At 43.8% G+C, this 54968-nt stretch overlaps 1 protein-coding gene and 1 pseudogene across 1 annotated transcript; both read right to left on the reverse strand.

Annotated features, from left to right (window-relative positions):
* Window positions 1-216: 216 nt before the first annotated feature.
* Window positions 217-287, reverse strand: LOC133418722 (U6 spliceosomal RNA; annotated as a pseudogene).
* Window positions 288-4517: 4230 nt separating this feature from the next.
* Window positions 4518-48863, reverse strand: LOC133418705 (inverted formin-2-like). The gene is made up of 24 exons (XM_061707533.1): window positions 48803-48863; window positions 39870-40010; window positions 39512-39773; window positions 37684-37799; window positions 33050-33209; window positions 32915-32948; window positions 31608-31749; window positions 26245-26377; window positions 25499-26092; window positions 25289-25419; window positions 25146-25207; window positions 23947-24049; window positions 22995-23080; window positions 22812-22912; window positions 22456-22526; window positions 20304-20411; window positions 20147-20217; window positions 16515-16635; window positions 16250-16414; window positions 15516-15603; window positions 15275-15397; window positions 12869-13363; window positions 8078-8140; window positions 4518-4753 (listed from the first exon to the last, which is right to left on the reverse strand). The coding sequence occupies exons 2-23, from the start codon at window positions 39987-39989 to the stop codon at window positions 8079-8081; spliced, it is 3348 nt and encodes a 1115-aa protein (XP_061563517.1). The 5' UTR covers window positions 39990-40010; window positions 48803-48863; the 3' UTR covers window positions 4518-4753; window position 8078.
* Between the last annotated feature and the right edge of the window lie 6105 nt (window positions 48864-54968).

The raw sequence follows: 54968 nt of genomic DNA on the forward strand, positions 1-54968 counted from the left end.
ATTTAATAAAAATAATAATTCCTGGTCCTAATTAGCCTGGGGGGGTTGGGAACCGCCGATCTGTTTTATCCATGATCCGTGACCCGTTTGTTGTTGCGGTGCATTTTTTCGTCCAGCAGATGGCGACATTTCACCGAATCGGGCGCGTCTGCCCCGTTGACCCCGCCGACCCCCGCTGCCCACCGCCACCCCCCACAGAGAAGAACGGGCAGGGTCCCTCGCGCAGGGGCCATGCTAATCTTCTCTGTATCGTTCCAATTTTAGTATATGTGATACCGTAGTAACACAACAGAGAGGACTCTGTGAGCCGTATTTAGCTACCCCGGGTACGAGACCCTAGAGTCACATGGCTGCCTCACCGGAGGGCAGAAATGGGCTCTTATGGGAGAAAAACAACTCAAAAACAACTCAAAAACAAGTATTACAACTTCATTACACAGCTATATACATTAAACAACTCATCTATTCCCCAATGTGACAAGATCTGGTTCTGATCCGTCACATTTAGCCTCAGCTTGGGAGAGAGAGCGGGCTCTCAGTCGTGAGTGGGGGGCTGCAGAGACAAAGACGGGCCGGTGTGGCGTCCCTCCCCCCCTCACAGTGACCCGAGGACGGCGGGTACCGGTAAACCGTGAATAAAACCTGCTCAGGGACTGAGAACTCCACTACAACATAAACCAGAAGGCTAATCTGGATTCCTCCGGGCCTGGAGATACTCGTGTCCTGCTGGGATCACAAACCCGGCTGTTTGTTGCACTGCAGAACACATCTGGATCTGGATTGAACATGAAGACGCTCTGGGGGTTCTTTAGTTCTGCCCTGAGCCTCTGTATTTAAATGAAGTGCATGTGAGTGATAGCGTTGCTGAAGACCCTAACCCTAAAAAGCTTGATCTTTTGTGTTAAACTGAAATAAAAAGGAAGAAGTTTTTGGTTGTTGATGTAATGTCACTTGCCTGCCACTTGATGGCGCCACCTGACCGCTCTCCTGCAGCTGCCGCCGGAGCCCGGCGCCTGGAAGGGAGAGGAATCCACTTCATGGGTTTGAATCCAAATGAATGGCTACACTCACATCTAGTTTGGATGTTTTTTCTCAGCTGTGACAATGAAGAGGGGATTTAAGAAAAGGTTAGTTATTCAGGATGCAGTTTACAAACATGTTCAACAAGTTTATTGTCATCTACAGCAGCAACACAACGTTGTATTGAGCAAGGGGTAAATATGCACTACGGTACAGGGGTGTCAAACTATGGAATATTCCCATTAAGCTAAAAAACGCTTCTCTGTACAAAGTTTTAAAGGATGTCTGAAACACCACTTAATTTTTGTGTTGTAAATGGAACTGCTCCGGCATAAGAAATGGATGTGCTGAAAAATGGTATTGTTTTGTGTAATCTCCTTGAAATTATTTTTTTGTTTTTGTTCATTTGGTTTGTTATTTAGTCGTTTAGTTTTTGTTTGTTTCTTAATTATTAAATTGCACTCTCGTTTTTCATATATCCGATAATTTTTCCTTTGTGTAAATTCTTTGTAATTTTCCTTTAATTTCTATCATTTATAGATTTCTAACTGCTCATTTGTATATTTTGTTTTTACAAGTATGATATTAAATTTTATGTTAACTATAGGTGGAGGCACCTGATAAGCTCTTTTAACTGTGCAAATAAATAAATCTAAATCTAAATCTAAATCTACTGTACAAGAGTGTGTAAGATCATTTCATTTAGCCTATTTCAAATTCGATTTATCAGCCTAGTGTCTTTTAAGAAATTAATTAGTGCCTTTCTGGTGATTTCAACCCCCTCTCCCTCTGTTCCCAGGATTCCCCTCAGATTCCACTCACGTCCTGCCTCTCTGACCGTAGGCTCTGCGTCCATTTAACGCAGGACCATAAATCAGCCTTTAGGCTACGCCGTAGGCTCTGCGTCGATTTCACCGGCCCAAACTCGGTCATTTTACAATATAACGTTGGAAAAACACCACGGTTACTGAGGTCATGGTTCACCAACTAGTTTCAAGTGTAACATATGGGAAAATATTGTATATGTCCTTACTTACCGAAGGCTAGACTGAGAATGTCGAGACGGGGAAACCCCTACAACAAGTGAACCCGGAAATTCGGCTCTGATTGGTCGACAAACTTGAAACAAATTCGGGCTCTGATTGGTGGACTCAAGCTTGATTCTCAAACTTGGAACAACACGGGCCTGTGATTGGCTGGTGGAACTTGGAACAGAATTGGAACAAAACTTGGAACAATGAAACAGAGAAGAAGGGTCTCCGGGAGCTCAGGGGGGTCTCCGGAACAAGGTTCAACAAGGTGGATATTTTTGTGTGGGTGTTTATTGTATTTTTCTTTGTTTCTTTTACCTTTTCTTTTTCCTTTCTATTCTTTTTCTATTGATTAATTTGTTTTGGTGATTTTGTATTGAGGGGGAGGATTTTTTATAAGCCCTTCGAGCTTCTTTTCCTCTCCTGCACAAATTATTTGTCCTTGTATGATAAAAAAAAATTACTGTTGTCATTGTGCAAATAAATAAATAAATAGATAAATAAATAAAAAGGTTCGTGTTAGGCAGGGTTGGGTGTAGCGGTAACGCCCTAATGATTAGTCATTTTATCTTATCTTGCTTTTCCTGCTTTTTATAACTTCTTTTTTTGTATTGATTTTAATTGTATTCATTTATAAATATTGTTTCTATTTTCCTTTTCTGATTTTATGTATCTGTAAAGCTCTTTGAATTGCTTTGTGTATGAACTGTGCTCTACAAATAAACTGTATGCCTTGCATATTCCTTATCTGTTTTTTGTTATAAATATAATAATAATAGACTAATGCCATAACAATTCCATTTTGTATTTATTATGAACACATTGCTCTGCCTTAACCCCCCCTTGCTAGACAGTGACTTGTAATGTTCCTTTGTCTCTGTTAATATAATGATAGCAATAAAATGTGTCTTCAAAGACAGTGGGACAATATGGATCTTTTTTTGATGAAGCACAGAGTCTTAGATGTTGGTATGATTAGATTTATTATATAAGATGTAAAATAAACAAGTATTGAAATTAACACAAACACACACACTTCAAAAAACTATATACATAATATGAAAGGAACTATACATGAAAGTAAATGTAAATGTAAGTAATGTGCAATATATACAAGCAAAACCTTATTTTGCTGATCTCTGTTCTTCCAACCACTCCTCCAGAGATTTGCCATTTGAGGCACCAGCACAGAACGTAGCACTGCCATAACGCTGTGCCCAAACTCCTTGGTCTTAGGCCGCCCACACTGGCTACAAATGTTAAAAGAGACTTTTCTCTCATGTCTTCTTTTTGGCTCTCCACTCTCCTCCTTGAGGGCCCGCCGGCGCCGGTTCCTCTGTGTGAACCGGGACACAGGAGCAGCAGGAGCAGGAACAAGTGGAGCTGGGCCTGGATGCTGAAGGTCCAGGAGCTAACAGTACCAGTGACATAGGAGGTGGAACAAGTGGAGCTGGGCCTGGATGCTGAAGGTCCAGGAGCTGACAGTACCAGTGACATAGGAGGTGGAACAAGTGGAGCTGGGCCTGCACTGGATGCTGAGGCTCCAGGAGCTGACAGTACCAGTGACACGCTACCAGTGGCATGCTGCAAACCGAGCAGACTGTGCAGGTTCTGGTGCTGTGAGGGTTGGTGCAGTCGGTTGCTCCCTAGTAGTAGCGGGCCGTCGGCCTGGCCGCAGAACAGGAGCCTGTCCTTGCAGATTTGGAGGGAGGAAAAACTCGTGCCTTAGTCCCGATGTAAGTGGAAAAAGCTCCGGTTTCTCCTCTGGTGGTGGCCCGCGGCCACAGGAATCGGGTTGGCTGGAGTCATGCCCTGGGAAAGAACACTCTCCTGGGGCCTCATTTACACTTCAGTAAACAGTAATGTTTTTAACCCTGATTTAAAGGATCTACAGTTGGAGCAGACCTCAGGTCTACAGGAAGTTTGTTCCACCGGTGAGGAGCAGAATAACTGAACGCTGCCTCGCTGTCTGTACAAAGTGCAGTGGTCCGAAGAGCAGCTCAGGTAGCATCCAACAGGGCGGCTCCGCCAAGTGATGACGTCAAGCCCTATTAGTGAAACTAGAAAATACAATTTCATCATTTCTCTGTGCTATTGAACCCCTGAACCTGGCTTCAGGAGAGGATGACAAAGGATCACCAGAGATGAAACTGGGATCTGCTGCTTCTTGAGAATCACAGAATCCAAACACCAACTTTGGCGAGTTCAAAAAAACTGGGGGCGGGGCTCTGTGGGCGCCTGATCAGCCCACCAATCAAAATATTAAAAAATTAAAAACAAAATTTGACTACAGATTTGTTTCTGGCTTTTATTTTTTCACAGGAAACAGAAATACAGAACAAACAAGGTTTGGCAAGACTCATGCAAGACCTGGAAACATCCTGGAAAGTCTGGAAACCCCCGCAGTCAACAAACGCTCCAACGTCAGAGCCAACAGCAACAAGGAACAGGACATAACATCAGTCAAACACCTCGAGACGTTTGACACCAAAATCCAGGTGTTTCTGCTGAAACCAGATCAACAGGAAGTAAACAACGGCAAGCTCCACCCATCTGATGTTATCAACGACATCAACTTAATGGACAAAAATAAACTCGTCTCTTTAGAACAGTTGATGTTTTGTTGCGTCACCCATCATTAGCCCCGCCTCTATGTTCAGTCCTGTTGCCATGGAAACGGGTTCTGCTCCTCCTCAGGTCACCTGAAACCACAGAAGAAGGAAATCCGTGATGTGTGGCACCAGAGGTGTCTTCAGTATTCACATTCATTACTCAGGTAGAAGTATAGATACTAGAGTTTAAAAATACTCCTGTAGAAGTTGAAGTTTCAACTCAAGTCTTTTATTATTGAGCTTTATTTCGAATATGCAAATTAGAAAGAACAATACTAAAAAGTAAAAAAAAACAAAAAAAGACAAGGCAGACCTCGCAGATCGTATAAATTCATCATATGCTTTATCCACATCCTTTTCTTTATAGACTGTTTCCCAGTTATATGATATTAGGTCATTTTTAAATGCCTCCATAGACTCTTCAGTTTTGATCCGTCTGTAGTGTGGTTTATTGTCCTGATGGTTTTTTTTTTTAATGATACAGTGGTGAATTGTGAAAATTGGCAAGTGGTCACTAATATCATTTATCAATACCCCGCTCTCAGAATTGTTAGTTATTACATTTGTAAAAATGTTGTCAATTAGTGTTGCGCCTTGAGCAGTAATTCGGGTGGGTCTTGTGATTTTGGGATATAGGCAGAGACTATACAGGGTATTGATAAATTCTTCAATATTTTTGTGTTTATTTGGATTTAGTAGGTCTTTTACTCGAGTAAAAGTATAAAAGTACTGGTTTCAAAACTACTTAAAGTATAAAAGTAAAAGTAATGTAAGGGGGACAAAAGCCATGAATGACAAAAGCCATTGAAAATGAATGTATCTTAGTATAATGCAAATATATTAAAGAAGCATATATGTGTACTATTGAGCATTAACATGTGTTTCAGAGAGCAGGAGATATGATGACTAGTTTCCTAGTTACCCTACTAAGTATTGTAATGGTGCAAAAAGTCAAACTTCAGAGGCATGTTATCATTTATCCTAACCTTTATTGGAATGTACATCCAAGTTTAGTTGCAGGAATCTGAGGGAACGGATGTAAGAACAAAACTGGACAAGAACATCTGAAACAACCACAACCAAATTCACTCTATCCGGATGGAGCAATTTAACTGGATAGGTTTTTTTTTAAAGGCCGAAATGAAATAGAGTAACGAGGCTGTTTTTAAAATGTAAGGAGTAAAAAGTAAAGATAAATGCGTGAAAATGTAAGGAGTAAAAGTAAAAAGTCGTCTGAAAAATAATTACTCCAGTGAAGTATAGATAACCAAAATGTCTACTTAAGTAAGGTTACAAAGTATTTGTACTTTGTTACTTGACATCTCTGTGTGGGACAGGAGAGTTCAAACTCTGATCGGCTGAGTTGTCCTGCTCAGCCAATCAGAGGCCTCCGCTGGGTCACACCTGTTCTCCATCCTAGGAACGACTCACCACCACCAACAACAACAACAACGACAATAATGACGACAACCAGGGGGGTATTAATCCAAGAAGGAGGTTTACTGGCTAAACTGGGTATGTTAACTCAGGGTAAATGGTAAACCTGGGATTTCCGTTCCAAAATGGTCAGGTTAAGTAAGTCACCATGGTAACATAGGCTCTGAACCAAACCTGGTAGGGGGTAGGTTTTATGCCGGTTTTGTTCAGATAACCCAGTTATGTTCGGGTATTTAAGCGCAAGTTCAGAGGGCTGCTGCAACTTGTTACACATAGAAGCCCAAATTGTCTGTGTAATTCACCGTGAGAGGGTGATAAGACCACGATATGACATTTTGGCTTTCCCCGATTTCCCCGTTTTTCAGCAGAATCCCTGATTTATTTGAGTAAGCTTCTCCATCCATACACTGTAAACCCTAATAAGTTCACAGAATTCACTTTTTTTTTTTGTAACTGATCACCCAAAAATATTTCTGTGATATTTTAAAAATGTTTTAAGTTTATACAAAATAGAAATTACACTTACACTTGCCTTACATTATCTTCCACAACTCATAGTCTGTGAGACATACACTCAAAATTCATTCTAAAATCAAATACTGATGCCAGCCCATTGTTATTAGATGCATCGATGGGACCCATGTGCCAATTACAGCACCATCCCAAAATGAGGCTGACTTTGTTAACAGGAAAGGTTTCCACAGCATCAATGTCCAAGTAGGTATAATGGAACCGTAAGCTGCTTTTATTTTTCTATATATTTCTCTATATTTGAAAACGTATTTTTTCAATTGCCAGATGATGCGATGCTGCAAATCTAATATCAAACGTGGAGGCGAGATGGCCAGGCTCTGTGCATGATGCCAGGATGTAGGGAATCAAATTTGAGCACCAAATGTCTACAGAGTACGTTATATTACTAATATTATATTGACCAGTTTTGCCAATATTCATGTGTCTAACTTTGTGTTATATGTGCAATTGCAAGAGAATTTGCTGGCTATCTCCTGGGGGATAGAGGATATCCGTGCCCCCACACTCATTACCCCGTACCCCGATCCGGATGCTGCAGCGCAAACGCAGTTCAACGTGGCTCACAGCAGAACCCGGGTCAAAATAGAGATGACTTTTGGGATTCTCAAGGAGAGGTTTCAGTGCTTCTGCAGACTGAGGGACTGCCAGACAGGGCTGGGATAGAATTGTTGCATGTGCCATATTGAACAACATTGCCACATTGCGCAATGAATTGACTCCAGTCATTAGGAGCCGGTACCGGCTCCTCCCTTTCAGCAGCAGCTTGACATGCAGATGGTCACAGAGTGTGTGATCAAATCTGTCTCAATCATTTCAATTAAAAAAATACAGTTGACAGAGTTTTCACTTTTTTTTATTTTTATTTTTAATTTTTTTAATTCATTTGCCCATTGTTTGCTTCATTCATTTAATATAAAATTCACATAATGGCCTAAACGTACGCATTGACGCGATCAGTAATTATCTGCCAAATCATATCACGTGCTTTGGCAGATGTATTAGTGTGGTGGAGGACTTGCTGCTCCATTTTTCAACCCTCGATAGATGATGTCTTTATAGATTCACCGGGAACTCGCACAACTCTGGGTCACTTGAGTTAATTCATAACCGGTGTGTTGGAACCAACTGAGCGGGTTTAGTCGTCATGGGTTCAAATAACCTCAAGATGAGACTTTAACTCAGTGTTTGTTAAACCTCCTTCTTGGAATACCCCCCTGGTCCAGGTCCAGGTCCAGGTCCAGGTCCAGAGCAGACTGACAGAGTCAGCATGTGGGACCTGTCGATTAAGGTTATGAGTAGATGTGGTCCCAGGACCGATCCTTGAGGAACACCTGCTACCTGATCGGACTGAAATCTACCTGTGAAGTCATTTTCAAACCCCTCACGGCAGGTTTGGTCAGGTGAGGCTTCAGGTGACGTGTGAAGGAGGAACAATCATCTCACCTCACTGCAGAACACAGCTCTTCCTGGATCGGGTCCGTTTGGGTCTGGGACTCCTGTCGGCTCCTGTGGAGACAGAGATGAGCCGATTGGCCGGTTGGTGGGGGGACAGTGAGGACACGGTGGTTCTGACGGAGCCACCGGGAACTCAGAGAAGTTCAGCTGAGAACCGTCTCAGTCCCCGATATAAAGATAGATAGGTAGATAGATAGATTTATTTATTGTACCCTTGGGTAAATTTGGTTCACAGTGAGTGCTTCCTCATACAATCCAAAACCATACACTCAACAACACAGGATAAGATAAAGTGACGACAGTGCTTTGGCTAAAATAACAAAGAACAAAAAGGACGGCCCCAAGATAAGTTTAAAAAAATCAGTAGATAAAAACATTCAAAATAAAATATTCAAACCAGGCCAAAGGATAAAAAATGTGCCTTGTCATAAAAACAAGATGAAGGAAACGATACAAAACATAAATACAAGGTTATGTTGCAGTTTCTGTTACTTGTTAAAAGCACTAATGGCTGCTGGTACAAAGCTGTTTTTGTAACGTTTGGTTTTACAAGCAGGAACCCTGAACCTCCGACCTGATGGAGCAGCTGAAACTCACCTTTAAGAAGGTGGGAGTTGTCTTTTAAAATAGTTATCCTCTGTAACTGTTTAGTATACAGGGATTCTGGATGAAGGTGAGACTCTCCAATCAGCTTGCTCGACCATTTCACAATTTGGTTTAAACAATTTTTGTTTTTAAGGGACACATGTCAAAACTATGAAGCAAGACAGAAAGATAAATCTGATTCTATAAAAGCACGATAAAACAAGATCAGCATGGTCCTGGCCAGTGGTGTAAAGTAACAATGTACAAGTACTTCGTTATTGTACTTAAGTAAGATTTTTGAGAATTTGTACTTTTATTGATACTTTCATTTTTCTGTACTTTTATTTTTACTTCGTTACATTTTCAAGGAAAAAAAAAAAATCGTACTTTTAATCCGCTATAAATTAAAATTGGACACGTCGTTACTCGCTACAAATTAAAGTTTTACATTAAATGAAAATGTAGGCTATTGCCGTGAGAACAGCACAGCGGGGGCTGATTTATGGTTCCGCGTTACACCGGCGCAGAGCTACGGCGTAGGGTACTTTTTACTTTTTACTTTTGCACCATACACCGTATGGTGCGCTTGGCTGCATACCCTACGCCAGGGGTCCTCAAACTACGGCCCACCTCCACATTTGACCCGGCCCCCTGAACAGTGCGCAAAAAAAAAAAAAAAAAAATGCCAGAGTGGTGTAGAAAGAGAGTGGTGACACTAGCGTTGACTCCCATTGTAACGATGGAAATGCGGAAGTGCTCATTCTATCTCAATGGGTAGTTCCACTCATAGGAGCAATGTTTGAAACTGCAGCCCATACTGTAAGATAGGCACGCGCTTTGCGGCGAGATCAAAGCGTGTCGCCACTCTCTTTATACACCACTCTGACTACGACCTCACTTTGTTTGCCGTTTGCCCCAGTATAGAACGTGAACGTGAGCCCCCCAGAACGAATAATGGCAAAAAGGTTGGGTAAGAGAAAAATTGATTCAGAATGCAGGGTATTTAACCCGCAGTGGACACATTTTTTTGTTCAATGCAAAGAAAAGGCTGTTTGCCTCATCTGTCAAGAGGCGGTGGCGGTATTCAAAGAATACAATCTGCGCCGACATTATGAATCCCGTCACAAAGAAAAGTATGATAGCTTGCAAGGCCAAATGAGAGAAACCAAACTTGCAAAGCTAAAAAGTGGACTGTTAGCTCAGCAGACTACATTTGTACAACAAGTTCAGCAGAACCAAGCGGCAGTTCGGGCCAGTTTCCGTGTTGCTCAGCTGATCGCAAGCGGCGGCAAACCTTTCACTGAGGGGGAGTTTGTCAAGAAGTGTTTGAATGTTGTCGTGGAGGAGATGTGCCCCGAAAAGAAAGATGTGTTTAATGCTGTGAGTCTGTCGGCGTGTACAGTTACCAGACGTGATGAAGAAATGGGTGATAATGTATATGCCCAGCTGCAGCAAAAGACAAAACAATTTGAGTTTTTTTCTTTAGCACTGGATGAGAGCACGGACGTGCAGGACACCGCGCAGCTTCTTATTTTTATTCGTGGAGTTAACACAAAGTTTCAAATGTGCGAGTATGAAAGGCACTACGACGGGGAAGGATATTTTTGCCAAAGTGTGTCAAACCATGGAAAAGTTGGATCTGGACTGGGCAAAGCTTGCCAGCATCACCACTGACGGGGCCCCAGGTATGGTCGGCGCGACGCGGGGTCTAATAGGGCGAGTGAACCGGGAGATGGAAGAGCGGGGTCTCCCCACACCGCTACAGGTACACTGCCTAATCCACCAGCAAGCACTGTGCTGCAAAGTGCTAAAATGGGATTCCGTAATGAAGATTGTGGTGTCATGCGTAAACGCCATCAGAGCAAATGCACTTAAACACAGGCAGTTCCAACAAATCCTGTCTGAACTGGAGTCTGCGTACGGAGATGTGCTGTACTACACCGAGATCCGATGGCTGAGCCGCGGCAAAGTTCTGAGGCGTTTTTATGAGCTGCTACCCGAAATTAACAATTTTCTTCAATCAAAAGGCAAAACGGTCCCAGAGCTGAGCGACCCAGTGTGGAAATGGCACCTCGCATTCTTAACAGATGTGACAGAAATGCTAAATGGGCTTAACTTGCAGCTACAAGGCCAGGGGAAACTCATTAGCGACATGTATTCCCACATAAAGGCATTTGAGGTGAAACTGGCGCTGGTTTTGGAACAAGTGAAAAAGTGTAACTTCGCCCATCTCCGTGCTACCCAAAGCCTTTCTGCAGAGAAGCCAGCGGTCCCTTTCCCAGCTGCAAAGTGCGTGGAAGCACTGGAAATGGTGACGGCGGAGTTCGGTGTGCGGTTCCGCGAACTACATGTTCATGCCAAAAAAATCTGTCTCTTTCAGAACCCCTTTCTTGTCAATGAAGCCGAGCCTTCTTACCAGTTTGAGCTGGCCGAGCTACAGACCTGTGATGCTGTGAAAGACGAATTCAAGCCTAACGATCTCATCGGATTCTATGCCGCCCTCCCTGACACCTACCCGAACATAAAAAAACAGGCAATGAAGATGTCCACGGTTTTTGGCAGCACGTATATCTGCGAGCAAACCTTTTCACGCATGAAACTCCTGAAATCTCAGATCAACATCTGCATCAGAGTTTGCGACTGGCTGTGACTAGCATGGAACCCGACATCCAACTCCTCACCAGCCAGATGCAAGCACAAAGTTCACACTGATGAACACAGCTACAGTACAGGTAAGCTCACTTTTCTATATGCCTATATCACTTTTCTAATAAGGGTAATAATAATAATCTATTTTAGCCTACTCTACTGGGATAAAATCCATCTCCACAACCATACTAGTATTGTTGAAATGTATTGTGCTGTGTAGGTGCTGCATTACTTTAGTTTGGTTTCTAAGCCTGCTTACTTTGTGGTTTTCAGAGGGAAGTTGATGAGAGAGAGCCTGCAGTGGTGTCTACTGGGCGAGCTTACAACACTGGATAATAAATTAAAGAACACAATAACTTTGGGAGAGACTGCTCATATGAGTGATTTAATTCGGCTCTTATCAAAAGATTGTGCACGGCACAACAGAAACTTTTTTTCTGTGAACCCAGAGAGGGTTGTTTTGTTTGGTTACTATTGATTCCATAAATAGGCCTACTGTTATATATTTTCTGTGAAAAATATTTCCTTACTTTTTCTGTGAAGAACCCAGAGAGGGTTATTTGATTTTTATTTATTTCATAAATAGTGTTATTATACATTTCCTGACATTTTTTTTTTGTGAAGAACCCAGAGAGGGTCTCAGAAATGGTTATTAATGTGTGGTTTTATTATGGAAACAATAAATGTTTAATGTAGGCACCCCTGCGATCATCACACTTTTCTTGTTACAAGCTGACCCCGGCCCCCCATCAGAGGTGGGAAAAGTTATGTGGCCCTCACTGGAAAAAGGTTGAGGACCCCTGCCCTACGCCGTAGGCTCTGCGTTGGTGTAACGCGGAACCATAAATCAGCTTTGAGCGGCAGCCGACGCTCAAGCCGACGAAATTAAAATGGGGTAATGGAAACAAACGCTAAAGGGGTCAGAATAATATCACCATTATTTAGAGTTGTAAGCTAATTCTTGGATTCTTCATTTCTTTGCAATCCTTTTGAAAATAATTTTGTACTTTGTACTTTTTACTTTTTACTTAAGTACATTTTACACCATGTACTTTTGGTACTTTATTATATTTAATTTGAGGTACTTTTATACTTTTACTTAAGTAATTTTCTTAATGGGTACTTTTTACTTTTACTTAAGTAATTTTCTTAATTTCTTTTTTCTCCTTGTCTGCACACATATTATTGATTGATACCATGACGGTAGAAACCAAAAGTGTATATATGTGCATTATTACTATATGTAATATATATACATATATACGCACACATATGCGTACACATATATAAATATACACATACAAACCCAGTGTTTTTTTTTTTTTTTTTTTTACTTTTACTTAAGTAATTTTCAAGCAGAAAATTTGTACTTTTACTTAAGTACAATATTTTTGTACTTTTTCCACCTCTGGTCCTGGCAATGTTAAAAGTGGACAGTTTTCTCTGAAGAACATGGTCAACATGGTCATCATCAGCGTACAGTCTCAGAAACAGGAGAAACTCTAGGCTAGCAGTTGTAGTTACCAAACATGTCTGTTCCCGTACCTGCGGAAGACGTCCTGGACACCTCTGAGGTTCTGTCTGGACCAGGACCAGGATCCCGTTTGCTTCTTGCCACTTCTATCGAGCTGATCACCTCAAACTCAGATGTTTCTCCCGCACCGGCGCTGTGGAAGCTTGCACTGGAATCCTCCGAGCTCGGCTGGGCTCCATCGGGTCCAGCAGAACCTTTGGTTTTGATGTCAAGCCCAGAGTCCAAGTGAATGTCCTGAACTCCGTCTGGTCCAGCAGAACCTCTGGTTTTGATGTCCAGCTCAGAGTCCTGCGCTCCTTGCTGGTTCTGGTCCCCCTCAGAAGTTGTACGGGGGTTCTGGATGTCTGAGGGATCTGTGCTGGGTCCTGGGGAGGCCGGTTCTGGTTCTTTCTTTGGTGCTGGATCCGTGGAGATGTGGACTGGATCTTTGGTGTTCTGTGATTGGCTGGAAGCAGAGGATTCTGGTTGGTCCACGGCCTGTGACCTCCGTTTGATGCTGGGACGACCTGAAGAGACAACAACAACAGCAGCAGTGAGACGTGTCCTTGACCGCACTGACGTCAAAGAAGCAGGATTTTACTTTAACCCTTGTGCTGTCTTTGGGTCAAGGGAGGGTGAAGGGAGGAAAGATGGAAGGAAGGAAGGGAGAAAAGATGGAAGGAAGGAAGGGAGAAAAGATGGAAGGAAGGAAGGGAGAAAAGATGGAAGGAAGGAAGGGAGAAAAGATGGAAGGAAGGAAAGAAGGAAGAAAGGAGGAAAGAAGGAAGGAAGTAGGAAAGGGAGTAAGGAAGGGAGAAAAGATGGAAGGAAGGAAGGAAGGAAGGAAGGAAGGAAGGAAGGAAGGAAGGAAGGAAGGAAGGAAGGAAGAAAGGAGAAAAGAAGGAAAGAAAGAAGGAAGTAGGAAAGGGAGTAAGGAAGGGAGAAAAGATGGAAGGGAGGAAAGAAGGAAGTAAGGAAGAAAGGAGAAAATAAGGAAAGAAGGAAGGAAGTAGGAAAGGGAGTAAGGAAGGGATAAAAGATGGAAGGAATGAAGGAAGGAAGGAATGAAGGAAGGAAGGAAGGAAGGAGGAAAGGGAGTAAGGCAAGGAGAAAAGATGGAAGGAAGGAAGGGAGAAAAGATGGAAGGAAGGAAAGAAGGAAGTGAGGAAGAAAGGAGACAAGAAGGAAAGAAGGAAGGAAGTAGGAAAGGGAGTAAGGAAGGGAGAAAAGATGGAAGGGAGGAAGGAAGGAAGGGAGAAAAGATGGAAGGAAGGAAAGAAGGAAGTAAGGAAGAAAGGAGAAAAGAAGGAAGGAAGTAGGAAAGGGAGTAAGGAAGGGAGAAAAGATGGAAGGAAGGAAAGAAGGAAGTGAGGAAGAAAGGAGAAAAGAAGGAAAGAAGGAAGGAATTAGGAAAGGGAGTAAGGAAGGGAGAAAAGATGGGAGGAAAGAAGGAAGTAAAGGTGCGGGTATGGTTCTGCGTCACACACACGCAGAGCACACGGCGCACCCGTGACGCCGTCACGAATCGTTCTGACTTCTCCGTCTCTCCATTTGGTCGCGGTGCAGTACCCCCCGCGGCCACTAGTTAGCGATCTTTTTCTGAATGGTTTATCCGACTTTTTCCGGTCACAGTAAATCAAAGAAATAAGGACAACTATTGTGCAAAAAAACAAAAACAAAAAAAATCACATATAAACGAAGAAAAAAGCCCTGGAAGTTCACTACTGATTCAAACCGGAAACCGGAAATGCTTTGCTTTCAAACGAACCAATCACAGCCCTCTCGGTCTGCGTGTGGATGGCGTCTCCTCGACGCGTAGTTACAATTTTCGGGAGGTGCACGTCACTGACGGCGCATGTGACGGCGTGTCCTCTGCGTGTACAAAAACCACACGCCGTAGACACGGCGTCGTTTTGACGCAGAACCATAATTCAGCCTTTAGAAAGAAAGGAAAAAAGAAGGAAAGAAGGAAGGAAGTAGGAAAGGGAGTAAGGAAGGGAGAAAAGATGGAAGGGAGCAAAGAAGGGAGAAAAGATGGAAGGAAGGGAGAAAGGAAGGAAGAAGGGAGAAAAGGAAAGAAGGGAGGGGGGAAGAAGGGAGGAATGGAGAAAATAAGGAAAGAAGGAAGGAAAAGCAAAGAAGGTAAAGGAACAAATGAGGAAAGGGAGGTAGGAAGAAAAAGGAGTAAAGGAGGGTAAAAAAGGAGGAAAAGAGGAAATGAAGAAGGAAGGAGAGAGCAGGAGGAAAGAAGGATAGAAGAATTGGGTCATTTTGACCCAAAGACGGTACAAGGGTTAAAATGACATGAATGGAAGTTCTATGACACTTTAGTGATTCTGATTGGGTTGACCCGAGGAACGACGATACGAGGAGTGAATCAGACTGTCTGGAAGAGGAGGCCCTCACAGCTTATTTCACGGAGGTCCAACTGTCCTCACCCTGGACTCTGCTGCCCCTCTCTGCCCGGGTCCGGGTCTTCCTCAGGTTGCAGCCGGTCCGGATCTCAGCCAGCAGGTTGTCGATGATGCATCCTTCATCTGGAGCGTTCAGGCCTCTCCTGACTGGACGACACACACGTCAATCACACACTTCCTGTCTCTGATATTGTTGTCAGCTTGTGGACCTCCTGCAGCCTCAGGTCCAGGAGCCACATCAGTGTGGTACTTAAGTTGGACTCACCGACGCGGTTGGTGGTGCCTCCTTTGAGTTTCTTCTCCTCCTCTTGTTTCTTCCTCTTCTTTTCCTGCTCTCGACGACTCTCATTGTCCTGAAATGATCCGAATGTTTTAGACCAATAAAGAAGTCATCTGACAACAACAACCCAGAACCCGTCAACGGAGACGTGAAGACAAACGCCATCAAGAAACATCATGAACCAGAGGCTACATCTGCTTCTGAAGAGCAAACCAGGTCTGGTTCTGCAGCCCCTCTACAGACCACTAGGGTCCAGATCCAGACCTGCAGGTCCAGATCCAGACCTGCAGGTCTGGATCTGGACCTGCAGGTCTGGATCTGGACCTGCAGAACATCAGCACCTCAGAGTTGGATCACCAAACAGATTTTTATGCTTGTTGAATAAAATGAACAAGGAGCCGCCGTCAGAATCTCTTTCTCTGATGTCACATCCTGACTCAGACGTCTGACTCCAACCCCCCGACCAATCGGTGGCCTGTAGTGTGATGATGTCAGATACAGCCGACTCAGCCGCTTAGAACGTCAGCAGAGTAGATACAGAAAAAGTATCTACTCGGTACGTTAGACCCCTGGTGGGAAAGAACCAAACAGACTGGAGGAGTGTCGGGCTGAGTAGGTGCTAGTGGAAAAGCGCCATTTGCCAACAACACTACAAACCAAGAGCTTTTATTTTGAAGGTCTGTGTACTGAAATCCCCTAAACCCCGACTGGCTGCTCACCTTGATGGCTCGCAGGAATAGATCTCTGAAGGTCTTGATGGTCCTGAAGAGCTCGTCGAGCGAGAAGCTGCTGACATCCTCACACAGGTAGTCGGCCAAGTCCTGCCTCCTGTCCTCCACCGAGGACAGCATCTGCTGCAGCTGCTCACATGTCTGCAGGCTCTCCTGAGGATACACCACAGAAGAAGAACAACAGGTGGGTCAGGACGGGTCAGTCGGGGACTCCAAGCTGCCCCTGGACAGGGGCGGAGCTTGCTGAGCTCACCTGGATGGCCGACAGGTACTGCTCCTTCACATCGTCGGGGGAAGAAGAGAGTTTCTTCTCAGCGATTTGTAACCGTTTGACGAGGGAGTTGGTTTCAGACAGGATGGAGTCGACGCTGATGCTGCAGGTGGAGTCAGAGATGATCATCAGTCAGCGTTGGACAGTCAACACCTTAATACAGCGTCTTTCTAGTCCAGGACCCCCCCCCCCGGGAGCTTTTGGCACTGCCTCCAGCAAACTGTCAAACTGTCCGCTCCTTTAAATCAGGCCTAAAAACATTACCGTTTACTGAAGCGGACTCTTAAATTAAGGTTTTTCTCCCACTAGGGGAGTTTTTTACCTGCCATTGTTTATGTAATAATTGCTCGGGGGTTTATGTTCTGGTCTCTGGAAAGCGCCTAGAGGCAACTTCTGTTGTAATTGACGCTGTATAAATAAAATTTAACTGAATTGAATTGATGGATAAGCCCTGAATGCAGGCATTGTGACGTAGAATTGTCAAATTGGTTTAATTCACCGCACAAATCGGCCCAGATTACTTTTGTAATACTGTATTTGACCCGGTCTTTGTACGTTTTGACCGTATAGAAACGCAATTCTTGCCATTGTAAGAATGAGATGTACAGTCAGTCTGGAAAGTATTCAGAACGCTTCACTTTTCCCACATTCTTTTATGTTACAGCCCTATTGATAATAGGAATAAATTCTTTTTTTTTTCTCAGAATTCCACACAAAACACCCCATAATGACAACATGAAAGAAGTTTTGATGCGACTTTTGTAAATTTCACTGGAATCATTGGCGTATCAGCCTTTATGTAAATATGATGTGATATGTGATTACTGTGGATTTTATCCTTATTTTTTGTACCCTTTGTCTGTTGTCTGTTGTGCTATGGACCCTGTGTCCTTAATAAAGCTTATTATTATTATTATTATTATTATTATTATTATTATAAAAGAATGTGGGAAAAGTGAAGCGTTCTGAATACTTTCCTGACTGACTGTACCTGCTGTACTCTACTGCCCTTACTTTTAAAAACTTGTGCTCTTATTATTTGACCTCTTTTCTTATAATTTTATTTAATTTTATTTGTTATTTACTGTTTAATTGTGTCTTGCCACTTTTAATGTAAAGCACTTTGAATTACCTTGTGTTGAATTGTGCTGTACAAATAAACTTGCCTTTTACAGCGCAGGCAGCGCCTTCTCTCTCTCTCTGTCTCCCTCTCACACACACTTTAATTATATAGATTTATTTACTAAACTATTCCTATAATTACCCCAATAAATCAAGTCATAGTTAATATAAAAGCGTCTGTGGGATTTAGTTTTGCCAGTTAGCCTAAACAACGTGTTTTGGGTCAAGAGCAAACGTCAGCGTCTGTTTATTTAATCCCATGTTGCTGTTTTTGGGAGTAAACACAAAGTCTTCCGACAGCAGTGAGTCTGGGTCTGATCTTTTTGTGTTTCGCTGAGCCGTACACACACTGATCTTGGGGTAAATCTGCTGGGACGTCGTCTCCTGGGATGACCGACAGCTCTCCTGGATGTCTTCCAACGGTTTTATAACTCTTTCCAGACTGATGTGCAGCAACAGCTGCTTTTGCAAGACTAGTGCTGATGTCTTTCCATCTTCACATGACGTTAACAAACACCTGGATGTTCCAGACCAGCAAACTGAAAAACATCTGCTTTTAAAGAGGCCTGAACATCTGCTGACGATCAGCTCATCAATGATGACGATCAGCTCATCAATGATGACGATCAGCTCATCAATGATGACGATCAGCTCATCAATGATGACGATCAGCTCATCAATGATGATGATCAGCTCATTAATGATGACGATCAGCTCATTTATACTGACAATCAGCTCATCAATGATGATGATCAGCTCATTTATACTGACGATCAGCTCATCAATGATGACGATCAGCTCATTAATGATGATGATCAGCTCATCAATGATGACGATCAGCTCATTTATACTGACGATCAGCTCATCAATGATGATGATCAGCTCATCAATGATGATGATCAGCTCATTAATGATGACGATCAGCTCATTTATACTGACAATCAGCTCATCAATGATGATGATCAGCTCATTTATACTGACGATCAGCTCATCAATGATGATGATCAGCTCATCAATGATGACGATCAGCTCATCAATGATGACGATCAGCTCATTTATACTGACGATCAGCTCATCAATGATGACGATCAGCTCATTTATACTGACGATCAGCTCATCAATGATGATGATCAGCTCATCAATGATGACGATCAGCTCATCAATGATGACGATCAGCTCATCAATGATGACGATCAGCTCATCAATGATGATGATCAGCTCATCAATGATGATGATCAGCTCATTAATGATGATGATCAGCTCATCAATGATGATCAGTTCATCAATGATGATGATCAGCTCATTAATGATGATGATCAGCTCATCAATGATGACGATCAGCTCATTAATGATGATGATCAGCTCATTTATACTGACGATCAGCTCATCAATGATGATGATCAGCTCATTAATGATGATGATCAGCTCATCAATGATGACGATCAGCTCATTAATGATGATGATCAGCTCATTTATACTGACGATCAGCTCATCAATGATGATGATCAGCTCATTAATGATGATGATCAGCTCATCAATGATGACGATCAGCTCATCAATGATGATGATCAGCTCATCAATGATGACGATCAGCTTATTTATACTGACGATCAGCTCATCAATGATGACAATCAGCTCATCAATGATGACGATCAGCTCATCAATGATGACGATCAGCTCATCTATGCTGACGATCAGCTCATCAATGATGATGATCAGCTCATCAATGATGATGATCAGCTCATCAATGATGATGATCAGCTCATCAATGATGATGATCAGCTCATCAATGATGATGATCAGCTCATCAATGATGACGATCAGCTTATTTATACTGACGATCAGCTCATCAATGATGATGATCAGCTCATCAATGATGATGATCAGCTCATCAATGATGACGATCAGCTTATTTATACTGACGATCAGCTCATCAATGATGACAATCAGCTCATCAATGATGACGATCAGCTCATCAATGATGACGATCAGCTCATCTATGCTGACGATCAGCTCATCAATGATGATGATCAGCTCATCAATGATGATGATCAGCTCATCAATGATGATGATCAGCTCATCAATGATGATGATCAGCTCATCAATGATGATGATCAGCTCATTTATACTGATGATCAGCTCATTAATGATGATGATCAGCTCATCAATGATGATCAGTTCATCAATGATGCTGATCAGCGATGTGGACAGAACCTACTACAACTCTTAAATCTTATTCGTCATTCGTTTGTATTTGTCTAAAACTGAGAACCCCTAAAATCAGATGATTTCATCAGGTTTTTGCACCAAAACACCCCAAAACAGGATTCAAAGTACATGTTTGCCTGCAGAGTAAATCCTATCTGCTTGTGTGGAATAAGATGGTTTACAGGTTCTTTAGTGGCCCTGCTGGACTAGACCTGGTCTAGAGCTGGTCTAGATCAGGTCTAGATCAGTCTGCTCCGTTAGCACGGGACAGCGGGTCGGTTTACCCGGCAGCCTTTTCACAGATCTCCAGGTCATCAGGTAAGTCCAGCAGGTCCGGGTGGTTCACCTCCACCTCCTGATGGTCACACAGAGAGAGGAAGCTCAGTTCTACTGACCCGTGGAACCAGTGAGACCAAAGAGACCAGTAAGAGCGGCGGGTACCTCCAGGATGTGGTGCAGCAGCGTGACTCTGGACTTGTTGGCTTTGGTTTCTGTCAGTTTGAGCAGAGTGCTGATCTTAAAACCTTCAGCGTTTCCTGTGTGGGTTCCCTGTCGCACGACAGAGGACATCACATGACCACTTATGACATCACATCGTATCACAGCGCTAAAGTTTCATTACAGTACACTCACATGTACGCTCACATGTACGCTAAAGGCTGGATTATGGTTCTGCGTTACACCCACACAGAGCACTCGCCGCTGCCGTGACGCCGCCGTGAACCCTGCGGACATCTCCAACACTCCATTTCGCCGCGGTGCAATACCCCCCGTGACCGCTAAGGGGGCGCGATCTTTTCCTGAATGGTTTATCCGACTTTTCCGGTCACAGTGAATCAAAGAAATAAGGACAACTATTGTGCAAAAAACAAAACAAAAAAATCACACATACATGAAGAAAAGAGCGCTGAAAGTTCACGACTGCTTCACAAACCGGAAATGCGTTGCTACCAAGCAAACCAATCACAGCCCTCTCGGTCTGCGACCTCTTGACACATAGTTACAATTTGTGGGAGGTGACGTCAGGCACGACGTGGCGTGGCGTGGTGTGCGCGATGCTGCGCAACCTACGAAGGCTCGCCATCGATTTGTTGCAGAACCATAATCCAGCCTTTACATGTACGCTCACATGTACGCTAACATGTACGCTCACATGTACGCTCACATGTACGCTAACATGTACGCTAACTAGGCTTGCCACCCGTCCCTTGAAATACGGAATTGTTACGTAATTGGGAATTAAAAGATGCCTTCCGTATTGAACCAATACGGAACGCAGTTTATTCCGTATTTCACAATTGTCCCATGCACGTCTGTCACACACGCACACACATGAACAACGAACTAACAATAATGAAAAAAATAAAGGACAGGATATATTAAAGACAGCAACATGTGTTGGTCGCTCTCTGCCCGCCCTGCTCACTGCACCGCCACGCGTGGCCTTAAAAAAGTCAAGTCAAGATGTCTCCAGAGGCTCCAGACACCACACCTAGTCCTAAAAGAGGAAACAGAGGTCTCTCTGAGGTGTGTCAGGCAGTATGCTGCAGGAACCTCCACAAACGTAATGTAACATCCCAGAGGAGCCAGGCATCTGTTGCACAGTTCTTCATACCTGAAACATACCCTGAGCTTGATATGGTTTGATACGGGACATATATTATGCTCTTATTTATTGGTCATAATATACAGGTGAAGGTCGGAAAATTAGAATATATTGCTAAATTTAATTAGTTTCAGTAAATTCAACTAAAGCTGAAACAAATATATTATTTCCCACTACATGCAAAGTGAGATATTTCAAGCCTTTATTTGTTATAATTTTGATGATTATGACTCACAGTTTATGAAAACCCCAAATAAAAAATCTCAAAAAATGTGTTTTATGAAATCAATAAAGAATTAAATAATCAAAATTATAACAAATAAAAGGCTTAAAATATGGTGCTTTGCTCAGTGGAGCTCATGAAGGGAGCTCCTCATCACTGAACTTTGAGCAGACCTGTTTGGAGTTCCACACCACAGTTCTGAAAGACAAGGAGCTGCTTGTCTTTTGTCGTTTTGTCATTTAATTTGGGTGCGGTTCTGTTTAACTGCCCAATGCAGGCAGACTTTGTTTAATTTACGATGACCATGCGCAGGTTCAGGCTGTCTGTATAGTCATGAAAGTTCAATGCTATTAAAGCATTTTGTTTTTTCATATAAAATATATACATTTCTATGCATTTTAGACATTTTGGGGATGTCCCTTCTTTTTGGCGCTCGCGAAAATCGCTGAAATCGGGACGTCCCTTATTTCTATTTCTGAAAAGTGGCAACCCTAACGCTGACATGTACGCACACATGTACGCTCACATGTTATGATGATGTCATACAAGGAGGCGGGACAGTGTCCGAGCACACAGCTCCTTCATGTAGCGACAGCGGAGACGTTTGGTTGGTTGTCTGTGGTTTGATGAAGCGCCGTGTGACGAGCTGATGCGGTGCTTCATCAAACACACCACAACAGCGTTGCGTCAAAGTGTCAATGTGTGAGAGAGTAGGACGAGTTTATTTTCTCAAAAATACTCTGAGCACCGAGACAGAGACTCACGTAGTTGAGGAAGTTTCCGACGCTGAGGATGAGTCTGCAGAAGCTGGGCAGCCGAGCGCTCTCCCGCACACCTGAACACAACACAGGGGATTACCAACACGGGAACTGCTTCCTGTCTGCAGATCCACCTCACTGATCACACATGCTGGGGGCGGGGCCAACTGTGGAGGAGCTAACTGTCTGGATCCGGACCCTAGAGGTCTAGAGGACCTGCAGGTCTGGACCCGGACCCTAGAGGTCGGGGGAGAAGCACATATTACTGTACTTTTGGGCTGAAGATCAGTTTTGAACACTGCCCCTGTCTGGTACTGGTGGTGTGTGGGTTCAGAACCAGCTCGGTGGTTGTGTGTACTGACTCTGGCAGGCTCGGTCCACAACTTGGGCTTTGGGCTTCATTGTTTCCAGCACACAGCTGCTCTCCTCACACAGCAGCATACACTCGATCCTCAGCGCGTAGCTGCAACACACAACACACACTTATGAGGAGTGTGTGTGAGTATGGGGTGTGTGAGACTGAACAGGAGGTGCTGTCCTCTCACCAGGGGACGTCCAGCAGCTCCAGGTAGAACTGGTCCACCGAGGCCATCTTGGGCCTGTCTGCCTGGTGAGACTTCAGGTTCTCCACCTGCAGGACACAGATTGAGGAGTACTGAGTTAATGGGTAGGTGAAGAACGGGTGAGAAGCCGCGATGCTGATGGATCTTGGAGAAGCAACTGTTGCTGCCCATAAATCTGGAGAGGGGCTAGGGCTGGGCGATATGGACCAAAAGTCATATTTCGATATTTTCTAGCTGAATGGCGATACTCGATTTATATCGATATTTTTTCTGTGCCATAATTGGGGTTTCCCAAAAGCCTCGTGCCAAATGTCACACAGGTTCCTTTATTAACAGAGGTCTGCACAATATCAAAATGTATAAAACAAATGAAATAAAAATAAACTGCCTGCATATATAGAATAAAAATGCTTCTTGAATAAAATAAAACAAATATATCTTTCCTGCATAACAATTAAATTAAAATACACTGTGCAATTAATACAATGTAGACAGAAACAGGCAGACTTTTCCACCTAGGTTGACAGTTATGCAAATAACAAAACATTTGTGCAAATCTCAAATAAAACATTCAAGTCAATTTGTCACAAAATAAGCTATATCAAAATCATAAAAAAAGAAAACAAAATGTATTTTTTTTTAAAATCGATATAAACGATATTGTCTCGTACCATATCGCGTTTGAAAATATATATCGATATATATTAAAATCTCGATATATCGCCCAGCCCTAAGAGGGGCTATAAAATAATTAAGTGTTTAGAATTCAAACCATGAGATAGTCAGTCGTCAGACAATCCCCCCCCCCCCCCCCCCAAAAAAAAAAAAACGGCAACCCCTAGCTGGAATGCTGGCGGGACGTTCAGAGCGTTGTGGAGAAGTAAACAGCCAGAAACATTAACAGCTGGTTTGGACTGGTGAACTGAAAACCTACCTCATATTTCTCTGGAAGCAGCTTGATCAACTGTTTCAGGACATCCACATCAAACTTGGATCTGTCTCCGTTCCGGATCAGAGACACAAACTCCTTATGGGAACTGCGGGTGAAACAGAGCAGGTAAGTCAGGAGGAACACACCTGGAGCCCAGATGAAACTAGTGAAATACAGGTCCAGGACATCTGAGAAAGGTCCAGAGAAAGGGCAGGGGAACGAATGGAGGAGAAGTGAAACATGTGGTGTGTAACTAAAGACTCATGAGGGACAGGTGATCAACAGCTCAGGCAGGTGAGACACCAACGTAAAAGCCGTAATGCGTTTGTCCATCAGGGATGTACCTTGGGCCCATAAATAGTTATTGAATAATTCTCTGTAGCTGTATTCAACGTCACACCAACATGCTGATGACTGAGGACTTGGATCTGAACATCCAGTGTGATGCGTTTGATAACTCCATGACCGAAAACGAGGAGGAGATGCAGAAGCTGTACGGAGGTATCAACCAGAGCAACCACCAGGAGGTGTTCAATTATGTAAGAAACAGTGAAACCACCAGGTGTATCTGAACCAGTATCTAACCAGCTGTGTTCCTCCAGGTGTTTCTAACCAAGATCTATCCAGCTGTGTTCCTCCAGGTGTTTCTGAACCTAGATCTAAGCAGCTGTGTTCCTCCAGGTGTTTCTAACCAAGATCTATCCAGCTGTGTTCCTCCAGGTGTTTCTGAACCTAGATCTATCCAGCTGTGTCCCCCAGGTGTTTCTGAACCTAGATCTAACCAGCTGTGTCCCCCAGGTGTGTCTGAACCAAGATCAACCAGCTGTGGTCCTCCAGATAACACAAGAAAACTGCTGGAAATTCTCAAGTATTGATAATTGTTTTTGCAGATGATCAAAAGGAAAGAATAGAGCTCTAAACCATCATTCAGTGGTCAGATGTTGTTTCCTCCAAGTCAGAAGTACTGCTAATAAAACTATCTCCTCTACCCTCGGTCAGTAGTTGACCCATCGCTGCCCCCTGCTGGATGTGTCACTTAGCAACCACACAAATTAAGCATGGAGGTGTGTCGGGTAGTGAACAGACAGATATAGGAATGTATGAAACTGGAGCATGAACTGGACTTCAGTGAGCAGGTGAGGCAGGAGGACAGGGTGGCGGGTCAGTCGCAGGACTGCTTGTGTATCGGCTGGAAGGCTCACCATCTGAACTGCTTCAGGAAGATGTTGAGGTTCAAGCTTTTCTTGGCGTCGATGAAGGAAATCTGTGAATGAGACACAAATTCAGGACTGATGGTGGATAACAAGTAACACCCGTCTGAACTGGAGGACTAACGGGGTTTCACCTCTTTGGGCTCAGTCTTGGCCTTGGTTTTGGTTTTGGTCTCTGTTTGAGGGAGACTAAAAAGCTGCTCGATGCTGCAGTAATCGGGTTCCACTGAGTCCGACGACAAAGAAGTCCACAGAGATTGATGATCTGCAAATCAACAAAACGGAGTCCTGGTTCAAAGCCGGTCCGACACGGCACAGATGAGTCAGAACCAGTGGAAACTCACCTTTCACCACTCTGGGGGCAAGTTTCTGCCAATTCAGTTTCTTCATTCTGAGCGTGGGGCAGGGGGTGGGGCTTACTGGAGGGCCGGGGCTGTAATACGCGCTCCCTACACTTGTAGCTACCCGAGCCATGATGATGTCACCTGTGGGTGGAGCTCCCATACCAGGTAGGGGTGGGGGAGGGGGTGGTGCTCCCATACCAGGTAAGGGTGGAGGAGGGGGTGGTGCTCCCATACCAGGTAAGGGTGGGGGTGGAGGAGGAGGAGGTAGTGGAGATCCCATACCAGGTAAGGGTGGGGGAGGAGGTGGACATGCCATACCAGGTAAGGGTGGGGGAGGTGGAGGGGGAGGGAATGGAGATCCCATACCAGGTAAGGGTGGGGGTGGAGGAGGGGGTGGGGGTGGAGGAGGAGGGGGGGCACAAACTGTGCTGGGGGGAGGTGCTGCCTCTAAAGTGGCTGCCTGTGATTGGCCCAGAGAGCGTTCCGGTGCTTTCGTTTGTACCGCCCTGTCAACAGTCGGGATCCTCTGGCTGGCTGAGGGAGACTTTTGGGGGAGGAGCCTCTCCAGCAGAGTCTCATCAGAACCTAATTCAGCTACAAAAAAAGATAAAAACACCAGGTAAATCCAGCTGCATCCCACCGGAAAACCACGACACAGAAACAGAACCAGATCATTGAGCCCTTGAGGTCCGACATGCTCATGAGGCTCGTGAGATGAAAAAACCTGTTCTTGGATCCAGACTTACAGTCCTGGGCCAGGAGGGTGGTTCGGTCAGTCAGCATCTCCAGACCCAACCATACGTCAGATCTGTCTGGATCCACCAACAGCAAGGCCTGAAGGATGGACAGGAGCTGGACAGAGGATGGACTGCTGGACACCTGGACACAAAGGTGATAGGTGGATTTAGATGATTGAATTTCAACTCTGGGTCTGTGTTCTGTCCAGTATTTCCTTGTCAGTAACACTGAGGATTTGCTCCCTCTTTTGAGAAAGAGGGCCTCCAACCGTAGAAGCTTAACTCCCTGGTATAATTCAAATATCAAATAGATAAACAAAAAGTGCGTAAAATGGAAAGGAAGTGGTACTCTTGTAAGTCTGTAGATACCTGTTGTGAATTGTGTTATTTTTACGATCATATTCCCCGAAGGCCGGGCCGAGGGGGAGGAGTAGCAGCAATCTATAACTCCAGTCTTCAAATATTAATCTAAACCTAAATGTGATTATAATACGTTCGAAAGCCTCACGCTTAATCGAAAACTCCTGAGCTGGAAATCAGAGAAGCCAGTTTTGTTAGTGGTAGTGTACCGGCTCCTAATAGTACATAAAAAAGCCATTCGCAAAGCTAGAACAACTTATTATTCATTGCTGATAGAGGATAACAAAAGTAACCCACATTTTCTGTTCAGCACTGTAGCCAGGCTGACAAAGAGTCATAACTCTGTTGAATCGTGCATTCCTGAAACTCTTAGTTGTGAAGATTTTATCAGCCTCTTTAACAGTAAAATCATGAGAATTAGAGTAGATATCAATCAGGCCCACCCGGTAGGGGTTGTGGGCATTTCTTCAGCTTTAGCGATTTCCCCAGGTTCTGACTTGACTCTAGACTGTTTGGATCCTATAGACCTGCCTGAGCTGACCTCAGTCGTCAATACAGCTAAATCAACCAGGTGTATGTTAGAGTCTCTAACATAGTAGCATCCCAGACTGATGATGGTTGACTCTCAAACTGATGGTTCACAATGTTTTTATTACTTGGATGTACAGTAAATACACTGCAAACACACCGTAAGAGCAATAAAGGAATAAAATAAAATAGAGTTAGTCTTTCTACATTCATATAAGTTTCATTTAACTTAAATACAGACCGACACAGCTGCTCGCTCGGTTGGTAATAAAGCTACCGTTAACCACAATACATAAGCTTGCCACCAATCCCTCGAAATACGAAATTGTTACGTAATTGGGAATTAAAAGTTGCGTTCCGTATGGAACCACTACGGACATATATTATGGTCTTTGTACGTTTTGACCGTATACAAACGTAATTCTCGTCAGTTGTGTGAAAACCGCACAAAGTTATGGAAATAAGACCTGGAAACAGGCATTGTGGCATAGATTTGTCAAATTGATTTAATTCACAGTATGAATTGTTAGATTACTTTGTAATTATGTATTTGACCCGGTCTTTGTACGTTTTGACCGTATAGAAACGTAATTCTTGCCATTGACCCGGTCTTTGTACATTTTCACCGTATAGAAATGTAATTCTCGTCAGTTGTGTGAAATAAGACCTGGAAACAGGCATTGTAGCATAGAATTGTCAAATCGGTTTAATTCACCGTACAAATTGTTACAGATTACTTTTGTAATACTGTATTTGACCCGGTCTTTGTACGTTTTGACCGTATACAAACGTAATTCTTGCCATTGTAAGAATGAGATGTACCTGCTGTATTCTACTGTCCTTACCTTTTAACAACTTGTACTTTTTATTATTTTACCTCTTTTCTTATCATTTTATTTGTTATTTACTGTTTAATTGTGTCTTGCCGCTTTTAATGTTGATGTAAAGCACTTTGAATTACCTTGTGTTGAATTGTGCTCTACAAATAAACTTGCCTTGCCTTATAAATTAACTTTTACACCATATTCTAATTTCCCGGCCTTTCTCCTTTAGGTTATATTCTACATAAGTGGCTGATGTGGACATACACAGCATAGGAGCTTAGGCTATTTCAGTTGCTGTCTGCACAGTCTTGCAAGTTCAAAGCTATTAAAGCACCTTATATGAAAAACAAAATGCTTTGATTTAAAGTTTAAAGTAAATACATTTCTGTTTCTATGTTCAGTTTTGGGGATGTCCCTTTTTTTTGGCGCCGGGCTGCTGAAATCGTGGCGTCCCTTATTTCTATTTCTGAAAGGTGGTTACCCTAACAATACACGAGAATAACCATGGCAACCAAACTCAAGCTTTACATAAATACGGCATAAAATTTGCAAAGAAAACAAATCCTTATCAGTCAGGTGCTTTTAGTGTCAGTTAGGCACACTTTAGCATTCCCGACACTAGTTTAGTCTTGCAGACACACTTTCTACTGCAACGGCTTAAACTTTTACCTTGAAAGTCCGAAGCTCCGGATGTTTACAAGGTATCCGCGAGACGCCTTCAAAATAAAAGCACTAAATATTGGTCTCCTTAATATATAACAAATAGAATAAAAACCTGGCTTTAAATAACGTTAATGAGAAAACAAACATAAAAACACATTTATAGAAATACTCATTAAAAGGTAATTTACAATTTCCATTTTTTTATTTTATTTTTTCGAAAATGATGTTTTATTATTTATTATTATTATTATTATTATTATAGGAGTGAGCATATTATTATTATTATTATTATTATTATTATTATTATTATTATTATTATTAATAGTAATCATAGTAATAATAATAATAATAATAATAATAATAATATTAATACTATAGAGAAAATACCACAGTTTTATTTTTTTTTATTTATTTTTTTTTTATATTTTTATCCCGGTTTTTTTCCCATTTTTTTTACCACCCCGTGCTCCTACCTACTGACAGTCCTGGGCATTGCCATCCTCTACCAACCCCGGGAGGGCCCTGCACTGAGCTCAGGTCTCCTCCTTAACCTGAGGAGTGAGCAGGCCGCATCTTTTCACCAGACAGGGTGGGGTTTCTCCGGCCGAACGTAGCGCGTGGAAGGATCACGTTATTCCGGCCGGATCCTCCCCACCCCATCTGGCGCCCCGGTTGGGGCGGGCATGTATAGCCCAGGACTGTGTGCATGTTTTTGTGAGGGTAGCTCCCATTAGCTACCCAGGGGAACACGGGGAGAACATACAAACTCCACACAGAAAGATCCTTTCGCCAACCCCACCCATGGTGTGGGCACCGAAGTCATGGGGGAACTAACACGCACTTCAGCACCCACAGCGTCCCCCGGCGGGAATCGAACCCAGGACCTTCTTGCTGTGAGACGGCTGCACTACCAGCTGCGCCACCGTGCCCCCTATACCACAGTTTTAAATGCCGATCTTATCATTTTATTTAGTTTTTAATCAGCTACACCTTTAGATTGGGCCGTGAAAATATTGTCAGACATTAAACCGGTCCGCGGTACAGAAAAGGTTGGGGACCACTGTGTTAGACCGCATCCCGACTCAACTATTCAAAAATGTCTCTTATTGGCGCGACAATACTGGACCAGATCAACTTATCCCTAAACTTAGGATGTGTACCACAGGTTTTCAAAGTTGCAGTAATTAAACCTTTACTTAAAAAACCTTCTCTTGACCCAGACATCTTAGTTAATTACAGACCAATTTACAACCTTCCATTTGTATCTAAAAAAAGACCACCTAGAGACAACTGAGCATAATAGATGTTTTAGGAATAAAACAGAATTGAAAAGAGACTCGAGAATCACTGACCACAGCACCAAACTGGTGGTGTACGAGAGCGAACATGAGCGCTGGGTCCAACAGCAGCTACGTTCCTGAGGTCATGTGATGATCAGAGAAGCATTAACAACCCTTAGTTAACTGGTCTTTCGTCCATATCCAGTGCTTTTCCACTTTTGTAACTGTTCAAGATCAATACGTATCAATAACTGTGGGCTGGACCGCTGCTGTCAATGACTGCAGTGTGTTGGAGAGAATACCAGCATCACTGAGATCACACTTTAGCCGTCACCTAAATCCATAATGTATTTTACGGCTATTGTAACAACGTCACCTGCAATTCCTAAGCGCAGTAGACGAACACGAGGCTCAGAACTGAACGGAAACAGCAGTGAGACATCTGGAGCGACAAACCACCATCTTGCCTCACGGTTACTTAGTTGTATGTATTATTATACTCCTCCATATCCGTCAAATAATCCATTGACCGCCTCAGTATTAAGAGTAGCTTTTAGGTGCATTTAGATCTCTTCATGTCTTATGCTATTTTAGCATTTCACCCCCATTTTTTATATAGCTCTCCCATTTAGCCCACAGCATGTGTCTCCTCCCAAGATTTCCTCTGATTTTACATGTTAACTGCTCCATTTCTTTTACTTGTTCCATTAAGTCCAGCCATTTCTCTAAAACTGGACTTAATTTCTGAAGCCAGTTTTTTGTTATGAGTTTATGAGCTGTTATTCTTAAAATTCGTATAAGGTACTTATCCTCAGTTTTAACTATCTCTTTTGGCATTTTTCCTAACAAAGCAAACTCATAATCGATATTTAAGTCCAATTTACAAATACAACAGATTTCTTTACCAATACTTGACCAATACATTTTCAGAATAGGACAGGTCCAGAAGATGTGACTGTAATCAGCATGGTTTTCACCACAATCCCGCCAACATTTTGATGTTGCTGATTGCTGGAATTTAGCTTGTTGGACAGGTGTTAGAAAATATCTCATCTGAATCTTCCATGCATATTCTCGCCAGAACAGAGATGCAGTTGTTTTATGTGAGGATAAACGTATATTTTCCCAATCGGGTTCAGATATAATAAGATCGAGTTCTTCTTGCCAACTTATTTTTTGAAGACACAAAACTAACTGTATTTTAGATATGAAGTCATGGATGGCAGAGAACTTTCTATAGCTCAACCAGGATAAAACAGAATTATTGGTCCTGAAGCCAAGAGAGAGAAACGTTTACCAAAACTACAAGATTTTAAACCATCACATTGTGTAAAGAATTTGGGTGTTATTTTTGACTCTGAGCTGAATTCTATTCCTCGTTATCAAAAACACATCAAAAATAGGTTTTTATCACCTTAAGAACATAGCCAGAGTCCGCCCATTTCTCTCTCGGGCGAACACGGAGGTGCTGATGCATGCTTTTATCCGCCCACGTGTGGTCCAGCTGCGGTGCACGTGACCCCTGAACTAACAGCTCAGAGGTGTTTATGTGCACGTCATCATGAACAGGTGTAGTTTACAGCAGAGTGACACCACCAGTGGAGCGTTGGTGGACATGCGTAGATGATGAGCTCATTCTAATACTAATCTTCATCTCAATTCAGGTGAGAACCTCCGGCGGTGATGTCTGAGGTGGAGGTGGGGGAGTTTCAGGTACCTTGGTGAAGAGCGAGGTGAACACCTCCTGGTGGTTGCTCATGTCGATGCCTCCGTACAGCTTCTGCATCTCCTCCTCGTCCTCGGTCATGGAGTCCTCAAACGCATCACACTGGATGTTCAGGTCCAAGTCCTCGGTCTCCCTGGAGACGGAGACTCATCACTAACTCAATTCAATTCAATTTTATTTATATAGCGTCTATTACAACAGAAGTTGTCTCTAGGATCTTTCCAGAGACCCAGAACATGAACCCCGATTACATAAACATAACAAACACTGGCGGGTAAAAAACTCCTAGTGGGAGAAAAACGTTAAACCAAACAGTGGCAAGAAAAACTCCCCTTTAGGAGGGAAAAAACCTGAACCAGGACCTGGATCATAAGGGGGGACCCTCCTGCTGAAGACCAGCTGGGCAGAGCAGGAAAAGAGAAAACAGACAGATAGAATGAAGAACAGAGAAAGGAGAGACACAGACACAATGGCTAAGACTACGTTCACACTGCAGTTCCCAAGTGACCCAAATCCGATTTTTTGCTCATATGTGACTCAGATCGGATTTGTTTATGACAGTGTGAACAGCACAAGTCACATGGAATCTGATCTTTTCAAATCAGATTCAGGTCTTCCATATGTGGTTCTAAATCGGATACAGGTCTGATGTTTTGCAATGCGACCTCAGTGTGAACAGCCAGGTCGGAATTAATGCGACTTTGACGTCACTTGAGAGCGACCGTTGTCATAATACTGCGCTGGCGGGGGCGGGAGTCACTCGGAAGTGATTGGAAAATTAAAAATGCGGCTTTCTTTCTCCTCCTTCTCCTCTTCATTAACACTTGCTCACAGTTTCGTCGGCTTCCACCACACAACAACTTCAAAATATCCCCATGTACGCTCACTTCTGTTGCCTCCATGTTTACCGCCGTATGACAACGCGCTGCGTGTGACGTCTTTGTTATTGTTCCTCTGCGCATGCGGGTCAGTTCAGGGCCGCGATGCGTTCACACTCCAGTCTGATATAGGACACATTTTAAAAGATAATGTGAACAGCCCCACAAAAAACAAAAATCGGATATGGGAAAAAAATCGGAATTGAGCATTAAGGCCTGCAGTGTGAACGTAGTCTAACTGGTGCACTACAGGGATGACTATATAAACAGATGTAGACAGCAGACACTGAGGTGGTCGGGGGGGCAGGCCAGGATTTCAGCAAGCATATAGCAGACATCGACACAGACAGGTGGAAGCAGCAGTGGGATGAGCAACTGGTGAGAACCGGATGGTCATGGCGCTACAGATGAAGTCTTTACCTGAATCGGGGGAGCAGATCCAGCAGCTGCAGACCTACAATACAAATGGTAAGAATGTCAGATGGTGGCTCGGAGTTAGCGGTCTGGGTCAGCGCCCCAGTTACCAGTAACACCAGTCAAGACTGCGGGGCGTACCGACGAACTCGCGCCGCAGGCGGGCCCTCTTCCGCAGGTCTTCCTGTCCCAGCACCAGCACATTGACCATGCTCATCAGCGTCACCATGTATGGGACGTTATCGGTGGCCTGGAGCTCGCTCATGATCACGCTGAAGCGGTACTGCTGCTTCTTCACACTCTGGACACACACACAAGACCAACGCTCAGGTGTGTGCAGCTCAGATTCAAACAGGAAGTCACATGTTTGAAGGGTAAACAGCTGACAGGAAGACTGGTGATCACAGGTGATGAGCTGGTCCTGTCAGGATGCAACCATTGACGGGTTGGATGGAACCACAAGCATTCCAGGCTGCTGGTAGATGTTCTTTGGTTATTGTTGTAACTAGTCCCTCATAGAAATGAAGGGGACAAAAGAACTCCCTTTGTACTGGAGCTAGTTCACTATAGAGGAACGTGAAGGATGGCTGAACAGGGAGACAACGACATTAAAACCCCTGACTTCTAACTGGATCTGTAACTGGTTCCTGGAATTCCTCACTGGCATGCCCAGTCTGTGCATGTGGAAACAACTGCTTCTCCATCATCTCTCTGAGTACTTGTGTCCCTCACAGGACACACCTACATAACACCTGCAATAACACCTAAAATAACACTTGCAACAACACATGTAATAATACCTGCAATAACACCTGCAACACCACCTAAAATAACACCTGCAATAATACCTGCAACACCACCTAAAATAACACCTGCAATAATACCTGCAACACCACCTAAAATAACACCTGCAACAATACCTGCAACACCACCTAAAATAACACCTGCAATAATACCTGCAAAAACACCTGCAACAGCTGTAATAATACCTGCAATAATACCTTAAATAACACCTGCAATAACACCTGTAATAACACCTGCAATAACACCTGCAATAACACCTGCAATAACACCTGCAATAACACCTGCAATAATACCTGCAACAACACCAGCAATAACACCTGTAATAACACCTGCAATAACACCTGTAATAATACCTGCAATAACACCTGCAATAACACCTGTAATAACACCTGCAATAATACCTGCAACAATACCTGCAATAATACCTGCAACAATACCTGCAACAATACCGGCAACAATACCTGCAATAATACCTGCAATAACACCTGCAATAATACCTGCAATAACACCTGCAATAACACCTGCAATAATACCTGCAATAATACCTGCAACAACACCTGCAACAATACCGGCAACAATACCTGCAATAATACCTGCAATAACACCTGCAATAATACCTGCAATAACACCTGCAATAATACCTGCAATAACACCTGCAATAACACCTGCAATAATACCTGCAATAATACCTGCAACAACACCTGCAATAATACCTGCAATAACACCTGCAATAACACCTGCAATAATACCTGCAATAATACCTGCAATAACACCTGCAATCACACCTGCAAAAACACCTGCAAAAACACCTTCAAAAACACCTGCAATCACACCTACAATCACACCTACAATCACACCTACAATAACACCTGTAATAATACCTGCAGCAACACCAGCAATATTACCTGCAATAACACCTGTAATAATACCTGCAATAACGCCTGCAATAATACCTGCAATAACACCTGCAATAACACCTGCAACAACACCTGCAATAATACCTGCAATAATACCTGCAATAACACCTGCAATAATACCTGCAATAACACCTGCAATAACACCTGCAATAATACCTGCAATAATACCTGCAATAATACCTGCAATAACACCTGCAACAACACCTGCAATATTACCTGTAATAACACCTGCAATATTACCTGTAATAACACCTGCAATAACACCTGCAATAATACCTGCAATAATACCTGCAATAACACCTGCAATAATACCTGCAATAACACCTGCAATAATACCTGCAACAATACCTGCAATAATACCTGCAACAATACCTGCAATAAGACCTGTAATAACACCTGCAATAATACCTGCAATAATACCTGCAACAATACCTGCAATAATACCTGCAACAATACCGGCAACAATACCTGCAACAATACCGGCAACAATACCTGCAATAATACCTGCAATAATACCTGCAACAATACCTGCAACAATACCTGCAACAATACCTGCAATAATACCTGCAATAATACCTGCAATAATACCTGCAATAATACCTGCAATAATACCTGCAATAACACCTGTAATAACACCTGCAACAATACCTGTAATAACACCTGCAATAATACCTGCAATAATACCTGCAATAATACCTGTAATAATACCTGCAATATTACCTGCAACAACACCTAAAATAACACCTGCAATAACATCTGCAATAATACCTGCAACAATACCTGCAATAATACCTGTAATAACACCTGCAACAATACCTGCAATAATACCTGCAACAATACCTGCAATAATACCTGCAACAATACCTGCAATAATACCTGCAACAATACCTGCAATAATACCTGCAACAATACCTGCAATAATACCTGCAATAATACCTGCAATAATACCTGTAATAATACCTGCAACAATACCTGCAATAATACCTGCAACAATACCTGCAATAATACCTGCAACAATACCTGCAATAATACCTGCAACAATACCGGCAACAATACCTGCAATAATACCTGCAATAACACCTGCAATAATACCTGCAATAACACCTGCAATAACACCTGCAATAATACCTGCAATAATACCTGCAACAACACCTGCAATAATACCTGCAATAACACCTGCAATAACACCTGCAATAATACCTGCAATAATACCTGCAATAACACCTGCAATCACACCTGCAAAAACACCTGCAAAAACACCTTCAAAAACACCTGCAATAACACCTGCAATAACACCTGCAATCACACCTACAATCACACCTACAATCACACCTACAATAACACCTGTAATAATACCTGCAACAACACCAGCAATATTACCTGCAATAACACCTGTAATAATACCTGCAATAACGCCTGCAATAATACCTGCAATAACACCTGCAATAACACCTGCAACAACACCTGCAATAATACCTGCAATAATACCTGCAATAACACCTGCAATAATACCTGCAATAACACCTGCAATAACACCTGCAATAATACCTGCAATAATACCTGCAATAATACCTGCAATAACACCTGCAACAACACCTGCAATATTACCTGTAATAACACCTGCAATATTACCTGTAATAACACCTGCAATAACACCTGCAATAATACCTGCAATAATACCTGCAATAACACCTGCAATAATACCTGCAATAACACCTGCAATAATACCTGCAACAATACCTGCAATAATACCTGCAACAATACCTGCAATAAGACCTGTAATAACACCTGCAATAATACCTGCAATAATACCTGCAACAATACCTGCAATAATACCTGCAACAATACCGGCAACAATACCTGCAACAATACCGGCAACAATACCTGCAATAATACCTGCAATAATACCTGCAACAATACCTGCAACAATACCTGCAATAATACCTGCAATAATACCTGCAATAATACCTGCAATAATACCTGCAATAATACCTGCAATAACACCTGTAATAACACCTGCAACAATACCTGTAATAACACCTGCAATAATACCTGCAATAATACCTGCAATAATACCTGTAATAATACCTGCAATATTACCTGCAACAACACCTAAAATAACACCTGCAATAACATCTGCAATAATACCTGCAACAATACCTGCAATAATACCTGTAATAACACCTGCAACAATACCTGCAATAATACCTGCAACAATACCTGCAATAATACCTGCAACAATACCTGCAATAATACCTGCAACAATACCTGCAATAATACCTGCAATAATACCTGCAATAATACCTGTAATAATACCTGCAACAATACCTGCAATAATACCTGCAACAATACCTGCAATAATACCTGCAACAATACCTGCAATAATACCTGCAACAATACCTGCAATAATACCTGCAACAATACCTGCAATAATACCTGCAATAATACCTGTAATAATACCTGCAACAACACCTAAAATAACACCTGCAATAATACCTGCAACAATACCTGCAACAATACCTGCAATAATACCTGTAATAATACTCAGCCGCTTAGAACCTTGGCAGAGTAGTTACAGAAAAGTATCTACTCTGCACGTTAGACCCCTAGTGGAAAGGCGAGGCGAGTCGAGTCGGGCTGAGTAGGTACTAGTGGAAAAGCGCCAATAGATTCATGGGGCTGGAGCTCTGCCAGTCCTTGTTTCAGATGTCATTTCTGTAGCAACATCTAAAAAAGGAGGATGATTCACACACCACATGAGGACAGATTCAGCAGGGAAGAATGAGTGCGCGTGTTCCAACCAGATGCTCGGCTTGTTTGTTCCCACACTCACATTTTGGGCATAACCAACTAGTTGGGCAGAGACAGTTCCTGCCAGGGAGAAATGAGGGAGCAAAGGAGACAAAGAAGGAGGTAAGGAGAATTATGAACAGAGAATATCAGAGAGGACAAAAAGAGCTAAATAAGATCACGAAGAGAGGATGAAGCAGAGAGAGGAGGTAGAGAAGGAGACAAGGAAGGAGAATGAGAAGTGTTCTGTTGTGAGTTTAGGACCTTGTAGCTGTCGAAGGCTTCCAGGGTCAGGTGACATCCGTGCGGGTCAAAGAGGGCCAGCGCTGCCAGCAGCTCAAACACCTGCATCTTCACCATCACGTTGGACGTGTCTAGAGCTGGGAGGAACCACAGGAGATGAGTCAGAACCAGCCACAAGAACCATAGACCGGCAGCATCAATGTGGAGATGACCTGAAGATCCAAACAGACGCTGGTCGCCCTACTACTGAAGTTCAGGACCAAACCAGGTCACCACACTGATGTAGATCTGCTGCTGTGTTTGGGATCGTTTAGCCTGATAGATCAGAGCCACGTCTAGAAAGATGTAGGGTTTGAAAACGATCCATAGTTCCTCCCATCCAAGGAGCGGGGCCAACGGTTGCTTATCAAACTGTCTTTGCGTGCACCTGGTCAGCGCTACGACCAATCAGAGCAACAGACAAGGTGATGCATTCAGAGCGACAGAAGGGAGTTAACCGGAGAGCGAGTCGTCTAAAAGAGTAAATTAAACGGCAATACATCGACCTAACAATGAGTTGAGCGCCAACTTCTGCTCAACTTTCAAAGAAATAACAACACAGGATTTGTGTTAGTTATCAGGTACGATGCCACAGATACACACACACATATATATGTATATATATATATATATATGTATATATATGTATATATATATATATATATATATATATATATATATATATAACACACACACACACACACGCACTAGAGGTGGGTGCAATTCATCGATGTGTCGATGCATCGCGATGCGTCACGTGACGATTTGGAATCGATTAATTAAAAAAAAAAAAAAAAAAAAAAAAAAATGTTAAGTTATCCTATCCAGATTCCAGACTGAATAAGCTGCTGAATCATTTCATTTTCAAGAATGCACATTTCTTATTGTTCACTTGAAATATGGCAGATATGTTTACACTAAATAAATTTGATGGAAGTGCATATCTTGTTTACTTGAATTAATGAACTCATTAAATCCAGGGCTTGACCGTTTTCAGTGTTTTCCGCCAATAGAGGGCGCTCTCATGCAAGTGCAGCTTTCCCTGGTCAAAGTTAAGTAAGTCAAAGAGCAAATGTTTACGTAGTCATAAAATACATTATTTTGTGTCTTTGAAAAATACATGTCAAATGTTCAAAAAACCTTGTTATTCACTTAATAATAATAATAATAATAATAATACCTTTATTTATAGAGCACTTTTAAAAAAAAAGTCACAAAGTGCTTTACATGCAATTAAAAACAGGAAACAAACAATTAGTACAATATTAAGACACAATTGAGAGATAAAAAGAGACAAATAATACAATCAGTTAAATGCAAGTCTAAAATAGTGAGTTTTTAAAAGTGACTTAAAAGAAGACAATGTGTTAGCTCCCCTGATCTCCTCCGGCAGGTCATTCCATAAGCGAGGGGCTAAAACAGAAAAGGCCCGGTCACCCTTGGTCTTTAAGTTAGACCAAGGAATGGCCAGGAATGACCCACCAGAGGATCTCAGGGTGCGTTCAGGCTCGTATGGGGTCAGGAGGTCAGCTATGTAATCAGGAGCTAGCCCCATACGAGCCTTAAAAGTAATAATTAAAGTTTTAAAATCCACTCTAAAACGGACTGGGAGCCAGTGAAGGGACTTTAAAATTGGTGTGATATGTTCTCTCCTGTTGGACCGGGTAATGAGTCTGGCTGCTGAATTTTGAATTAACTGTAGTTTATTTAGATTTTGCTGAGTGAGGCATGAAAAAAGTTTAACAACAGGCGTTAGATGGTTATGCTTTGGTCACCCTGGTGACCCCAGACCCCCCCCAGCTCCACCCACCTTGCATCAGGGTTCGGACGTAGCCCTCATTGTCCAAGATGAAGAGCAGGCCTGCAGACGAGTTCATGATGGCGCGCACGCACGTCACGCAGGTGAGCTGCAGCAGCGCGTCTGCGATGCGGGCACAGCCACGCCCCGACAGACGATCCAGCGCCTCCATCAGCAGATCCAGGCCACTCAGCTCCAGGAACTGGACCATCCAGGACTCATCGCTGGACTCCAACCGCTGCTTCAGACCCGAGTAGTTCACCACTGAGGGAACCTGAAGGCAACACACTGTTCGTGTCATTAAACGGCTTTTCCAGTTGTGACCCAGTAGTACTAGAACCCCTCGGGCCCGGTCTGGGATCAGCCCTACCTGCAGCAAGCGGATGCACAGCTCCGGGTCGGCGTTCTCCAGATTTGCCTCCTCTGGATCTGGGCTGGGGCTTCTGGCCACATGGTCCTTCACTGCCTCCCATTTGGTTTTGGACGCCATGATGACCGGAATCTGCAGAGACTAAACCAAAGCCATATGTATCTGTGATCAGAAACCCTCCACAGAACAGCTGAACCTTCAGAATAAGAAATGTCTTTCTTTCTTTAGTCTTTATTTCATTTATTAAAAGAAAAACCAAACAGTTCAATATATTTACAACACATTTCTTTCCTTGAATGAAAGGGAACAGAAAGAAGAAAAAGCTTATTTTATCTGTCCCTTTTTCCTAAGAAATCAAATTTCAATTAATGTAATAATTTAAAAAAACAAAAACAAATTACAAATTACGCAATAAAAAAAAACACACTTTCCAATAAACGTAATTTAAAAAAACAACAACAAACAAACAAAACCAAAACTACAACAAAGTTATAAAATAAAACAAAATAGCTGTCGTCAAACACAGATAGTCGTATTCTTCTTTGATTAAAAGAAAAATAATATGACAATGGTGCTAAAAAGAGAGAGAGAAAAAAAAAAGAAAACCCACCTAACTTAACAATTATGATATACATTTCTTAATCAAACTGGCTTTTATTCTTCTTTTAAATGTAATGTTTGAATTGCATTCTTTGGCTTCTCTATCCAGATTGGTCCATAAACTGATACCTTTAACAGAAACACAATGTTCCATTAATTTTGTCCTGAAGAACCGCAACAATCCAGTCGCCAGGTAACAAAAGCATGAGTAGCTCTCTCTTGAAAAAGGAAGGCAGGTTTTTACCCTACTGAAAAGTCGCACATGAAAAAAGCTAGCTTTAATCACTGAGATCATCTGTTTGCCAAATGCAAAAACCGAGTCAAAAATCACACTGAAATTTCTCACCAACTGCTTCCAACGACCCTCTGGAGTGCCTTCCTATTTGCCACTGTGCAGCTGGAGAACCACACACATATGCAATATGTGAGGATGCTCTCTATGGAGCAGCGATAAAAGGACACCAGCAGCTGTTGATTTAGATGATGGTTTCTGAGAATTCTCTGAAAGTACAGCCAACCGCTTCCAGTACACAGATAACGGGTCAATGACACTGGCATGTCCCTGTAAGTATCATTTCTGTCTTATTCTTGTTCAAATTGAGGAAATGTATCAACAATCAAGAGCGTACTTCCTTAAAACAGATCATCAAAGGCTGAGTCGACTCATAACTCTTTGACTGAACGGGCAACTGAATGTGCAAATCATCAGCAAAAGCAGTGAGAAGCAACACCATGCTTTCGAAAAAAGGGAGCCCAAAGCAGCCATATACAGAAAAAAGGAACTGGACCCAGAATGGAGCCTTGTGCTACCCTACAGTTAAGTGGGGACACAGCCAGGGTCCAAAGCTAACACCCGGCCAATCAGATTTGTGTTTGGCGAGTAAACGTCTATACCAATGATACATAAAACTGCGTGTTGGGACGCTGGTGTTTCACACACACACACACACACACACACACACACACACACACACACACACACACACACACACACACACACACACACACACACACACACACACACACACACACACACACACACACACACACACACACACACACACACACACACACACACACAAGTTGGTAGAACGTTTGCTCATGAACCTGAAGGTCAGTGGTTCGAGCCCTAGTTCCTCCTGTGTCCATCAAAGTGTCCTTGAGCAAGACACTGAATCCCCAGTTGCTCCCGGTCGTCAGGCCAGCGCCGTTGTATGGCAGCTCCGGAGAAAACCAGTGAGTGGGAGTTTCCTGGACGTTCGATGGAACATTCTGGTCAGGATTCTCCCCACAGGACCATTGCTACCGGTTTAGGAGTGACGTCACGGGACCCCCCCTCATCTATGCCCATTTCTGTTCTGGTGGACATGCAAAGGTATTGAAAAACATGTCATCGATTTCACACATGGGTAAAAGTAAAAGGAAAGGGCGCTCCCATATACTTAGACATTGTTTCAGCGGTTTTGGAAAACTTTGGTTCTCCAACGATCTGCACAGGTTCTAACTCTCCATGTACATCTATATACTCTCCCTGTGTGCGTTTGTGATCGCAAACTATGAAATGCAGATGTTGGAGAATGAAACGGGTGGTTACGATGCTGGATATCAGTGAGTGACTTATCCCTGGCCCCTGGAGGACGTGTTGCTAAATAACCATACAAACACAAATGATTTCTGGTTGCAGCAGAGTAATACAAATGGGCCTTTACTGGAGCCCAGTTCGTGACACACCTTCAAAACAGGTCCTTGGAGTAGTTGCGATGCTGCCCACCAGCGACCTTATTACACTCAGCCAGGATGAATGTTGATGCAACTTATTGAGTGAACTTAGTATGGTCATCTTCCGGGTAAGTGGCACGCCGTCGCCATGACCTTACTTTGCCCACATCACGTTCCCAACATCTCTCGCCCATGCTATAACCACAATATAATACTTATAAATACATTTCTATAGTATATATTGGAGAAACATAGTATGTATTGGAGAACTTGATAATGCATCTTTATTTACACCCACACACGACTAGTTGCTACTGTAGGCCATAAGTGGTATTGCCACAACCTTTACCCCAACTGTTTGTGCGTTATTTCAGTGTCCTGAAACGTCTGCCTGATGGCAACAGTTCAAAGAGTGAGTGTCCGGGGTGAGATGGGTCCTTGATGATTTTCCGGGGGTTGTCCAGCTCCTCCAGGGAGGGAAGAGTGCAGCCCATTATTTTTTGGGCCGTTGTGACGACCCTCTGGAGTGCCTTCCTATTTGCCACTGTGCAGCTGGAGAACCACACACATATGCAATATGTGAGGATGCTCTCTATGGAGCAGCGATAAAAGGACACCAGCAGCTGTTGATTTAGATGATGGTTTCTGAGAATTCTCTGAAAGTACAGCCAACCGCTTCCAGTACACAGATAAGGGGTCAATGACACTGGCATGTCCCTGTAAGTATCATTTCTGTCTTATTCTTGTTGAAATTGAGGAAATTTATCAACAATCAAGAGCGTACTTCCTTAAAACAGATCAGCAAAGGCTGAGTTGACTCATAACTCTTTGACTGAACGGGCAACTGAATGTGCAAATCATCAGCAAAAGCAGTGAGAAGCAACACCATGCTTTCGAAAAAAGGGAGCCCAAAGCAGCCATATACAGAGAAAAAAGGACTGGACCCAGAATGGAGCCTTGTGCTACCCTACAGTTAAGTGGGGACGCAGCCAGGGTCCAAAGCTAACACCCGGCCAACCGCCAATGGGGGTCAAATTTGTGTTTGGCGAGTAAATCCGCCACACTGGCGAGTAAACATCTCTACCATTGATACATAAAACTGCGTGTTGGGACGCTTGTGTCTCTCTCGTGTGTGTGTGTGTGTGTGTGTGTGTATATGTTTACAGTTTAAAGCGCTTTGGGCTGTAGGAATACAGCTGGAAAGCTATATAAGTGTTAGCCAGCAGCAGTCCGGCATCATGTGATAGCCGCTGCGTAATTGGCGCTGATCTTGACACATTTGACTAGCAACAACCACCAGCCAATCAGAGGCAGAGAATTAATAAGCGGCACTGGTCTGCTGCTAGTAGCCTAGCATTAAGAACTTTTTAAGAAAAGTATGTGGCGGTATCTTAGTGGAGTGGAGAGACCTAAAAAACGGCATTGGTGATGAGCTGCTTGGCATGTCGCCAGCATGGCAAGGAACAGCATCCACACAACTCGCTTATCATCGGAGATAAAACCATGAAACTGGAGAACTTACATGACCATCGTCACAACTTCTGCACGTGGGCGTCCCGGGGCCGGGCAGAGACTCTCCCTGGGACACCCACTGTGAAAGCGTTGGTGTCCATGTTGGAGCAGACCAGGACCAAGATGACAAATCTCTTGCGGACTGTGTGTGCCAATGGAAAAATGGGGAGACAGCCCTCTGACTTTGAATGGATGTATGAGTAAGTGAAGAGTTAGCTTCTCTGAAATTAACATCGTATGCAACATGTTTAATGTACGTTTGTTTTAACCCCCCCACGAAAATGCCAAATGCCAAATGTAAAAACCGAGTCAAAAATCACACTGAAATTTCCCACCAACTGCTTCCAGTACACAGATAACGGGTCAATGACACTGGCATGTCCATTTAAGTATCATTTCTGTCTTATTCTTGTTCAAATTGAGGAAATTTATCAACAACCAAGAGCGTACTTCCTTAAAACAGATCGACTCATAACTCTTTGACTGAACGGGCAACTAAATGTGCAAATCATCAGAAAAAGGAACTGGACCCAGAATGGATCCTTGTGCATCCCCACAGTTAAGTGGGGATGCAGCCAGGGTCCAAAGCGCGCGCGCACGCACGCACGCACGCACGCACGCACGCACGCACGCACGCACGCACGCACGCACGCACGCACGCACGCACGCACGCACGCACGCACGCACGCACGCACGCACGCACACACGCACACACGCACACACGCACACCTTAGAAAACGGAGTGGCTGGGGGAAGGTCTGCATTAAAATAAACTAAAATAACAATTTTGACAGCTAGACCAAACAGGTGAGATGATGACATCACTGCGTGACAGCAGCGATGTTAACACACAGTGGTGCCGGCAAGTACAGACACTGTAGGCACTGGTGAATCTTCTGGGTTTAGTAAAGTTAGAGGGGATTAGAAAAGTGAGGCACACAACTAAATTCAATAACATGATTGTAAGTTAATGTTAAATGAAATCACTTTTTTTACTTTTGCAGTGTGGACGACGAAAATGGACTCAACAGATCGAAATGAAAAGCAGGCCAAAGAGCTCATGCAGAGAATCTGAAAAACACCAAATTCCTTTCAATCATGTGGGATGACTCCACAGTTCCACTGACAGTTCTGGGAAACAGGAAGCATTAGTTTCTGTTTGATTCCGTCACAAGGGCCAAATTGCTTCTAAGTTTGTTGACATCAGGTCGATGGAGAAGGCAGATGCCGCACATATAAGCAACGCCTTCAGTGCTATCATGAAGGGAGCATGTGATGAGTGGGAAGGCAGGTTGGTTGCTGTAGCAACAAATTGAGCTGCTGTGATGACCGGAGCCAAGAATAGTGTGGTCAGCCGGCTCAAGGTGGGCAGGACCTACATAACCGGCATCCATTGTATTCATTGCTATTCGATCCAATGTGATGTTACAGAAGGTACAAGACCTCGTCAGGGGCCTCTACACCTTCAGTCCACTGATGAGGGCAAACTGCTATCAGTTCCCATGGGCATGCAACACTGGTGCCCACCAAAATCAGCTCTGGGCTCTGGGCTCACCAAATCCCCGATCAGAGGTCCGGGCTCAACAACTCCCCGATCAGAGGTCCGGGCTCAACAACTCCCCAACCAGAGGTCCGGGCTCAACAACTCCAGAGGTCCGGGCTCAACAACTCCCCAACCAGAGGTCTGGGTTCAACAACTCCCCGACCAGAGGTCTGGGCTCAACAACTCCCCAACAGAAGGTCCGGGCTCAAAAACTCCCCAACCGAAGGTCCAGGCTCAAAAACTCCCCGACCGAAGGTCCGGGCTCAAAAACTCCCCAACCGAAGGTCCGGGCTCAAAATTTCCCCAACCAGAGGTCTGGAATCACCACATACAGTTGTTAAAATCTGACAATTAAAAAGCTAGCCGCTAGCCACCAGGACCAGGACAAAGTCCGAAATTAACTTGAATCAGACGGCTCCCTGCCATCCTATGACGGTGAGGTTCTGACCCGTTGGTACCAGCAGACCGGTCCTGCTGCTGTCCTGTGACGGTGTGGTTCTGGACTTCTGTGAAAGAGAGTTTTGTGGCGCTCCCCCCATGAATGGGTCTTTGTGTGCAGTCACACAGCTCAGCTCTGCAACACAAACAGCACCTCTGAGGTCAGGTGATCGCGATGCGCTCTGACATCAGCAGCTGTTGTAATTTAGCCTCTGTCAGCAGGCAAAAACACGTTAAGAAGAACAAGTCCGTCTCACAGCCAGTGTGAAGCGATGCAGCACAAGCAGACCAAATCAAAACCACTGAAGTTATCTACAAGTGGGATCACAGTCCTCAGCCTAAAAAAGTCTGGTAGACCAGCTTTCACCATGGTCACGTAACTTCACACAGATTCTGACGGGTGCATGGGAGTTTCCAGCACAGTATGGTGGAGTAGCCCGAATGCAGATAGTCACCTATGGTTCCAAGACAAGTCCCAGGTGTGGGTTTGGTACTTTTGAGTGGACAACAAAAACCCGCTGAGTGGGTCATGGTGTGACTTTGCTGACTGAGTGTCCTGTATCAGGGGAGGGTCTTCAATCTTCTCAATGTCATCTTCAAGTATGACTATGTTGGCGTTGATCTACACCCTAATCCTGGTGGGGTCCTACACCAACTGGAAGGGATCATGGAGGAGGTCAACTCTGTTACCCTTCCCACCGCCGAGGTTGCATTCTGGACCATTACCATTTGTCTGTAACCCTGGAAGACAGAATTGCATGGCTTGCAGGATTTCCAGTTGGGTTGTTTCAGGATCCCACCTCTACTGTTGATGGTGTGGTCCTGTTAGCCGCTTTGATCCGGACCTCCATCGGTGACTGGGGCAGTTGTTAGACGAGTGTGAATCAGCCTTGGTCCTCAGTCTGACAAACAGTGAGTTTAGGAGAGGTAGGTCTGTGGAACTCCTCTCCAACTGTTGGCCCCGTGGTGCTCCCTTCAGAACGGGATGACCCCTCCGTGATGTCTCTTAGACCCCAGTGGCCAGTAGATGGGCTGCAGGTCTGGATACAGACCCTGGTGGTCAGTAGAGGAACTGGTGGTCTGGATACAGACCCTGGTGGTCAGTAGAGCAAGTTTACATCGACGTCAAAAATCAAAACATCGGACCCTTGACGTTTAACAAGCTCAAGGTTTAGATATTAATACGTCTACCAACTTCGTTTTCCTCTTATTTTGTGCCTTTTACTTAACATCTTTAAAGATTTGGGTGGGGGGTTGGGGGTGGGGGGGCGGGTTGGTGGGGTCACTGTACTACCTTCCAAGATCTCCTTTTCTTTTGTCTCTTCGGTATGTTTTGTAAGTTAATACAATTTTGATACCATCTGAACCTACACCAGCACAACCTTCAGTGGGGGGTATTTTTGTTTTTGTTATGGTTGTGATATACATTCTCAATGTATGTATCACTGTTACTTTTATATTCATTGTGAAAAATAATAAAAAAGATTTGAAACAGAAAAATCAAACCATCAAGGTGACCCTGGAGCCTGAGAGTTGACTAGAGGCTCCTGCTGAGACGCAGACAGGTGAATGCCGTCAGGTGAATGCCGTTAGGTGATACAGGAAGCAGGTACTGGCGAGTACAGTACTGTGATTGATTCATGACAGGAAAACAAAACCACAAAGTTCACCAGAAACGCTGGAGGAAAACCAGGTGAAGGGACCTATCAAAAGGGACCTGTCGGAACCTGCCAGTGGAGGATGAAGAAATTCACCTGAAATCATCTGGTGCTGTACAGGAAGGTGTGTGGGTAGTGTGAGTGGGGCGTGTCCAGGTAAAAGTGTACGGACAGACAGATAAGGGGGAGCAGGTTTCACTATCTTATCAGAGCAGTGGAATGTTTCCTGCCTAGGATAGTTGGCCAGTCTCCAGGGGGCGGGGCCTGCCCTCCACCATCATCCTTCCATTGTTTTTTTTTTTTGTGATTCAAAGTTTTTATTATTTTTTCATTATTGCAACATACAAAATGAACATCAAATACAACAGACAACATGGAGGTCAAACATAGCAATAATAGTAAAAAATAAATAAATTAAATAAATCTGAAAAATCTGAAAATAAATTAACTAAAATTAAGACAGGCAGGTAAGTAAATAGGCAAAGGCAGGCAAATTAACCCATCTGTCTACCAAAAGTATTATTATTTATTTTTTTTTACCATATCATTTTCACAGTTTAATCTTCCCAGCATCTTCTCACACGCCACTGTCTCTACATCACCTGTGTTTTCCACGTGGGAGCTTGGGGTTCCCTCCAACTCCTCAGAATTTTATTATCTATTTATTTATTAGGCCAGTTTTTAATATTCTATAACTATATTGGACAAATATATGAATGAATATATTTGTCCAACAGAGGTAACACAGTTTTGTCTCCATGGAGACATAGTCTTGGTGATCTGGGAAGTTCACAATTTAAAGTGACTGGGAGATTGGATTTTTGAATTTAGGATATTGTAGGAGGCCAGTTTAATTATGCCTTGATCTTTGTTTATTGGTTGTTTGTGTTGTATTTATTAATTTTTTTGTTGTTATTTTGTCTTTTCTCATTTTATTTTAATTTTTATGGCATATATGATATGATATTGTGAGGAAGGGACAGGACTAAATACGCGTTCTGCTTCCTCCTGTTCCCTCTCCAACACATTGTTTTGCTGTTGTGCTTTATTTTTTTCGATGAGTGTTAAATTGTTTTGCCTTTTTTGATATTTTGACGCTTTTAATTTGATGGTTTTGTTGTTGTTCGAGACAAAGCCAACAATAAACAATAAACAATGTACCACTTTCTACCCCACACTTCCAGCATAGATCATTATTAGGCCCATTCTGTTAAGTCTTGATGATGTAAAATAATATCTATGAATTATTCTATACTGAATAAATTTGCCTATCATCCTTCCATTGTTAAACTATTCTACACCATATCAAACAAACTTTTCCAAAGGCTTATATCCAGGAACAGGTATAGTTTATTTTCTTTTTTTTTTAAGGTTAAAACACAGAAACAGACTTGATCACTAAAACCAGATGTTGTTGGATAACCAGAGAAATCTGACATCTGGGGACAGTAAAGTTCTCTTACGTTCTGAAGTCAGTAATCGAGCAGACGGAGCTGAGCTGATCTGGGCTGATCTGGACCCACCAGATCCTCCAGGACCTCTGGATCTCCGGGTGACCGCGGCGTTTCCTCGCGTGTTTTGTCCCGGCAGCCTCGAACCCGGACCGGGAGGAGTGTCCGCCCTCCCAGACCCGGCGGCTCGGCTCGGCTCCGGCAGGAAACGCTCCTCTGGCTCGGCTGTTGCTCGGCTGTCCCGAAGATCCCGTTCGAAAACGCAAAAAAAAAAAACACCCGACAAGTTTAAAATCTCAGTTTTTCTGTCAAAGTGTCGCAGCGACGGAAACAAAAACGGAATATAAAGCTTCCCAGAACCGCTGGACGCCCAGAACCGGACCACGCCTCCGACACTCTCCGTGTCCGGCTCCGGGTCCGAACCTCCCGCCGGGGCGGGCGGGGTCAGGGGGTCGGGGGGGGTCGGGGGGTTAGGGGGTCGGGGGGGGGGGGGGTAAGAGATGATTGTTTAATCAATGATGGGGGGGATCTACAGGTCTACTGGTTTATTTACATGTTTACAGACCTACAGGTTTACAGGTGTACAGGTCTAAAGGTTTACAGGTTTACAATGATGAATTTGCATCTAACTTTCGGTCATGTGCCGAACTGTCAATTATCCATCAAGCTCCACAATGATCATGTTAACATTAAATCAGATAGATTTGTCTGGACATTTCTCTTGCGGGACGGGAGAAGACACATTGTTGTGGCAGGATGAGGCTCGACTCCAGAGGTTGGTAAAACAGGACTTTATTCCGAGACAACGAAATCCAACTGACAACAGAAACTGACAGTTGACAACTAACAGCTGACAACAGAAACCGAACATGCATTGATAAGCAACCATAAAACACTTGTGACCACGCCCCCTTCCCTACAGTCCTGATGGGTGCGAGGTCCATAATTGTGTCCGCCACACAGCCCCCTCCCCCCCCCCACCCAGAACACCCAGAAGGTGTCCTGGAAGGGCCCATCAGTCCCTCACTGGTGGCTTAATCAGCCGACCATCACGGCTGCGCCTGTACCACAACAGGAGCATCACCGTGAGCGGGACGCTGCAGGGAAAAAACAACAGTCTAAAGCTTGAGTTATGGTTCTGCGTCAAAATGACACCGTGCCTACGGCGTGTGCTACGCGTCGACGTGTACCACACGCCGTCACTGACGCCGTCACTGACGCCGTCACTGACGCCGTCACTGACGTGCACCTCCCGAAAATTGTTACTACGCGTCGAAGCGACGCAGACCAGACGCAGACCGAGAGGGCTGTGATTGGTTCGCTTGGTAGCAACGCATTTCCGGTTTCCGGTTTGAAGCAGTCGTGAACTTTCAGCGCTCTTTTCTTTGTGTATAGTGTGATTTTTTTTGTTTTGTTTTTTTGCACAATAGTTGTCCTTATCTCTTTGATTCACTGTGACCGGAAAAAGTCGGATAAACCATTCAGGAAAAGATCGCGAATCAGCGGTAACGGGGGGTACTGCACCGCGACGAAATGGAGTGACGGAGAAGTCCGAAGGGTTCACGACTGGGTCACGGCGACGGCGTGTGCTCTGCGTTGGTTTGACGCAGAACCATAATTCAGGCTTTAGGTGGTAAACTAGAAAGTCCATCCTTTGAAGCAACGACAGGAGGTCTCAGAGGAGGGCGTCCACGACGGGGGACCTGGGCCGGGACCACAACTTAATCCGCTACCGTGTGTGCGGCTTTAAGCCTATCTAGTGCAACGTGCTCTTTGCGGCCACCTAAGTCTAGCAAAAAAACCTTAGGGCCCCTCTCGAGGACTCTAAAGGGACCATCGTATGGAGGCTGTAGAGGAGAACGATGAGCATCATGCCGCACGAAGACAAACCGAGCCGACTTGAGCTCCGATGGGATGAATGTTTGCGGAAAACAGTGGTGAATGGGCCCCGGGGTCAAAAAACTATTCGATGCGAAGGAACCGCTTGCCCGGTGGCTATCTCCTGGGGGATAGAGGATATCCGTGCCCGATCTGCTGGAGCGCAAACACGCTTCACCGTGGCTCACAGCAGAACCCGGGGAGAAATAGAGATGACTTTTGGGATTCTCAAGGAGAGGTTTCAGTGCTTGTGCAGGCTGAGGGTCTGCCAGACAGGGCTGGGATAGAATTGTTGCATGTGCCATATTGCACAACATTGCCACATTGCGCAATGAATTGACTCCAGTCGTTGAGGAGCCGGTACCGGCCCCTCCCTTTCAGCAGCAGCTTGACATGCAGATGGTCACAGAGTGCGTGATCAAATCTGTCTCAATCATTTCAATTAAAAAAATACAGTTGACAGAGTCTTCACTTTTTTTAATTTTTATTTTTTCAATTAATTTGCCCATTGTTTGCTTCATTCATTTCATATAAAATTCACATAATGGCCTAAATTTACGCGTTGACGCGATCAGTAATTCTCTGCCAAGCCATATCACGTGCTTTGCCAGATGTATTAGTGTGGTGGAGGACTTGCTGCTCCATTTTTGACCCTCGATAGATGATGTCTTTATAGATTCACCGGGAACTCGCACAACTCTGGGTTAGTTGAGTTAATTCATAACCGGTGTGTGTTGGAACCAACTGAGCGGGTTTAGTCGTCATGGGTTCAAGTAACCTCAAGATGAGACTTTAACTCAGTGTTTGTTAAGCCTCTTTCTTGGATAACTTTCTGAACAATAACACACAGCTGAACATGAACGTAAAGGAGCATTATCATAGCCCCGCCCACTCAGAATCCTGCATAGATAATGAGGTTAGAGACTGGGAAGATAAAGACATGGCTCAGAGGCTGAATTTCTAATTTATTTAGCAAAAACAATCAAAAGCTTGTTTTTAAGACATTCAAGGCCTGTTTAAAATAGGTATTAGATGTCATAATAGGTCCCCTTTAAGTTAAAACAGCTTACGCTGAAATACAGGAGGTCACAGCGGTGAAACAGAGATGATGAAAGCATGGAAAACTTTTTTCAAAACTTGTTTTCATGGGTGGAATAACATTCCACTCATGCTTTATTTTAAGGAGTGGGCTGATTTTCCTGAGGGCGTCTGCAGATGGTGATGACACGGAGCTGCCGGAGACCCGGACACGACGGGTGCATGTGTGTGTGCGTGTCTGGTGACGAATAAAGTCAAACGTTTCTCCACTTAACCACTTGTCCTCATTCCTGTGTGAGAACCCGGTAGCACGAGAACTTCCTGCTGGTCTGACCGACCCGGTTCTTCTGTCTCCAGAGCAGTGTGTGGATGTGACGTCACATGCCGCTGCATGCGCGTTCTCCCCGTTCTCCCGTGCCGGTGTCGTGCCAAAAAGTGATTGCCTGCCAGAATCTGATTTCTTCTGATTTCTGGCCGCGGGAGCGCGCACAGCAGCCCGTTGAGCGATAGCGCTAAAACGTCAGATTTTCAGATTATGAAGCTCAAGAATGAGATCAAGTCATATTTAGGCAGAAACAACTTTTCATTAACTGTATTTGGCCTTCAATCAATTTTTGGCAGGTGAAAATGCCTATTTTATGTTGTAATGGTCCTTTAAAAGAGTTAAAAGCAATCCTGTGAGCTCTAGTATTTATATTATGAAGCTCAAGAATGAGATCAAATCATATTTAGGCAGAAACAACCTTTCATTAATTGTATTTGGCCTCCAATCAATTTTTGGCAGGTAAAAAGACCCATTTTCAGGGGAGAAATCAAATTCTGGCAGGCAATCACTTTTTGGCACGACACAGGCTTCACTGTTGGCTGCAGTACCCCCGACGGCCGTCGTGGCGAATGGTGGCGCTAATGAGTCTCATTTCTTAAAAGGAGCCTCATGCTCCTTTAAGAAAGAAAAACAAATACCAACTACAGAAAACAGACCTGGGTTGGAGGGTTCTGGTTGGTCTTGGAGGTTCTGGTTGGTCTGGGAGGTTCTGGTTGGTCTGGGAGGTTCTGGTCTGCTGGATGAGCTCCAGCTCGTCAGCAGCTGGAACCTCCTCCTCCTCCTCCTCCTCCTTCACCTCTAATCACGCCGGCCCGGATCTGAACCCGTACGGGTCGGCCTCCACCCTCCTGGGTTGACTAACCTCCCAGTACCTTCGCCAGGACCGGTGCTTCTGGAGCTGGAACCAGAACCAGCAGCTGGACCTCCCACCCTCATCCTACCGTCCACGGGCCATCAGACCCGGGTGGAGCTGCACCAGCTCTGGTATCAGCTCTGGTGATGTTCATGTACTGATCCGGTTCGTCTACGAACTTCCCGTTTGAGCTTGGTTTGGATTCCTGGATGTTATTCGTAAGATGTCAAGATGATTTGAGAGAGAACTGTTTCAAAGACGTTTAATGACTTTCCTCCTACAACCTTCACATATCTGGTAGAAATATGATTGAAGCCACTTCAGAGACAGGCATGTCCAGCACATGCAACCGTGTCCCCCCTCATCTTTTTAAGGATGTTTCTGATACGGCTGGGCCATGTGTTGTGGACCTGATCAATTCTTCATTGGTGTCTGGTTGTTCCAGATTCCTCAAACCTTTCTAACTTCAGGCTTATTTTTAAATTCGTACGTTCGAAAGCCTCACGCTTAATCTAAAACTCATGAGCTGGAAATCAGAGAAGCCAGTTTTGTTAGTGGTAGTGTACCGGCTCCTAATAGTACATAAAAAAGCCCTTCTTAAAGCCAGAACAGCTTATAATTCATTGTTGATAGAGGATAATAAAAGTAACCCATGTTTTCTGTTCAGCACTGTAGCCAGGCTGACAAAGAGTCACAACCCTGTTGAGCCGTGCATTCCTGAAAATCTCAGTAGTGAAGACTTTATGAGCTTCTTTAACAGTAAAATCGTGAGAATTAGAGAAGAAATCAACCAGGCCCACCCGGTAGCAGTTGTGGGCGTTTCTTCAGCTTTAGCGACTTCCTCAGGCTCTGACTTGACTTTAGACTGTTTTGATCCTGTAAACCTCCCTGAGCTGACCGAGCTCTGGTGATGTTCATGTACTGATCCGGTTCGTCTACGTGGAAAAGTCCTGACGTGGCTCCAGGGGAGGATCTAGAAGCCCAGGACCTGGAGACGCTCTGGTTCGTCGTGGCTTCAGATCTGTCTCCCCTGAACCCGACAGAACTAATCCAGAACTGGTCTCAGTGAAATTAACATCACAACAAAATACAGCATCTTTGAAACAAGGATGAACATTCTGTTACATCTTAATTCAGCGCCGGCTGGTCATCAACAACAGCCGTCAATCAAGAGACCACACCCCTAATTATACAGACATTTGTTGCTTTGTATCATTTTAACCAGACCCGGATCGTAGAGGTCAGTAGAGGAACCGCAGGTCCGGACCGGGATTGTAGAGGTCAGTAGAGGAACCGCAGGTCCTGACCCGGATCGTAGAGGTCAGTAGAGGAACCGCAGGTCCGGACCGGGATTGTAGAGGTCAGTAGAGGAACCGCAGGTCCCAGTTTTCAAGTACCAGTCCTTTAAGTTCAGGGTACCGGGTACTGCTCACCTTGTTTACGGTTCCTTCCAGGATATCCAGCCTTTCCACCACAAACCTTTCTGATTCTTCTTAAGAAAAATTATACTTTTATTTACCAGGAAGCAACATAATTATATAGTTAATAACAGACACATTCTACAAAATCAGTGTTTCTTCTGTTTATTCAGTAATCTGAAGTGTTTTGTTGGCATAATCTCACACACACATACCTGCACCTGCACACACACACACACGCACGCACACACACACACACACGTTTTTATGTACATGAGATCCATTAAATCGCAGGAAGAGCCGAGGAAGCCGCCTGAGGAAGTGGAGGAAGTCACATGAGAGCTCCGACCAATCAGCTGAGAGAAACCTTTCATCAGGACGTCAGGAGAGAAAACCGTGAAATAAAGTCAACGTAAGACGACAAAAAGGCACAAACTTGAACTAAAATCTGATTCACATGTTGACAAAAACCGAAACACGATCAAAATTGACTTAATTTTAAATACATTTCATGAAATCAGCTGATCAACTTCAAAATCACTGACTTTTCCAGGTGAAACCGTTTCGGTTCTCATGTCTGACGTGGTTTTGTAAATCCACCTGGTCACTGAGGGTTTCCACGGATCCTGACCAGGCTCAGCCAGCAATGTCTCGTCCTCCACAGCT

This window comes from Cololabis saira, chromosome 18 (genome assembly GCF_033807715.1).
Source record: "Cololabis saira isolate AMF1-May2022 chromosome 18, fColSai1.1, whole genome shotgun sequence".
NCBI classification, from domain to species: Eukaryota; Metazoa; Chordata; class Actinopteri; order Beloniformes; family Belonidae; genus Cololabis; species Cololabis saira.

Excerpts from the sequence above, each read along its gene's own strand:
- LOC133418705 (XM_061707533.1), bottom strand. The coding sequence starts at position 39,989 with ATGGCGTCCAAAACCAAATGGGAGGCAGTGAAGGACCATGTGGCCAGA. Across the intron at positions 26,378-31,607 it reads TCACCTCGCTCTTCACCAAG|GTGTCCAGCAGTCCATCCTC; the intron begins GTACCTGAAACT and ends CTTTGTGTCCAG. Across the intron at positions 16,415-16,514 it reads AGTACCTGTCGGCCATCCAG|GAGAGCCTGCAGACATGTGA; the intron begins GTGAGCTCAGCA and ends GTGTATCCTCAG.